Below are 72,089 nucleotides of genomic sequence, written 5' to 3' on the forward strand. Positions count from 1 at the left end.
CGTGCCTCTCCACTTCATCTGGAGACTCTGGCAAAACAATTCACACCTACACGTATTCCCGTGCCTCCGACTCTTCAGACATAGCTCAAAGTCATCTCACTTCAAGAACCTCCTCACCTATACATGTTCTCTTCTCTGACTCCCACAGTCTGTCCCCCTCTCCAGTCAGTTCCCTTCCTGCTTAGCCAGTCTTAGAGGGACACCAAAGACATCACCAAAGCTCACCCCTCCATTCCTCCTTCCTGCCCACAATCTCTTCATCTCTGCATGTGCCTCTGAGATCCCTTCCCCTTCTGCCACAACCTTTGAAGCTCAAAATGCACCATTAGCACTCAATGCCTTTGCCTCTGCTCCTGGGGAAGTTTCACTGCTCCCAACACCTTTTCCACCAGCAGATTCAGCTGGATTGATTTCCCCTGCCTTCAGTTCTCCCATTGTCCACAAGGGATCCCACTTGAATGCATGCCAGACCCCCTGCTTGGGGAGCTGCATTGGCCATATGCTGCTCAGCCTGTGCACCATGCTCAAAGTGTGATATTCAGCCACACACCCAGACTTCAGAGTCACAGTCAGAATTAATAAAGTACATAGGGACACCTTCTCTCTCCACACCTTTGATTATCCCACCTGCATAATGTGTGGTTATGCAACTATTTTCTTGATGCTGACTGAGATATAAGCAGCCTAATAATACTGCAGTATATTTTTTTCAACATTTGCTTCCATTCTGGAAAAAAGCCATAAAAACTGCGAGTAAAATTGAGAACAGATCCTTTCAGCTTGTGTAAATCTAGATACTTCCATTGACTTTTGGTGGTTTTATGCCAGTTTCAAAGTGAAGATTCAACCCTTAAAATAACAAGTCACGTGTTTTGCACATCTTCCATATTCTTAATGAATTATCTAACAGACTTTCATTTAATTAAAACTTGACGGAGATATTTTTGTATGGAAGGATATAATGGAGATCTTACTAATCCTGGATAAGTTGCTTTGCATTTGACATTGATGCAATACTTGGAAATTACAGTGGAAGAATAGTATGGTCCCACTCGAGTAAATGCCCCACTAACTTGAGCTTTACCCCAAAAATGAGCAAATGAGGTCACACACTAAGAATTTCACTCCATTAAATTACTATGTGCTGATTCTCTGCCTTGCTTTTTAAAAGTAAGGTGACAAAGATCACTGTAATCTACATTTAATGAAACATCATATCTCCTGTGTATTCTCATTGATCATATTTTTTTAAATCATTCTTAAGAGAATATTGAGCTTTTGAAATGACAGAGGCTCCTTTCCATAAAGAAACCCTTGCTGCTTGCCAGTGATCTTGTCATATGCTTTGAGAGTCTGCTCCATTTGTAATTAGAGTCAAGCTATCGGGGTGTTTTTGAACCACAGAATACCTGTCCAGCAGCAAAATCTAGTCAACATAATGCAACTTGCACTGCTTTATTTAAGTGTCAGACTGCTGGGATTGTTATTTCACCTGAGGAGAACTTTGAAAATAGTAACAAATTCTGCCCAAGACCTTTTCTGAACAGAGGCAGCTTCCAGGATATCCCAGAGCCATCTTCTTTAAAGATTCTCCTATATCAGGGGAATGCTGAATTTGTCATCTTCTGATCTAGAAATTTGTTCAGAATCTACTGATTTAGAATTGTAAACATTGTAGCTCTTCTGGTTGCCACCATTTCAGTTTTGCAAACACAATGATTGTATTTGGTTGCTTGTTTCAGAAATATTTTGGTATTTCTTCCAAGTTATGGAAATGGGAAGAGATACTGCAAACTCCCTAATGTACTTTGCATGTCAGAATTTAAGCAGCCCCCAGTGAAACTGCTGAATTGTGCTTTGACAAGTGTTATTTAATGCTGTGGTCAGAGGATGTTTGCAATGTTATCATGGAGGAAGTCAGGTTCTAAGAGGACTGACAGTTCTTTATTTGCTTTCCATTTTTTAATGCTCACTAGTAAACCATTATTTTTCCTCAATTTTTCTGCACCTCACCCCTGAATCAGTGGAAGCCAAAATCTTCACCCTTCTTTGGATAAATGGGGTATCCAAAACAAAACATCCCAGTACCTGACTCCAGGAGCTGGGGCTTTATGGAAAAGACCAAACATCAGATTTCTCAGCCCTTTTTATCATCAGCTAAATACAACCAACCCAAAAAGTGACCTTAGCAGTCATAACTAAACAAAAGGAGGTCTTCTTTTCTATACATATGCAAAGAGGGACTAAGGACCATTGAAATAAAATCACTCATGCCAGTAAAGAATCATTGACCTTGTTCACTGCTTTTGGGAGGAGGCAAATACAGCAAGAATGAAGTGTTCAGTTATGTCAGTTCTGGTATTTGCCAAGCACTTGGGATCAGGTGAATAGATGAGGCACAGATTAGAGTAGCTAAAAAATGAATTTCACTCATATAATCATATAATATCTCCAGTTAGCAAGGACCCATCAGGATCATCCCTCCAACTCCTGGCCCTACACAGGACAGTCCCAAGAGTCACACCCTGTGCTTGAGAGCATTGTCCAAACACTTCTTGAACTCAGGCTCAGTGCTGTGACCACTTCTTGGGGAGCCTGTTCAGTATCCAAACCCCTCTGGATGAAGAAATTTTTTGTAATATTCAACCTAACCCTCCTCCATGCTGTTCCCTGGAATCCTATTAATGGTCACCAGAGAAAAAGAGATCAGTGCCTGCCCCTCCTCTTCCCTTCACAAGGAAGTTGTAACTGCAATGAGGTCTCCCCTCAGTCTCCTCTTCTCCAGGCTGAACAGACCAAGTGACCTCAGCCACTCCTCACACAGCTTCCCCTCAAGGTCCTTCACCATCTCCAACTCCTTTGGGTTGTCACTAACACCTTTGTATCTTTCTTATATTTTGGTGCCCGAAACTGCCCCTAGGACCTGAGGTGAGGCTGCCCCAGTGCAGAGCAGAGCAGAGCAGGACAATCCCCTCCCCTGAGCAGCCACCAATGCTGTGCCTGATGCCCCCCAGGCACTCTATGCTGCTGTTTCAGGCTTTGAGGAACAAGAAACAAGATAGAAGGGTCTGAGTGTAAAAACAGAAATTCTAAGCCTCTGAAATTTCATCTAGTTGGAAATCAAATTTGATGCCTACGCAATTCTCTCCATAAAGTTCCCCAAGGCTCTAAACTGGCAAATGCCTGCACACCATCTCATACCAGACATTTGGGGCCAAGCTCTTCCCTTGAAAGTCATCTTGACCAGTGCTCTCACCTGTCTTTCCCAACCTGGGGAGAGAGCAGCAGTAACCATCAGTCTGTTTTCTACACTTTATTTCTGGTTTGTAGGCTGGTTTCCTCTGAAAGGTCTTTGTAGGCGTTGCCAGGAGTTTGAGCATTGAGCCTCCCTAGACCAACACCTACAGAGACAGAAGAGGATTAGCCCCAGGGCTGGCTGGACAGGAGAGATCTTTCATTCTCTGTAACAAGCCTCAGGCAAACAATCACTGCTTCTGGATCCAGCAATTGAGTCTTTCCCCAAAGTACATTATGGTCCTCCCATCTCATGACCCCATATGATGGGGCTAAACGCAACAGCAACCTTTAACTTCTCTTTTCCTAGGAGTACCAGACACTACAAAGGCCTTTTCCTCTGTGCTGTATTTACACCTACCTGATCTGTCAGAAAAGATCCAGTGCACACCTTTGACAAGCAAAGTTATTAATCTTAATGCAAAATCTGCACAGGGATTCTCAAATAATTTCAAAATAGTATATATACACAAAACCTGTAGCATCTAAACATTTGCACCTATGCCTTCACCGAAAAGGCTCCTGAAGTATTTTCCCAAGGTATTTATTTTTCTTTTCTTGGTAACTACATCTTGTCAGAAATATGAAACAGAATATTGGTAACTTCTATTTATGAGTTCATTATGGCATCAAAATCTTAGGATTTTTTCTTCTTTTTTACTTCATATTATCCAATCACAGACTGCAACAGTGCAAAATACAGCCTTTATTCTTTATTTCATTCAATATAGTAAGTATTCTGAGTAGTCCTTACTGACAATCTGATTTCTCACAAAGGAGTATTTGCAAAGTGAAAGATGGATATTCTGTGAAATATTTTACTTGTCATCAGTTTTGTGTTCTTATATCTCAGACAGAGACACCCTCTGACAGACAGGTTCAGTCGCCAGAGGAAAGACTAGCAGTTCCTTTCTCAAAGGCTGGACCACACTGCTCCCGTGTGGTTTCTGAGGAAAACAGAACAGGCTGAAATGACTGCTCGACAGAGAAAATCCCCATCCCCTACTTCTGCAAATCAGGCCCTTCATATGTTTCTTAGATGGCACTGTGCATTCTCCTGACACCTGACAAAGTAAAAATGACAGTGGCAAATTTAAAGCAGAGGGTTTCTGTGGTTTGTTTAAGTCCACTGTAATATTAATGCTAGTACACAGTTTCCTTTGACTAGCTCAACTCTTGGTTATTAGCACATGGCTAAACGTTTCACACCAAAATAAAGGAAGAACTCTGCACCTGCTGGGAAGATCTCGACAGATAGAAAAATCAGGTATTCTGGAAGTTTGAATCATTAACACCAACCACAACAAAAAAAATTACTTGAAAAATAATTGTACGCTGACTAGACTTGTTCTTGAAATATGCGTTAAGACCAGTAGCATTTCCTGTAAAGAGACGACATTTTCCTTTGATTATTACACAGCTAATTTTACATTAATTCAGTGGATTCTTTTCCCATTGATCTAAATTTTTCCTTCATACCCAAACAATATCTGCAAATAGACAGTGAAAACTGCTGTTACTTCTCAGAGTAAAAGTATTTTTGACCTGTTTCATCAGAAAGGCTCACCTTCCTCAAAGCCAAACTCAAAAGCTATTTACCTTTATCTGGGACACATGCAGACAGAAGAGGTGGGAGGTGGGGAGTGAAAGACACCTAAAAGAAATCATTCTATATAGAAAGCAGCCTTACAGAAGAAACCTCAAAGAAACCCCAAAAGCTAATTCTACCCAACTCCCCCTTTTCCCTGTCTATGGAAAACCAGCAGACTGACAGCTCATATAAATAGAGCAGACGAGTTCAGCAAGAAGGCAAGAAGGAACAGAAATTCCTATTGGATTGTGGAAGCAACAGCTATCCCGGAGACTGTTACTGCATCAACTCAGATTGCTTGCAGGCCCCATTTCAATTAAAAAAGATATTTGTGAATCAGACAGAAATGTGGTATCTTAAAACGGAATCAGAGGATCTGTCAGCATTCTGGAGAGTTTACTTTTAACATGTACCAGGCCTTAACCACAGGCACACAGAGAACAGAGCATAATGAACACAGACTTAAAAGTTCCAATGGTTCACAGGCCCTCAAAAGGGATGAACGGCTCTGAAGAAGATGTTATGGTGCATCAAGCAAATCCTCCTTAGTTCACACAGTTATTGACCCGAGACATCACAATTATTCCTTCAGAGCCATTAAGGGTCAAATGTGTTAATCCCACTGCCAGCACAGATTATTTGTTACACATTTTAGTGAGTAGGATAAGGAGGATGTTATAGGGGAGCTGCATGCACTCATCATTTGGAGACTACCTCTCGTCAGTCTTGATACCCAGGGCCTTACATTGCTGGCAAGACACATCAAGGAGTGGAACAGGAAATCAGGGCAGCAGGGAAGGTACAAAGCCACCAGAAGGCAACTTGTCCTGTTGGGACAATCCAGCTGCTCTCCTCCCCAGGCTGACTGGCACAGAGCTGGAGAAGAGACACTATCCTTTTAAGTGCAATATGCCCACACAGCACATAGAAACAGCTGCATCCCTTCATTCCCTCTGCTACAGGGAATCGCCGTCACCAAACTTTCCACTGGATTGCAAGGAAGTGTTTTTGTATCATTTTACCTTGGCAAAAGCCAGTGGCAAGTGGAGATTTAAGCAGAGACAAACCTAGAGCTGGACCAGCTGAGAGGAGTCGCCTGGAATACTCAGAAACCCTTGGTACAGCACTGCCAAATAGCCTAATCCACAAATGCTAGCATTTAACTGCAGGACATTTCCATGTGCCTTTCAGACATCTTGGATGAACACACAAATCTCTCAGCTGCCTGTTCCAAAAGGTTTGTGCACATTTTTCATGAAGAGACATACTCGCACCCGCTTCTGTGGGCAACACCTTAAGGAAGCTCCAACCCCAGAAGCAAAACCCACAGTAAAGAAATCAAGTCTTCATCAGCCTCTGACAGAAAAATGCTGATGTATAGTAGCTGTGATGCAGATCACATAAATCAGCATTTCTGAAGTGACTCCTTTCTTCCCAGTGCCAAAAATTGTCATAACTAGCTATTTCAGACTTATTAAATCTCCATATTGGAGCTCTTTGCCTTTTCTAAAAAAAAAAAAAAAAAAAAAACCAAGAGCAAGGATAGTCAAGGTAGGAATTGCTCGAAACGCCTAAAGTTATTTTAAAACTATTGTTAGATCTCTCAAATTTACCCATGATTAATAATCTCCTGAAAAGCTATGCTAAACAAATTTAGGCTTCCTTGGGATGATGGTTGTCTACTGAACTTGCCATGGTATTCTTCCTAAAAGCAAGGGCACAAAGTGGGCTATGCAGCAGTGGAGGTACCTCAGTGGAGGTACATGGGAACTGTGCCTAACCCCACAACCCACCAGCTGTGGAACTCTGCCCTTGGATGCAATGTGCAAAATATTGGAGGCAGTAAAGGAAAAAGGAAAGGGTCCCCTTAACGCCGTAACAATATGCTCGTAACACCACACAACCCAACCTCTCACGGCTGCAGTCTTCTGCATCATTCCCGTGGCATACAGAAACCCTTTAATGACGGAATAAGCAAAGAGGATATATATATAAAAATAGCACACAACATGAAGATGAGGATAAACCATTTACTGCATCATCTCTCAGAAGACACAGTAAAGGAGTACAGAAGACTACCCTGAGGTTCCTGCTTTGCTACTTGTAAGCTGCAATTCCTCATTCCCCAGCAATGCCATTTGTTACCTCCACTCTTGTACATTCCTCTGTCCTGTAGGATATACACATATATGCTAATATATCATTAATATGATAACACAGGGCCTCATTTCCTTGCAATTTCTTAATACTCAGTTGGTAACAGCTGCTTCTGTTAAATTGTTTTTCAGTAGCAGAATACTTTCACGGAACAGGATAAAGAAAAAAAATAGTGTCTTCATCTGGGGCTTAAATTGGCCTCAAAAATGTCATCAAAATATTGCTTAAAATATGCATTTTTGCAAAGTGTGGAAAAACTCTTCAGTCTTTGGGTAATTCATTTGGGGGAAGGAGAACAGATTTTGGCTACGTACAACCTCAACTTGCATGCAAGCCAAACATTTATAGTTTCCTTCAGAGATAACTGAAGATTACAGAGACTGTGAGGGAGATGAGAGGCAAAGGAGGAGAAAAATACAGGATGACAATATTTTTAGTGTACACCTTACAAAATTTTACATTAACTTAGTTTTGCATATCTTTAAGGAAAAGGCAAATGAGTAATGCAAACCTCTAAGTAGGCTATTGACCTGTAAAGTCAAATTTTATAGCTGCACCAAAACATTTCACAGCTCCTTAGTAGTGTAAGTGGAGAAACTGCATTCTCCATTTCCAGCTTCTTTTGTAAAGACAGTGAAGCTCAGATTCAGCAAACCACTTAAGCTACTTAAGCATTAAGCAAGAGCATTATCTCAACTAATATGTATGCAAGAAGTCAGAAGATTTGAGTTAGGCATGCCTTGAAAATATTTTTTTAATAAATATCACTCAATTGACTGGGAACAGATGTGAAGAATGAATAAATACTAATATGGGGGCTATCATCCATTTTCCCCTCAAACCCACAAATTCATAACTCTACTCAGCCACACTGGGCAAACAAAGATTTTCTACTCACTTGTTATGAACAAGAAATTCAAAGCCATCTTTTTGTGTAACTGCTCTCCTGTGATGGGAGGAAAATTCTTTCATGCTTTTATCTGGAATTCAGTAAGTCCTGTGAGAGAGGATTGTTTACATTTGGCCAAATGTTTTCATATTTGTGCCAATTTTAAAAACCACGGATTTGTTCTTTGCAGTGATTATCTATGCTGAGATGATGACCATGTTTTGTGTTATTCTCATCTACTTACAAGTATAACTACAGTTTCCACTAGAAAATTTCCTCTAAAACCCGTACGTAAGACATCTTTTACATACATTCCAAACTGAATATAAACAGAGGTACCTGGTAAAGGCCTTTCTCTCTGGCTACCATTATTCACAATAAATGTTTTTTATTTACCCTAGATGGCAAAACTAGAAACCAGATTGCAGCTTTGTATTCAAAAGCTAGTCAAGCTCATGTCACTATTCATAAAGTAAGATGAACATCAGTCCCAAGTACATGCTGTTGAGAATGCTCAATAAAGACTGACACTTCTTATGCATTTTTAATTGGTGAAATTACAAATGGGGAAGGACACACAAAAAGGGCTGCTCTATGCCTCCCATTCCCTATTTCTTCTTGGGAAACTGAGTCATCACACCATTTTTCCCTTCCCTTTTTAACTATTTCAGGTTCTGGGGCACAGACTGATTCACACTGATGCCCAGGTCTAAGCTTAGCACCACAGTACCAGCTACAGGAACTGAAGTATCTATCCCAGCACCTATAAACATGCCAGGGCAGCAGACACTCCAGCATGAGCAGAAACCAAAGCCTGTGAGCAGTCCCCTTGACTTCAAAGGGAAGTGGACTGAAGTAGCAGGGCTACAATGGCCATAGCTGTCTTCAGGAGACAGGTAAAACTATGACACAGATGTGTAAAAATTAGGTAGTGTAACTGCTCCCTCAGATGTCATTCAGTCACTTTTCATTACTGGCAGGAGTTTCTTGCTGCTCTTATCTACAGAACTGTTTCCTGGTCATGAACCTTTATCATGATATAGCTTCTTTAGTGCTATTGGTCACTGAAATCACCTGTTGGGTGTCTGTTCATGAAAAAATGCTGGTCAGTAAGTTCTATTTTAGACACTAACACCTAACCATGTAATTAGCATTATACACCCTCAGCTCCCTCTTGGTGAGCACAGGACATTAAACTCCTGCCACAATGACAGAGCAGTTGGAAGACTCTATTCTTCAGAGCTTCTATATAACAAGAAGTCTCTCCCTTGTTTTTGTCAGATGTTATGGGCAGGCTGGTAAAACTGCTTCCCCAGGACACTCACTTCTCTGGGATGAGCACAAAAAATGGCTTGATTTGAGATCTTTTCCTGCTTTCTTACTTGATCAGAAATGCATGACAACACAAAACAATGCATGTTGTTCCAATAACCTACTTCATCTTCCTTTTTAGTCTTCAAGAAATTCCAGAAAAAAAAAAAAAAAAAGGGACTGGAAAGCAGAAATTGAACCCTCCCTCTCTCCAGAAAGTCATTTCAATAGAAAGACTTCTGGCACACAAAGTCTGCACAGCAAACCCCACTGGGTATAAAGCATTGTGTGCATAAGGCCTCAGAATAAATGTTTCTTCATAAACTGTCCCCAAAGAAAGTAGACTACTCAAGTAATCTCTGCATCAAGAGATTTTCTGCAGGATTTTCTGCCTATCACTCCTTTTGCCAACCAGCCCAAATGGTTTTAATCTCCCTTTTCTCCCTGTCACAGGACATAAATGTTTCCACTGCAAGTTCTGAGACTTAAGTGTCACTCTGAGCTGCACAAAGCAGATGCTGAACTGACAAGTTCACAGAAATTTCTACCAAATTTCTGTGAAATGCACCCATAAATAAAGTCTGTCAACACTTGCTGTTCTACACTGATTGCCAACATCTCACTATTCTCTAAATAAATACCTCCTACAGATACATTTAGTTGCCTGGAGTACTTAGATGTTTAAATAGAAGTTAAAAAAATACAATTTCAAATGTGGATTGATGATCTTTACTCACTCTTAAAGAACCAAAATCCATCAAACAGGTATGAAAGATCAAATCAAAGTCAGTTTCTATCTGTTTCCACTGCTGGACCTCAATGGCCTTCAAACAGCCACCCATTCTGCCTCAAGTTATTTATGACGGCTGATTTATCATGCAGTTATGCACTCAGTAGTGCATTTCCAGGTTTTCTTAAATCCTAGGCAGAGAATAACACTTCCATTATTTCTTGTTTCTAAATGTCTGAAAATCAGAAGTATTCAAAAACTAACTCAGGTTACATAAAAGCACTGCTTGAGCAAAATTCATGCAGAATAGAATATAAGTATAAATATTCCATTTCAAAGCATGTATTTTTACAGTTTTTAATTATTTTTTCTTAAAGGAATAAGGAAGAGTTTTAAGGAGCAGCAGCATTCACTGTTATCTATAAACCAGTTGGCAGGTTATAAAATAAGCAGGGAAAGCACACGTACACACCCAACACCGGTTCATGTCTCAAACCAGGTATCAAGTGTCCTGACACTGTTCCAGACAGGCACACTGACACTGAGCTATCACTCTGAGGAGCAGTATTTCACTAAAGGTGAGTAACTCTGCAATGCAAGACTGCCTTTACCCAAGTATCACTCATTCAATGGTACCTGTGCTACTAATCACCTGAAGAACCCACCCAAGGTTTGTAATGGAGGAGACAAGCATCAAAACAGTCAAGAGTTTGCATTTTCTCTGTCTAGGGGATCATCATACACAGTATAGTCTACCCCTTCTTATTATCAAAGCTGAAAAGTTAAGTGCTTGCAAAATCACCTATGACAGCAGGTCTATATAGAAAGAGGTGATTTCTGTCTGCCAGATTTTTAATTTAAAGTATTGCAGACTTTAAACTGGGCTCAGGCTATGCCTCTGTTGGCTGGACACTGACTATCAAACAGTCTGAGCAGTCACATAACCATTTCAGAGAGACTCCCAAGCACAAGGGGAAAGACTTGGACAGTACAATCCCACACTCCAAACTCAACCATAAGAAGGCTTAAGTTAAAAAAACACAGTTCCAGTTCAGCTACTGATAGACAAATAGGTCCTCTTACATTAATTGGTCTCACTTGATTGCCCCAATGTTACTTCTCAAGCCAAACTGAGCACTAGCACAAGCAAATGAAACTGTGCTACAGATTGTACCATTCCCAGTCCTTAACCAGAAGCTCAGAGGCCAAAATCCCACCTGCAGCAAGAGAGGCACAAATCTTCAGATTCAAATTCTTATCCTTCCACTCTTATCCTCCCATTTGATAAAGCACAGAACATCATTACAGTCATCTTTTCAATGAAAGGGAACATTCATTTCAAACATGCAAAACCAGGCAACTTAATTATGACCCTTCTGATGAGACAGTTCCTAGATTTTCTATCAACATGTTCCCAAGCCCATTCCCAGGGGAGCTCAGTGGTAACATGAAGAGCGTGACCGTTTATTTGGCTTAAGGAACACATTAATTTATCTGGCTTATAGAATTTAAACATCTGACGAATGACAGTGTGGTTGATTTTATTCATCAGCTAATTGCTTTGCCACCTGGAGCTGCAGCTTTATATATTCAGCTTATAAAAGATCTGAAAAGGATCTCAATTATTCTTTAATTTGTTCCTTGAATTTAAAGTAGGAAAATCTGGCTTAATCAAACATTGTCTCAATTCTATTGGGATATGTCTAGTTACCTTATAACAAGGTAAGCTTTCATTTAATCATATGATATGATAATTCCCCACTTTCAAGCCAAGTATCCTCTTAGTTACAATCAATTTTCCACTGAAAAAATAAACACTGTCTCTTTACTGAAATCCCTGCAGAGGAAAATAGTCCTTTTAAAGCAACTTGCTGTTAGTGCAACCACCCTAGGAATTTTTGTGTTGGAATTCATTAAACCCCCTCATTTAGCACTGATGGGTAAATTGTGATATCCTGATTTTTCAGAAATGACTCTTCACACACAGGGTGGTTTGTGGCATAGTTGAAAAAATCTGCTAATGAGCATTTGGGCAGAATGGTGGGATAAGCAAAATCGGGGGGTTAGCTTCTATTTTGCTGTATAAAACAATTTTATATAGCATCCTCTGAAAATTGACTGCCCAATAGTCCTTGCACTTATTTTGACAGCAAGTAACTAAGGGGTAAGAGGACATATCAAACACAAAGTAGCTTTTCTCCAAAGTACAGTTAAAATTCCCTGTTTCCATAAGAAGATAGCACTAAAAATTATATAATTGGGTCAGAGCCCTGCACAGTCACATAACATTTTCCCACAACACCCCAACAAGACACTTGCCACCACCAGTCCCTTTCCACGCTTTCCCAGAGAAGCCGAGATTTACAATAAGTTTTAGAAAGAGTGGATCACTGGCAGCCTGAGTGTCTGGGTGAGGGCAGTACTATGGAGTTTGCTACTTGGAAATAGCAGCTTAATTTAGGAAGCTTAAGATGCCATCAGGTGGGAAGTGTAATAAACCTAAGTGTGTGTTTGCATAGGCATAACAGAGAAAAAAGAAAATGAGGAAAAGGAAAAAAAGAAAACTTGCAGAGGAATCACAATGAATTTGAGCTGATGGAGTACTGGTAGATACCAGACTTAAAAACTGAGGAGTCCAAAGGCTAGTCTTGGTGGAAGAATCATCCTTCTGATGAAAACAGCATGACAGGCACTGGAGAAATAATTAGACAAGGAGATTATAAGAGGACAAACACTGAAACTACTTAAAAGCAAAATTATTTGTACCAAGTCCCAAAACACTCTGGAGCCAGAGGCAAGAAGGGATAAACTGGCCCTGCTAGTGCTTCTACAGACACTGAGAGCAACTCCTGCTGTAGCCAGAGCACTGAGGCTCTGAAACAGTGGGCCACAGAAAGGTCAACAACAGCAGCAGCAGGAGTTTGAATGAGGGAGCAAAGCAGCTGACACAGCTCCAGAGTGGTGGAATGGTTTGGCCAGATAAACATGCTTAGAAAAGTTCACTGATGAGGAAGACAACAAAAAAGTGAGCCAATAGAGGAAGAAACTGCAGCTCTACCTAATATGATACCTATTTTGCATCTCTGGCTTTGATAACATATGGCCCAGCTCCAGTTGCCTTTCATTTGTATAGGAAGCTCCTGATTTTGCATACCTGGAATTTCATAGTTCTCTAATGCACACTACTGGCATCACCAATATTGATTTATAGTATTAACATTAGACTATATATTAATAGTTTTCACCAACTCTTTCTATTTTTAAATTAGTTCTTAGATTTGAGCAGTTGGAGCAACTGAGATGCACTAAGCAGGAGCAGACACTGGTGAAGTATTTGGAGAAGAGGATTTACTTTCACTGAAAGTAATTTCTCCAGAAATTCAGATTCTCACTCTCTCTGGAAGACTTGGCAAGCAGATGGAGATCTGCAGGACACGGCATGAATATAAACACACAATGGCACTTGGAATTCCAAGGCCATCGACTTGAGTAAATACTCTAGAAGAAACTTGGGATTTTTGTCATGAGACAAGTGTTTCTGTATCCAAATGTTTTGCTCTGGATTCATGAGGAGGCAGGGAGGAAGCATTCAGTGAAGGAGCCTGGTATTTGGCAACATTTCCTTGAGATCTCCCTGGAGCTCTATTCTGTGGGAATGTCAACTTTGTTCTCCTCTAGCATCTGACACACATATGAGGTTGAAGCAACCGCTGACTTCTCAATCGGCTTTGTTCAGTGAATTCAAGCAACATTTTTAGCACTGAAAAAGTCTTTTAATCAGGCTTATTATGGCTTCAAACAAAGCTGAGTCTTGGATGCACTCAAGCTACTGTGAATTCCCAGTCTGTTTACTCAGAATTCTGAAAGAGGGGCATATTTCTACAAAGAGAAAAAAATATTACCAAGGCTAACACCCAGACATATTTTTTGCCTTACAAATATCAAAGACTGAACTGTTTCCTCAATGCAACCCATGATTTATGCGTCGTGTGACCCATAAACCAAACTATAAAATGGCAAAGTCTGAATTCTAACAGGTGGAAAAGCCACAAGAAGAATTTAGACTTAGGCAGTCTGCAAAAACTACATTTCAAGGCAATATCTGAACAATAAAAAAAGTTGTTGCAGCATGAATATACTACCAGCTAAATATTCATTCTTGCTTCCCACTGAACTTGCCTTTTCTGCCAAGCAGAGTAATGCAATGTGACCTACAAAGCATCACAGAGAACAGAAAGTGATAAGGTCTGCCCTGGCTTTTACACAGTGCCAGCATAAGAACAGAGAGGGTTTTTTAAGAGTTTTGTAAGAGTATAAAAGCACTAAATCCAACAGAATGACTCCTGGCACATATCAGAAATACCTACCAGATACTTACAACTGCAAAACACTGTAAAGAACAGAAATGAAGTATCCTTTGCTACAGCTTTATCATCTACCAGTGCTCCCCCCACATTCTGAAAAGCTGCCAGGAGCCAATCCTGAGAGTCATATCTGTGTCATGAGGATTCATATGTTTGCATATGCTCAGCAAATACAGATATCCTATTTGGAACTCAAGTGTGCTCCTTTGGCCTATTCCTGTTCTCTGATTATGAAAATAGCAAGGGACAACAGTAGCCCCGTTAGGTTTTGGCTAACATCAGAGAGGCTGTCCTGGCCAGCAAGGAGCATGCACCTCATTCTCCCAAACATATGTCAGCAATCAAGTGGAGCACTCAATTAGAGCTATTCAGTGCTCTCCCAACTTTTCAACAAATAATTTTTTCTTTTCTTAAAAAAATATCTACCCATGGAAAACGTATTTAATGGGGATTTGGGAGAGCACTTCCCTTATTAAAAAAAAAAATATTTTCATCTTCTAGCTTGTATTCCTGGTTTTTCTCTCCTCCTTTATCTCTTGCTTCCAACAACTAATAAAAGTAAATAAGTCCCACCCTCCCCAATGTTTAGAAAGTGAAAAGCCTTGAAAGAGTTTCATTAAAGAAAAGAAAACAACAATCAGGGGAGGGGGGAAGGGGTAGAGAATTAAAATCAAAATAACTTGCGGAACAGATCTTTTTCCAAAGTTTCCAAGCTCCAAGCACTGCCAGAGCGAGCAATACTTCCCAGGCTCAATTTAAACACCACTGCCAGTGGTGACCTCCTCTCCCACTGCTCTGCCTGCCAGGGTGCAGCCAGCTCAGCCATAGAGATCCTGACAGCGCTGGCAGGAGATGCTAGGAACTCAAAGCCCATGGAGTTTGAACATTTTTTTTTTTTACAAACAATCACTCCACATAAAAGTAGAGACTTAGTAGAGGGATGCAACTGAATCCCTCTGTTCTTTGAACTGGCTGTTCTCTGATTGAACAGACTGTAGTCTTCAGCACATCTTTTAATTTTAGTATAGCCCAATAATATCAATAGTGTAACTGTGAGGGGTAATAACAAACTAATGGTATGAGAATAACCTCATCAGTTTGTTTAAGCTCAGAGTTCCTGTCTGTTCAACTACTTCTCAGACAGAAGACATGAGAAAAGATAAGGAGAGAGAAAATAAAAAAAAACACTGGGAAAAAACATCCACATTTTCTCTGCCAGCCTCCTATCACAGCACATACAGGCAGCTTTCCTACCAGCAGAGACACATAACTTTAATTCCTTGCACAGAAATCTCATTAAAATGGATATGTCCTAAATGAACACCACAGCTAGAATTTTACTCATGAATTCGAGTATACAGAGCTCAGCACCAGATTCAGCTGGGCTGATCAGAGGAATTGATAATTCTTCCTGCATCCCTCTTTTGAGAGATACTATTATTTCAAGCTTAACAATCCCATCTTTCACAAGAATTTAGTACCTTCCCACTCTTACAGAGGAATGGATTTATCCCTAAAATAAAGCAGCACAGGAAAAAAAAAAGACATTATCAAATGAGTTATTTCCAGTAGAGAAACACAGATCTATGAATTCAAAAATCTCTTGAATAAGCAAATGTTTATTTTATGTCTACCTTACTGTGGATCTTTGTCAGAAACCTTGTTACCCCTTGACAAGGTAAGGTTGAAGACTTTGGAGGGAACATAATCTAAAAAATTACCTGTATCCTGGAGAGAAGAACCCAAGAAAGACTAATAAGATCATCTCAGCTAAAGCAATAGAAAGCAGAGAGTTGGAAAGGCAATGTTAGTGCATGCACACAAGTCAAGCCAGTATTTTGTAGCAGAGAGAACAAAACTCAAAATCCTCATGCTATACAGCTCAGATCCATTACATTCATTTGTGGTTGTGATAATATTAATTAAGAGGAACAGAGAAGTGATCAGGGAACAAAGGAGTTAAAATAATGAGACTAGAACCTACACAACCTACCAATGGATAAAATGGATAAAAATTAATCTATGCCTGATTTATTCTCAACAACAAACTACATTTTAATGATAACTGAAATGAGGCAAATCCTACCCTAAGATAAAATGTAAAAAGAGCTTTTGTTTTTGCTGTTGGGTGCTTGCAATATAAGCCAAGGAAAGTAAAAGTTGTGACCAACTCTAGACAATAACTTCAAAGACAGGATTCTGCCACGTGCTGGAAGCATTCAAATAGCTGCTTTTACATGAGGTGATCTGAAGTTCAGCCTCCCACCTCCCAAACCAAAGGCATCTGTCCTCTGGGGTAATTCCATCTCTTTCTCTCTCAACTATGTTCCATTTTGCATGCCCTGCTTGAATACTCAGAGATTGAAAAAAAAAAATCAGCATTTAGAGAAGGCAACAGAATGGTTGGGTACTTGGTTTCATCTTTTTTTCAGTCCTCTCAGAGAAGACATCTCAATAAAGGAATTCCAACTGCTTTCCACCGTGATCTAAACTCACTTGGATTTCATCCCACAAATATGGGAAACTAAGCTATCATTTCAGCAGTCCACACAAACCTAATCTTGAAAGATAGAGCTCCCTGATCTGTCTTGCCTTAACTCTGCTCAGACTAGTACCCACACTGTCTTTACCCTTGCTATATTTTCTATCACTGCAATCCCCTTCCCAAAGAGATTAAAATACTTCCAGGTATGGGAAGAGCTCTCTCATGGTAAGCAACCATGAATTGCTTCAAGGCTTTAATCTAAAACTGGAAAGATACTGTAGAGAAAAATCTCACCTCTAGGAAAGGTAAGTATGTCAGACAGCCCTCAAATACACTGCTGAAAATGATTTTTGCATTCTATAATATTAAGATTTAATTTCACACAGGCCTGCTGGTTTCCTCTGTTGTGGATCTACTCTTCAAACTATCTGTTGATTAAGCTAGGAGGAAAACCATTATTTCTTCTTAATCTCTGTACACATGGAGAACATTAAGTCAAATGTCATGTTTCAGCTCTTTCCTTAATCTCCACAGATTGTAACCATAGCCAGAGAGCCTAATTTTCCACCAGCACATGAGGGTAAAAAAAAAAAAAATTAAAAAATCTAAGGTGGTCACACTTAAGTTAATGGAATTGTACCCATATAAAACTGGTTAAAATAAACTGTGCCCTGAATCAGATTTTCAAGCTTAAACAGACTAGCAAAAAGCTCATGCAAATCACAGTCCATGGAATGTATGCAAGAGCTGCCTCATCAAACCAGGATGCTGTGTAGAGATAACATGACACTACAACCATGTACTCGGTTACAACAATATAGGCAGCCCTGTAATTACAATAATGACCTCCCAGAGCTATTGTGTCTTTTAATTAAGCCTTTAAGAGTAGGCATTTGCCACTTAATCCTAACTCACTGTAACTACTGCAGCATATCATCTACATTTTCACAAAGAATTACTGTGTCATATTTCTGTCAGAAAGATGAAAGGGAATATTTTAGTTCAAGTGGCATTTACAGAATGAAACTGTATGAAATAAGTGGCCCATAGATGTCCTTTTAACAGCACTTCAGACCAAGTAAATGCTTCTGTTCCCTTTCTTTCTCCTACTACTCTGCTTCTTCCCAGGGTAAACTGGGAGAAAGCAGGCAGGAGGGGCTACACAGAGCCAATATCACACCTGATTACATGGATGATAAAGCTGTGACAACAGACTTTAACCAGAATACAGCACACAGCAGCAATGCCACAAACTTAATGTTTTCCAGTTTCATTTAACTCTTTACCACTCATCAAAAACAAACCAGTAAATAGTTCTTACTGGTGCCCACCAACTCTGTCTCTGCTTTCTTTGACTGGGAAAGCTTTCCTGAGATCCCTTTCTATTCAAAAGTATTCTCAGCTAAATATACAATGCAAAGGAGTGTCGTAATGCTATTTTCAACACCATTAACAAATTACTAGGGGTATTTGCTAATATTGGCTCCAATAATGAGGAATTCTTTCCAAAAACATGCATGTGAGTATGCAGAAGAGTTTGAAGAGTTTCTGTCTGTTGTCTGAATGGCACCACTGTTAACTCAGACTAGGGACACTGAGCAGCTCTGTTGGTTCTACTTGGCTTTAACAGACTCAAAGGCACCGGTGATGAGAACAATTTTCTGCTTGTTTATTTGAGGGATTCTTATTCTAACTATGGAAACCTGACTCGGCCCAATTTCCACATCTTTTCAGTGTCTTCTTTGATATGAGTGTTTTCATTCCACTATACTATTTGCTTCCATCAACTCAAATACCACATCCAAACAGTTTGATGAATGGAAAAAATTAAATCAAAAACTGTGGAAGTAGTAGGGGAAGTTAAAAGTGATCATTAGCCCCTTGTGTATTTCTGTATCATCACAAAATACTTTCAACACTGCCTTGCCATTGCACACAAGAAACAAAACCAAGATTATTTTAAGTTTTGTCCACAAACAAGGCAGGGTCTTTTAATCAACAGTCAGCACCAGTTTAAACCATGCACTCTGATAACTGTAGCCTTTCCAAAAGCACCCAGCTCCCAGTATCTTACCTTACTTGGACATCTTCTCTGAGCCTCCTATTCTTTCTCCAAGCAAGTATATTCAGTTACTTCCCTGGCTGGCCTGTAAAATACTGAAAAAGCATTGTTTATATTAATATGCTACCTGAATGACACATAAACAGAACAAAAAAAAAAAAATCTTTTTTATCTCCTATTGCAAAATGCAGAAAAACCCAATGGGAAGAAATGATGATGTCCAACATCAGTTCAGAAGGCTGAATGATTTATTATATCTATAGTATGAAATATTAATATACTATATAAAGGAAGATACTAAAACTACATACCTACTTGTTCTAACTACCATATCTACCTCACAACTTGTGACCCTGTTCTTGAGAGTCCAGACACAGGTGGGTTGCATTGGCCATCAGGCTTCAACAATCCTCACCAGAATCCAATCAAGCAATCACCCCAGGTAAACAATTCTCCAAACACATTCCACATGGGAAAACAAGGAGTAGAAATAGAAATTGTTTGCTCTTTCTCTCTGTGTACCTCTATGAAAAATCCTGAGAGAGAGAGAAATGTGCTGCCACACTCTACAGAAACATGAATTTCTCTTCTGCAAAATCCTATATTGTTATTGTCTTTCAGACCTTTGTCATGTTTGTTCTACCCTTTTACAAGATCTTTCATGAGCCTGAAAAATACTCACTGTTCACATCACAGGATAGATGTCAACTGCTGCCTTAAGTGTCTTTCTTTCTCCTTTCCTACCCTTTGCTGGAGTGTTAAAATCGTATTACCTTCCCAAGCTGATCTCAATATTAATCCACAATGGATTACTAGAGCATGAGAGAAACTGATGCTGAGTGGCTCTTTTCTGCCACTTCAGGTGTAAGTAATACTACTATATCAGGAACACAGAGGCAACCTCTTAGCAAATTCTAATCTCCTGCCCACACACCATGCAAGTCTAGTGAAGTAATCAAGGCTGACACTGACTGGTAAAAACTTGAACAAAATTACTTCGCATTATAGCACCCAATGCTTTATTCATATTACAAACCAAATTTTGCACACACAAGTGGAAAGACTTACTGATAAATACCTGTTGGCATACCTGTAGAAAAATAGGTGTTTGAATGTTTAAAGGTGTTTGAAATGGCTAACAAACATGCGTGGTTCATTTCTGCCACTTCAAGGAGAATTAACTGTATCAGGTACACAAATGCAATCTTTTCTCTTTGTAAGGAAGTAATTCAAGCTCTTCTAAGGCATTCAGAAGGGTCTACAAGAATGGCCTATAGACAGCATTGGCTGATGGGGCATCATTCAAAAATGTTCACAGAAAACTGATTTCCTAGTAGCAGTAACATAAACAAGATCTTTTTTTTTTTTTTTTTTACTGGATTGAGGATAGGAAGGAAAATGACAATACCTTTCAAATTATTTGGCACCTAACCAAAGGAAAAACAAAGATGAAAATAAAACTTCCAGTATTTCTGCTCAGTACAAGATTTTGTAGTACTCTAAAACTGTTCAGTTTCATTTTTTATTAACTCCTTCTTATGGGCAGATAATTTTAAAATTAAAATTAAAACACTTCAAAATATCTGAAAGCTCAAAAGAAAAACACTCTGCATTTCTCTAAATGAAAGGTATTACTTCAGCATTTCAGAGTGCTTCTCTTTGTGTTTCTGCTTTTTAAGAATGATCCACCACCTCATGGGGATACAGCAACGTGATAGACACATCTCAAATTACTTCCCTAAGGTGAGAGAAAGGAGGTTCAGCCCTAATGAACCAGCCCTCTTGCCAACACTTTTGCATACCACCCTTAACCAGACCCTTCTCTGCAGGCTTGATGTGAAAAGGTCACTGGCCTTTTATCTAGAGAAGATAGACCCTGCAAAGTCCAACCAGCTCTTCATTTCATCTGACACCAAAGCAGCAACCTCTGCCTCACTGCTACAAGGCAGGCACCTCCAAATGCCTGATCACACATCTTTCTAGTGCAGCTTGACAGGCTTACAGTGTGAAGGATGTGTTAGAGCTCATTCCATTTGGAAAAAGAACATCTTTGACCGATGAAATTGTATCTCTCTCGCTCTTTAGAAAATGTACTAAGTAATTGGAAGTTCTTTATGACAATCGGAATCATATCCCAAAACTTGTCATGGATTTCAGCAAGCTTTGGATCAAGCACATATATACCAAATGAGATTGTTTGGGTTTGATTTCTTGGAGGAATCTAGGTTGAGTCTGCAAACGTTAAAATAGGTTCAGGCAGCATGACTGACATGCTCTCATACTTCCACACCTCCAGCAGCATGCAGTTCCTTCCTCACACAGACAATTACACCCCTTTTAAGAACTTGTTTACAAAATATAATAGTATTTTGTTAATAGAATTCTCATTTCTATGCAGGATATATTTTTTTAATACCACTGGGCTGAATTGGTCTTTCAGATACTATTTCTGATCAAGGTCTGAGACAGTCTATTTAGGAAAGACAGCTAATCAGGAAAGTCATCCCTGAAGTGTGAAATGGGTATCTTTGCAAAGATGTCTGAAATTATATTCTCTCATTGCAAATAACCTTATCATAACAAATAACCTCATATTCCCTAGAAACAGAAGGATTCAATGATTTTTTTGGGGTTTTTTTTGGTTTTAAAGATATTTTTCTTACTATTTGGGGAAAAATATCACCAGGAATTCAGTTGGTCAAACCTTTCTGACCACAGAAGCACCTAAAGACAAAAGGAAAGCAAAAGTCCAAACTAAGCATATGACTAGTAGCAAGAAATTGACAGATATATTCAAGCCGAAACTCAGCATCAAGTTCAAGCCATCATGGATGGGTAGAGAAGAAGGTGCATTTCTGCTGAGGAGAACACAAACCCTGTGCTTTGTGAAAGCTGTGCAGCTCACCAGTGAGAGCAGAAAAGGTGGGGAATGGTTCCCCATCCCCAGCCTTCAATGGCACACGTTGTTATACACAGAACTGCTCTTGTTGGGTCTGCAGTGAGCCAACTGGAAAGCAGACAGCAGCAGGTACTGATATTACACCAGAACATATTGTCACTGCTGGAGCCAACGCACCGGCGCCGAAGCTGCCAATTATCCCCAAGTCACTGATACATTATTTTTTTAATCCCAGAGAACGATCTATTGCTGGAGGCTTTTTCACACCCATGACTGAAGTATCCCTGGTGGCATGTTGACTAATTAAGAGCAAAATCCATCTCTTGATGAAATAACACTGCCATTGAAAGAGATTTCTACAGTTAGAAAAAAAAATGTTTAATCAGGCTAGGAGAAGCAGCATCCTAACACTTGCACTAAGCACAGGAAAGAGGTCTACAGCTAGCAATTAACAATGATGAAAAGGACAGTGATTTAAAGCATATTGCCATGACATTTTTATCAAAGTAAATGAGTTTGCTAGGCCCAGCGGCTGCATATGCTTATTGTCATTTAATGTTTGGATAGCAACACATCAGGCACCGGGTATCAGGAGGTGCCGAATTTAATAAGTCATTTTGACACTGGCGTGAAACGAACAAATCAGCATTCTGAGGAATGTGTTCACACTCTGAGCAGACAGGCAGACATCCTAAGCATGTGAGGTGACACCAATCAACAAAAAAAATGGGAGGTGGGAAAGAAAGGGAGTGAGAGATGAAAGCCAGGAGAAGAAACAGGCAGCGATACTCCGATGAAAAACTAGTTCTGTCCTGTCTGCTGGTTTGCCTGGTTGGTGTCAACAAGGCAAATTTCTTTTCACTGAGGCTGAGATACACTGCATGTCTTCGATGGCATAAATCTCATGTATTATTTAAGCCCTACATGGATTATCTCAAATGAACTAAAATTAATGTCATGGAAATCTTTCAGGACTTTTCACTGCTTTAGTGGCAATGCAAAATTCCTGCCACGTCCACAGTTAATCAGAGCTTGTTTTTTAGCACAACAAGGCTGGCTCTGCACATGTACTTTGAGAGCCTCTCAGACACTTCCTCCCCGAAGCCCAGAGGAGTTGTGCCTGTGTGAGCAAGCTAAGGCTCTGGCTTTTCATGACTTTCAAAGCACTGGCAGCAGTTTTGATCCCAGCTCCTCCGCCCTCTGCAGATTGGCTGCTCTCTCTGTCCCTCGCCTTCCAACCCTATTTATATTCTCTTTACCTCAGGGTATGTCTGCAGTGCAGAGTTACCTGAGTGAGCTACAGAACTCCCCAGCTCAGGTGCTGCTGTAGATGTGGTTGTGTGGAGCTCCACGCAGACTAATTTACCCCCACCGTCCCTAATTCATTTAAAGTTACTTTAACTAGGCCTGACAGACTCACTCCCCACCACCATGTCTCTGTCCTCACCTCTTCACTTCCAAATACTCAATATTTCATCACCAGCCTTTTCATTAGTTTTGTCTACTTCTAAATTAAGATTCAAAACCCAAAAGAATTGTTGGTACAAATTCAACAATCCATCTGCAATTTGAGATTTATCTCAAACCGTCTCTTAACAGGGCTGACAAATTTCCTTCTCAGCCAGTCCTGAATGCCTAAAAATGCACATAAAAAAGTTTTGGAAGACAAATGTCATCTCCTTGTCTTGCAGAGCATCAGGAAATACATTAGGATATGATAAAACAACTGTTATGATAAAGAAAAATGAGACATTAAGGAATATAACCTAGAATAGGAGCAGCATTAAGGAGATGTGGTGGAAAGAGAAGAAAGGTGAGAGATGAAAGCATCCTATTCATGTTCTGTCAATTTCCAATCCACATAAGTGAGCATAAATCTACTTTCCTCACATATACCATTTAGACTTACTCCCCTTCCCAATTTGGACTTGTGCTCTTCCCCACAAAAGATTAAAAGTTTGAGTTGACTGTCAGGTAAATACTTCAACAGAGCAAGAAAGAAAAAATAATTACTGGAACCCGGTAATTCTATCAACCTGCGTAACCCACATTTGATGAGGACAGGACAAAAATAAGGACAGTTGCTATTTTCCTGGGCTCAAGAGAATAGTGTCAGGATTGCAACATCAAGTAGAAAACAGGCTGAGGTGATCTCCTTACTTGTTAGAGGAACTCCCCATCCCCAGACACTGCTGCACCTAATCCAGTCATGGATTACATCAAAAAGCTGGTGGTTATCCAGCTTTTATCCTTTCCCTCCCTCCCCCAAAAACAGTGAACAAAACAAACTATCTTCCACACTGAAGCGGAAGACAAACATTTCAGCCATGAGCCTCCTGCAGGAGATGGTGCTGCGTGCCCTCGGGAGATGGAGGGCACAGCGCTTCCCACTTCAGCAGGGTCACGCTCACCAAATTACACACAAGAGGGGCACAGGCTGGGAGGCATTTCACAGGCCTGAGGGTTTGGAATTCACTAGGCTCTCTCTGGCAGCACATGACGACTCTGGGTTAATAAAGTTAAAAGTGTGTTATATTGCCTGTTAAACTTTCCAATAAGCACTGAAACAAGAGCAAGAGGGGCTCTGGGACCACAGAAATCCCAGTAACAGGAAGAACTGTATACAATGCTGGACAGGGAGCAAGGAACATGCAGCTGTGAAAGACCAGGGGAGCAGGATTATTGAACATGCAGTCTTGCAAGTGCATCTGAGCCATCCAGCCACAATGTGCTACAGAAGACAGAGGGGAGCACTGGTGCTCAGCCGGGTGTGAGAATCTTCTCATGGCCCAGAATACATCCCCCTCCCAGGATTTAGCTGGCTAGGCAAACCTTTAGCTGGCCGAGTTCAAGATCAGCTCCGTCACTGATAAGAGCTGCTGTGAAGAAAGCCAGAAGCAAGGACCTGCCCCTTATTTCCCTTGGGAACCATTTTTAAGCTGAAGCTTTACCACAGGTCCCCACCTTTGCTAACTATCAGGGAGCAGCGAGGAGGGGGCTCTGCAAGGCACAGGAAGCTGGGAACAAAGAGGGCTAAATAAAGAAGGTTCCAGCTAATTAAAGAAAGTTCCAGCTCTGACCTCACCAACACAGGGTTGGGGCAGAAATTGGCAGGTCCGGGTCAAGATGAGGGCAAGAAGCAGTGATCAGTCAGACACAGTCCAGCGATCACACAGCAAATGTGCAGTGCTGGGACACAGCTGATGTCAAGGCAGGAATGCCATCCGCAGGCGCAGGTCTGGGTCGGAGCTGTGTCAGTACGAGGCCATGGCAGACACAGCTCTGCACGGCTGTCCTGGAGCACGGGCAGGGCCAGCAGTAAAGCCCCAGCTGTACAGCAGCTCCCGAAGGAAAGGAGGGCCAGGCCTTCTCTTCCAGCTTTCTTCACAAGAGCTCTTACCAGTGAAGGAGCTGACCTTGGACTGTGCCAGCTGAACTCTAAGCCAGCCAGATGAGCTCCTAGCAGAGGCTCGTGCCCAGGTCTGACAGCTTCGATGCATCAGCTGTCTCTCACTGCTACTCACGAGATAGAAAGGAGGGTGTTAAGGACCAGCCTGTCTGCTCCACTACTATTCAGTGCAAACTCCAGCAAGACTGAGGCAAAAGAGAAGAAAAATTGCGGAAGGCAAAACCAATGTCTGTTACAGCTAAGTTTAAAGGTCACGTATCAGCTGAGGAAAATAAGTTCTCAAATGTCTGAAATGCAGTCTCTTCGCTGCTACCACAGGTTGCAAATGTTTTCTAACTTCCTTTAGTGTTCAGAAGCCAGCTCATCTACATCCTAAGTCACTGCAGGAAGAGGAGCTAGAGCAAAATGCAGAGGGAAGGCTTCCAAGACCTACATATCCTCCATTTTTGTTTAACTTTAGGGAGCAGGGAGAGAACTAACTATGGATCCAAACTGATCATCAGTTTGTTCTTTCATCCTACATGGAGAAGGTATATCCAAACATCACACCAACACCACACCTGTCTTCAGGAGGCAGCAGTTTACACAGTCCAATTTAAAATTACTTGCATCCCCTGGAATGTGTAAAAGGTGCAATAAAAATTTTACTGTCTGAAACTATAATAGACTTTTCCCTCTTGGTTTTTTCTTCCCACACTCTCTCCTTAGACCTCACAGTTCAATGTGTGGGCAGCAGAGCATTTTGCCACCCAGTCACATTGCCACATTGCAAATTAATATCAGGCAGCAAAAGCATATCAGCCCAAGATGAAAAGATGCCTTGGAATCCTTCATATTCAGTTAATATATTTTCCTTCCATTTAGTTATGCTGGCACTAACTCCATGCCCAAGAGGGCAGTGCAGCTCTGGCACTGTGATGGGAAGCTTCTTGGTTATCTGCCAGACACAGCATGAAACTGCACAGAGCCCTCATGGCCCTGCAGAAGAGTTTTTCCTCCCTGTCCTGCGAGCTGATGCTGCTGAGCTTTAAATTCAACACTGTCCCTAAGCCTCCATCATCAGAGCTACAATTAGGTCATGCTGGGAGTAAATGCTTCAAAAGAGACCTATGACAGTTTAAGTAGGCACCTTCCAGCTGGGAAGGAGCACAAATGAGCAGATACATCCCTTTGCTTCCAGATTAAAATTAAATAGAAGGGATACCAGAAACACTTTCCAAAAGACTTGTGGCGTCTACTTTGTTCTGCGTGCACTAACCCATTTCGTGCCTCCTTTTTAAAACACTGACTCTTCTCTACTCCTACATAGTTTGTTGTTATGTTGCCTCATTCCAGTCGTGTTGCACCTGCTAAGTATGCTCTAAATCAGGGACACCACCCAAAGAGCTCAAGCTAAATAAGAACAAGAGAACTAGGCCCCAAGGGAGATTTACCCTCTGCATCTTCAAGCCCAAACAGGTCTATCTTGTTGTTCTCTCAATTTGAGGGGGAGAAACCAGAATATTAAATCACATCAGGAGATGCCCAAGCGTGTCTGATATTTTTGCCTTCTTTTTCCCCTTGGCCTACCATAAAAAGAAAAAAAATCAATTACAGTTTTTTCTGTGATTGATAAAAAAAAGTCTTATATGATCCAAATGTTGAAACCAGTGACAAGTGAGCCATGTCAGGGAGTTTGTTTTACTTAAACAGGTACCACAGATGGAACAGAAAGTAGCTTCCACTTTTTAAAAGAATGATTCAATATCAGTAACAAAGCCACTGAATTATGAAGCCCAAATATATCATTCTTTGCATGTATCAGGTATTATAGGTAAAGAGTGAGTAAAAACGTGGCAGAGAGACAACTTTATGGTCTCCTGTTCATTTTCCAGTCAAATTAGAATGAAAGCTGCTTGGTTTCTGTCCAAGGCTTGCAGTTTTTGGCGTCCCAAGCTTCAGTCTGGCCATATATGACACAACAAGGTTTGGCCCATTTCTAAGGAACAATAGATTCAAAAGTTGTGAGCTGGTAAAACACTTTCATGTTACTGCCACACGCAACCTGCAGATATTAGTTAAAACTTCTTTCTATAAGGACACTGCCAAGATAAGAAAGGTCAGTTTAGAAGCATCTACCTGTTGAGTCTAAAAACAGAAGACAGACCCTCTTTAGTGCTCCCACCTCACAAAGCAAACATCTGCTGAGGGGACTGGGACTGTTATCAGCTGCTACTCTGACCTCCACAGACAATTTCACTGCTCTGACATTAGCTGAGGAGCTACACCATCCAGCAGTGAGAAGATGATGATAAGAGAACAGAGCTCACCAAGAAATGGAAATTACTGATGGATCTGTTATCATCACAAAAGTCATGAAAAATGAAATGCAAAAGGAAAATGCAGCCCAAGTTATAATACAAAAAGACCTTTGTATTCTGTTCCTCTAGGTCTTCTCTAACAAAAATAATTTAGTTTTCTACAGATCATGCCCAGGCATTGCTAATGCACAGCCTTTTGCACTATCCATTGGAGGTAAGAATGCATCACTTCTCCTTTCTACTGAAATAGGCTGGGAACTGCCCTGTGTTCTTGAATTTTTCTGCTGGTTTAACTTTGCTCTTTCATTTAAAATATCTTTGTTTTCATGGATATTTCATGCTGGCTGAGGAAGCTATATGATGGGAAATAACATTTTAATGATGAGTGCACAAAACAAAAACAAAACAAAACAAAGGCCAGAACTCTGAGTGGAGAAAGCCAGCATCCCACACAGCTGCTTTCTGGGTTCTAAAAAAGGATCCAAGTTAATGTTATACTAATTGTACCCAGGTGTGGAATGAGAGCTGGTTTTCATTTCTTTTCAATTCAAACCACGGGACTGGTTTCCAGCCTAGATTAATTTGTCCAGGGGTCCTTTAAGGGGTGTGGTTTAATTTGCATCTGGCTTCAGTTTCAGGGTTCCCAGCAGTGGCACTTCTCTGAACTCTTATCAAATTAATTGGGCACTCATGCATAACTTGACCGGGCACTCATGCAAAAATTAATTGGGCATGCAAGCGTGAAGAAATTGGGTTCTCATGCATGAATCGATTGGGCAGCGATGCATGAATTAACTGGGCGTGCAAGCAGGAGCTAATTGTGTGCTCAAGCAAGAGCTGATGGGGCACTCAGGCGTGATCTCATCGGGCACTCATGCGTGAACAAGCTGGGTGTGCACGTGTGAATGCAGAAAAGCCTGAGATTTCTGCCCTATACGTTCTACCCTTCGCCCCTCTGAGAAGAGCATAGGAACTGTTTCAACATCTGTCCATTATAAACTCCACTTTCAACATCATCACAATCTTAATACACTAACTGCAAACTCTGCTCTTAGCCCCTGGACCAGGCAGTAGGAATAAGCCCTGTGTGGTGCACACTTAGCCCAGCACAGCACTACCAGCACTGCTCATAATGAACAAGGGCCTCCCTTCTGTGCTGAGTGCTTGTTAACACTTCTTTTAGCAGGCTTCTTTTATTTTTAAATCTGAGACCTTCAGCTCAACTCCCCACATCTGCCATGTGCTTCTGGGCTCCTCTGGAGATCTGTTTAGAAGACACAGCGAGTCCCTCCACACCCCACAGCACAGCAGCTTTCCTGGAGTTTCCCAGGTGCACAGACACTCCACGGATGGCACTCCTGAATCCCTGGCTGTAAGCCATTGGGGCAGGGGCTCAAAGCTGACCCCATCCTATCCCGCCCCAGCCAACTTCCCATCCCTCAGGACCTTGTTCCATTAGCCTTGAACTCTCCATTTCCTACCTGCTTACATACTGTTTGCACCTACCCCTCTAGATGTGAAGAATATACACCACAGTACCCCAAGTTTCCAATATCACAATCAATACTCCTTCCTAGGTCTCAAAGTCACTTAAATTATTGCAGTCCCAGGCTATGTCAGACTTGGGTGCTGCCTGCATTCTCCACTAATCACTGTAGTGCACAAAACAGCCTCTACTGGGGGAATTTTTTTTTAGGAAGTTAACACAAATTACTTTCTAATCAGGCTAAAGCATTGAGAGAGAATAAAATGCAAGATATTAAGCACTTAAGAAAGAACCTTTTCTCCCCCCACTTCCTAGATTGCACTTAAGCTAAACATACCTTCCTAAACTCAGCTCCTCTTATTTGTACCCCAAGTTACACTTGGTTTGCACCAATCATCTCATTGATCCAGTGGGCAGTGCAGGAAGTTGGGGTTGTGTACACAAAAGTTTCTTCTTCTGCCACTCCTTCATGTGTCTTGCTAGGTGTCTTCCTCCCCTCTGGCTTCCCAATGTCACTCTGCTGGCTTAGGTCACCCATGGCCACATTCAAAGTCTCCTTGCCCTGCTGTACGTCGTCTTTGGGCTGCAGTGATCCAGGCACGCATCCCTCGGGTATGGAGCATCCTCCTTCGTACACGTCTTCTCTGCCATCTTCCTGATTGTATGTCTCCTCCAGCATATCCACATGCTGTCTGCACCGTGGGGTCCTCTGAGGGCCTGGTATTTTGGGACAGCATTTCAGCTTCAGAGCCAGCTGCCACCTGTACAGGGCAGTTCATGGCCACCTCCCATGCTGACTGTGCTGGAACCCCTGGATGCCAAACCCCACCAGGTGTGGCCAGTGCGGCCCTGGGGAGAACTCATGGTGCACTTGGGGGATGAACTCATGCATGTACTAATTGAGCATTCGTGCATGAGTAAATTGGGTGCTCATCCAGATCTAATTGGACTCTCAAGCGTGACTTGATTGGGTTCTCAAGCATGAACTAATTGGGCACTCATGCGTGAAATATTTGAGCAATAAATTTTGCACTAATTGGGCACCCATGCATGAAGTAATTGTGTGATCAGGCGTGAACTAATAGAGTGATCATGCATGAGGTAATTAGGCACCCATACCATGCATGGACTAAACTGGCACTCATGCAGGAGCTCGTTAGGAGTCCATGCACAAACAAAGTAAACCCTACAGTTAAACCTCAATACCTTCCACCCCTTGCCTCTGCAACACACTTATTTAAGAGATGTTTCAACACACAAACATTGCTATCTCTACTTTCAACATTTTCACAATCTTAATATACAGCAATTATAAACTTCATCCTTCCTCCCTGCAGAACAGACAGTAGGGATTAGCATTGCAGCAATGCTCTTTAAAAATCTTGTTCTTTGCCCCACAAATCATATCATAGAAACATTTAGGTTGAAAAAGACACTTAAAATCATTGAGTCCAAATATTTACCTAACACTACCAAGTCCACCACTAAGCCACATCCTTAAGTGCCATTCCTACACAGTCAGAACATCGTATCCATCACAAACTCAACCCTTTATGCTGGTGGACCAGACTGTAAGGGATTAATATCATAACCAAGTGCATATGCACTTAGTAAAATTCCAACCCTGTCCCAGGGAGCCAAACTACAAGGGCGGTCATCATCGTCACAGTCTGAGTTTTCATTCAGAAGCTATTTCCAAGCTCTACCCCTTGAGCTGGTAGACTAGATTACTGGGGACAACCTTATCACAGTCTGACTGCATCTCCTCTTCCCAAACTTCAAACCTCATCCCTATGGGATGTAGGGATTATACTCAGCCTGAGCGTGTATTATTGTGCCCCTCAGGGCAGGGGGCACTGCATTCATATCCCATGAAGTCACAATGGGATGTCCAGCTAGCTCCTGCTTGAGTGTTCAATAAGCTCATGCATGAGCACTCAATCAATAGGTGCATGTGTGCTCATCCAGTTTATGCATGAGCACTCAAATAATTCACACCTGAGCGATCTGTTGGTTCACGCATGAGGGCCCAATCAGTTCATCCTCAAGTGCCCAGTGACTCAAATGTGGGTGCACAATTAATTCACATCCAAGTGCAAAACTAATTTATGCCAGACCACCCACCAGTTCATGCATGAGCACCCAGTTAGTTCATGCATGAGTGTCCTGCGAATTGATGCTTGATTATCCAATTAATCCCTGCATGGAGGCACAATTAATTCATACTTGAGCACCCAATTAGCTCACACATGGGCATCCAATTGGTTCAAGGTGCCCCATTTGCTCACACAAGACTGCACATTCAGGTCACACATGATCACTGAATTCATGCATGAGAACCTGACCATTTCATGCATGATGGCACAGCTCACAAGCACACGATTTACTCCTGCATGAGCATTCAGCCAGCACTTGCAGGAATGCCTGATGATCTCATGAGTGACACACTGGACACACGTAGCAGACTTCAGCAGGGCCATGAACTGCTCTATGCAGGTGGCAGCTGCCTCTAAAGCTGATGTAATTGTCCATGGCACGCCAAAAGGAGCTCACAGTGCCCTAGCACACAGTTATTTACAACCAAGCAGCAGACACAAGAGAAAGAGACGCAGAGGGAGAGGTGCCAGAGGAGTCACACAGCAACAAGGATGAAGTGGGGCAGAAAGCCCATCAAAACCAAGAGTTAAGGAATTGCACACAAAGGGAAAACAGAAGGCTCAGTTAATGTTGTTCAGGATGTGGAGCAATGTCCAGAACAGTTGAGCCATTTGGTACACCTTTTTATTGCCCAGGTTGAGAAATACCTGTGTTGCATCAAGAGAATACTCTTGATCACACATTTTAAGTCTGGAAAAAGCCCTGCAGCTATTTGAGTCATGAACCTATTGGTACCTCCAACAGTGTTGGTGATCTTCACTTCTGCTGTTATCATCATCTGCTTTGTATGCTAGAGTATAGTAAATAAATGAAAAAAATCTATTGTATCCTTAACTTTGTTTTTTTAGCAAAATTAAATTTGTAGCAAGTGCTCAGCATATGTTAACCCAAATAACCCCGCAGTCCACAGGGGCAAGGGGTGGCATATGTAATATATACAGATTCAAAATGTTGAAGCTTGGTTACATTTGTTGCAGGAGCAGGGAATAAAGTTTTTAAAAGCATGAATTCAGATTGTTATAAAATTAATCCATACAGTCTAGCCCACTGGGATGAGGGGTAAAATTTGTGAAGAGTACATATATTCAGACCATTATAAAGTTGACACACATCCTTTCGTATTCATCTTCCCAACCCTAAGGATCTTGTTCAGGTACCTTCAAACTCTATTTCCAACATACTCACTGTTCATACCTACTACCCCTCCAAGATATAACAGCTGAAACACTTATAGCCCAAATGTCCAATAACACATTTCCTGCTGCTAGCTAGCCTTCACTAGGGGGATTTTTACTTAAGTTACTGCAAATTAATTCACATTTCTAATCACTGACTTAAGTAATGAGAAAGAAGAGAGCAAGCTATTAAACTTTTAACAACCTTAGCCTTTCCTCCTCACTTCCCAGTTTAAGCTTCCTTGGCTTTCACCACAGTTTACACACAGTCCATCCCAACCTCTCTGGTTATGGGCAGTGCAGTGTTTTGTGGCAAAATAATATTTTGCCATTGCTCTCTGCCTTTCACTGTGTTTTTTCACACCTTGTGAAACCCATCCTTTCATGGACTGGATGAAGAGCAACATACCATTCCTGTTCTAAGGACACAACTAAGTGATTTTTTTTTTAATCCAGTGAAATCTGCACTTAATATCATTAACTGTCTTTTTGTAGCAATTTTACAGAAAGCCTTGCAAATCTTCACAGTATTCACAGCAATATAAAAGGTCAAGGCCTCAAGAATATGTATAAAGGTAAAGAGAATAATGTTCTTTTCTTAAGAAACAATACAAAACCAAAACTGGTTTGGTGCAATATTCACCACACTGCAAGAAACAAACAAACAAAAATTAAAATGAAATACTGAGATTGTCAAGCACATCTCAGTACCTCCAAAACTACTCTTTTATACCACTCTTGCTGCACAAAGCATTCAGCAATGCAGCCTGACTGCCCATACTAGACTGATAAATCCTTTGCAACAGGCAGCCTGGATTGTATTTGAAAGATTGGCCCATTTACTGCATGCTTCTGCCAAGATACATCTTAACTTGCAGCTGACTTTGAAACACAAACCACTTAGCAACTCATAATATGATTTCTAATCTCTAAAAATCCCACACTACCGACTAAAGGCAGGAGGTTTAGGCCTTGAAGTGTTAAAGAGCTGCATTGACAGAAACAGCATTTGTTTTGAAAAGTCTTCAAGAGCATTGAGACCAGATCAGGGCCCATCAGAGTCTGTCAGCTGGAAGTCACTTCTCATGTTCCTCTCTGTGTTGACTGGTATATTTGCTAAAGATGTCTCTCAAGCTATGCAAAGTCAGGAGGGAAAAAGCTGTAAAATGATCAGAGCGAGAACTAAACCTGCTTTGTGGCTGTGTCTTACCAGCACAGAACAGCTGGAATTTGTGGCCATGGTGGTTGTAAAATTACTACTGTGTGAGCTTAGGACTGTCACACTCCCAGAGCACTCTCCATCAGGAAAGGGAGGAGCACTTCTTGATAGACAGGAGAATATCTACCAGTCAAAGGTTTGCCAAAAAGCATCTTCTGAGTCAGAAAGGAATCACACTTCACATTGTTGAGATTTAAACCCTGTAAGCACCATTTCCTTTCCAAATATGTCCAAATCAGTTTAACGTGGCTGTCTACAATGGCAAATAATGATAATTTCTCTCAGCTGGCATCCCTGTGTTTAAGGGAGCCTCCAGAAGATATCTACAGGCAAGAACCAAAAATGACAGGCGGAAAAATGGGAACTATTATTCATGTACTATTGTATCCTCTTCACCTTGCAACATAACAAGGACTGACAGAGAAGAGGGATGAACAGTCTGAGCACTTACAGGCATGCTGCCTCAGTGGCCCCATGGAGAAGAGACTGCCCCTTCTTCCACCAGGCAAAAACACGATGCCACCCCCCCCTCCCACGGCTGTCAAACTACCTGGAAATGCTGGTAGGGGCCACTCCATTCCATGCAGTGCGGGAAGTCTGCCCCCACACTGCAGCAATGCGTAGGTACATGGAATCCAGTGAGTCTCCTGTGCTCTGGGCAACCACCCTGGGCCACTTGGCTTAACCACACACATCTACCTCATTACCCAGTCCCAAAATCAGTGTGGAAAGTAAATGAACCCCATATCACAAGAGCCCGGTGTTCAGATGCACTCTCATCCCCTACCTCAATCCAAATTTCGCATTCTGCTACAAGCTGACAAGATAATTGTTAGGTAATTACACGGTCTTCATTTTCAAGTGCAGCAAAGATACAGCAGCAAGAGAATGTACTAGCATGATAAAAATTGCATGTTTGTCTGCTTTTCCAAAATTATCCAGCTGGCCTGTATATTACCAAATAAGTAGCAGGCTTAAAAGAAGCACTGGCTGGAGAACGCTTCAAAGCTCTGAAGAACATCCGAATCAGCCATGAGGACCTAACAATGTATATGCAATGCTACAACTTACAGGCCTAAATAGATGAGAAATAACAGGGTCATGCATATATGTTTATATTCTTTGGGGCAAGTTTTGGATAATCTCAGTTTATGAACCTTACCAGCAATACGTCCAGAATATCTGGAGAACACTCCAGCTCCATCCATTGAGATGGTCCAAGGCTTCTTTTATTTTGCACCAGGGGGTCTGCAGCTTTTCACCAATCTTCAGATACTTCCCCCATCAGATATAAAGTTCCAGAAGAGAGGTATCTGGAGAATCTTCTCAACTGTAGGGCTGAAAATAACATTGTGAGTACACCAGACAATTTCAGAATGCCTCTATTTCAAACAAAGGACTGTTGATACAGGACTCTAACCAAAACCCAGTCCAGGAAGAAAGTTAAACTAAAAAGCCTGGCTGTATATTGCAGCACCATAATTTGCAGTTCAATAGCTTTGAAAAATAAACTAAGATTCTTGGAGGAAATAGATGAAAAGTTGCAGCAGTGGATGATTTGAACAGTAACAGGATCTGTTTATGGACAGAGGAAGGATTCCTGGGACTTCTCCCCAGAACCAGGAAGACTACAGCAAGGCACCACAGCATGCTTAAGCCGAAGAACCTCACTTCATCTGTACAATGGTGGTGCCATTTCCTCAGCCTGCTTGGTACCACAGCCCAAGATCACCTCCGAATATTGGTGACTCAGGTAAATTCCTGCTGTGTTCAGATAACCCAGGGAAAGGCAAGGCAAAAGGAGGTCTAAACCCATGGCTGATACCATTGAGCTAGCTCCCTCAGATGTAGAAGGGTTCATCCAGCTCAAGACTGAGCCCTGTTTATATATTGTTTTCCTCTTCAGAGGAGTAAGTGAAGTTGCCATCACAGAAATGCTCCTGAGGTTGCCTTGCTAAAGCAACCTTGATGAACCTTGCTATTCATCACAGCAAGAACATTTGAGCACTGCAGTCCCCAGTAAATCAAAACATGCCAGGATGTCTGTAATTCTTAATCAGCACTCTTGAATTTACACTCTTCTCAAACAGCCTTAGGAAAAAAAAAAAAAAAACACAGAGTGGACGCCAATTTCCCTACTGGTGCAAATGAGTGAATTTCCACTGAAATTGAGAAGCTTGAGCCAATTTAAACAAGCTAAAAATTCAGATCTTGTGCTGCTTCTGCTCCTGCTTAGAGTGGTTTTGAGATCAAGCAGAGCTCTTGCAGGATGAGTAACAATGAAGCAGTGATCTCCTAAAGCAGCTTTCATGCAGAAGTTTGCAGTCCTTGGCAAAGGAGATCTCAATACCCACAAGTTTTAATTCTGGCAAAGGAAGAAGTGACTTGTTCAAGTCTCTTAGCAAAATAACAGCCAAACAAGGATATGCCCAAGCCCTGGAGACCAGGCTTCAAGGTGCCTGTTTCTCAATTATGTTTAACCAAATAGCTTTTCAATAAGGGACTTGAAAATTAGGAACCTTTTCATTTTTTTATGTATTGCTGAAAACCACAGCTACCACACTGAGTCACATTTCTGAGCTTTAAAAAAAGGCTGCTTTCAACATTCCTAATTTTCACTGCTTATAAGCCATGACTTTACAGAATGATTTTTTTTTCCTGTGTAGTTGAATATGCCCTGGATCTAGAGGGTAATTTTGGCTTTAATCTGCTCTAAATGCTAGAATGTCGGACAAGTGAAGCATTTGATGGTGATGATAATGAGTAGCCCATTAAAGGTAATTTTTAAAAAGTTAATGAGCTCTCACCAGGGGACCGACACGTACTGTAATGAAAAATGTTTGCATAGAGAATATAGCTTTCTTGCTATTTATTTTACTTTATAGAGAGCCTATAAAACTTTTTAATATGCCCTCAATTAATTCAGCAGTTTAGATGATGCTTGAGTTTTATTTTCGTTCTTGCTTTGCTATAGTAGGTTACAGAAATTTCGTTTCCTAAGGAAAGCAACTGATATCTCAATTAATCACTCTCTTTTACCACCATATTCACTATTGAATGTCCAGGGATTCAATTTTTTTCCCCACTGCTTAATTAAGGGAACTCAGCAACAAAGTGATTTAGTGATAATGACTCTTGCCATTTCTTTAGCTGTGTGGTCACTGTTAGCCACTATTTGAATTTACCAGCATAAATAAAGCCCTTCAGTGACTAAACAACGTTAAAGTAGCAATAAATTAAACTTGCCATGTACACTTGGTTAAACCTTCAGCCAACATAAATACAAGCAGCCTTTTGCTGTGATTTGCTTGGTACAATGACATCATACATTTCCAAACAGAACATGAAGACCACAGCCAAAAAGCTAACACAATTCCCTTACGTGAATCAAATTACAACAATCTAGAGTTTGTTGCACTGACTGTTCAGTTTCTGGCTTCTATGCTATGTGCTCTCATGTGACCACATTATAAAATAATCTATATGGTGATCTCAATTTTGCATTTTCTGCATGATTACATTTTGGCAAGGGGACTCCCCATGTCATCGCTCTCTGCAGGAATGCTTTGAAAGTTACTGAAAAGTCAGAATTTGCCAGCTCAGAGTCAAATCAAACCTTCCTGAATCAGATCCTAAGAATAAAGACTACAAAGGGCTGTGTCCAGAGACAGACAGAAAGGCAAAAATCAGGGGTGGAGCTAACCAGAGCTAAACCTAGCTAGAGCTGGTAAAAAGGGGCTCTGCATCTAGATGGCAAAGTTTTTAGCAGTGAAGAAATCAACTAGGGGATGCAAGAGGATAAAATTGCCACGTTATCTTAGATTGTGTCAAAGCAGGCCATTGGCCATGATTCTGCTCACCTTCTGATCCATTAGAGCCTCTCCCAGGGAACGTGTCTGCGCTGCAGGACAGAGCTCAGAGGCAGCTGAGCTACCTTTTCAGAAAACAGTCCCACAACAGCACCGCAATCCCAGGAAGCGCTCGCCCAGTCCACCAGCACCACAGCAAGCACAGAGGCACAAACCTCCACAGCAAGGGCAGGACCTGAAACCTTCTTCCAGAATCAAGGCTGCTCCTCTGAGGGTTTTTATGCCCTGCAGGGTGGACTTTGGCCAGCTGGGACTGGCCAGGTGCAGCCGATGAAGAGCAAAGCATTGGGCTCCTATTTGCATGAGAGAGGGAGATGCTCAGCTGGCTCCCACGGGCAGTGCTGGTCATCCTGCTCACAGCAGAGGAATCTCACTTTTGGTACACCTGCAAACAGCCCTTCCAAAAGCATAGCAGGCAGCTTTGCTGGACTACAGCACAGATAATTTTATTTTACTCCTGTTTAAAAAAAATATATAAAAGCCAGAAGTGTTGGTGGATGCTGGCTATGTTTAACCCAGAACTACAAATTAGTCGTGAAGGGTCATGCTCTTGTATTTGTTCTTTATTACAATTTCTTCACTAAACGGAGCATAACTATTAAACTTCTTAATGCAAGAAACAATCAAGTAAAATATAGCATCACAGACATATTAGTGTGCCATAAATTAAAAAAAGTAAGAGAGGAAATACCTCTCTGAGCCTGTGGGCATGACAAGGGATTAAAATTGGAAAAAACTTAATAACTAATTGTTCTAACTTTATGGTGTAGCCATGAAAATGGCAATAAGAACATTTTGCCTCAACCAGTCTTGTGCTGAGCTGTATAATTTTATGTCACTTTTTATTTATATTTTCATCATGAAAGACTCTTTGAAAGAGAAGCACTAGAAAAACTGGGTGAGCCTAGTCTTCACAGCAGCTAATACTTCTACAGTACTTTAAAAATTAAGAGATAGAGCAAAGTCACTCATAGATCAGCTTTTCTCTACTCCTTCTTTATTCTCCTAAGCCTACATAGAGTAATAATTCTTGCCTACTAAATCGTGACATATTAAGGATGAAAAAGATTTCACATTGGTTTTCTCCCCTCCCTTTCTTTTTATTATTCCTTTTGAAAGACATGTAAAGGGCTGAAATACCATCCAGGCCTCTATGAAGCCAATCAGCACAATGCTTATTAGGCACAAAAGAGAAGATGTGATCTATTTTTAATTAAGCCATCTTTGAACAATGCAACATAAAGAACCTGGCTTTTGAATTGCAAGGCAATCAGTGAATGGATGGTGAGTGAATTAAAAGTAAACAGGAGGAAGAATTCCTAATACAGGGAAGGCTCAGAGACGATGTTAAAAAAAAAAACCCACACAACTTTTATCAATTAAAGAAAAAAATGAAGATTTTTCTTATTATAATCTTGAGGGTATATTTCATTCCCTATTTTGACTCACTTTTCAAAGCCACATCAGGTTGTTTGTACAAACAATTTGTTAGCAAATACATGGTTTGCCTCTGCCTTGAACATTAGAAACTGCAACATATATACAACACTTACTGATGTTTAAGTATCAATCAGATTGTGTATTATTTGAGCAGAGTACACATTCAAGTCCACTTTACACCATTATGGAACAGACTAAACAAACCTGACCTCAGGGGTGACCTTCATAGGATCCCTAAAGATTGCAAATGTATAGTAGGCAGTCACCATGAGACTTTTACAGCCTGGTAATGGCATGCAAATGACACTCTGTCTCTGTAAGGCAGCCAAATTCTGGGGTTGTATATGAGACTAATTTCCTGAAGAATTTGGGGAAAATGTGATACTTTTCCTTTTATGTATGAAATTCACATCTCTTCCTTTTACTAGAGGACTACGGGGGAAGCACTCACAAAGGTCTCACCGAGCCGTACTGCTCCCTGTAGCAGCACCTCTCCAAAACCTGCCCTCTGTAAGCAGGGTGGCCGTGTGTCCCTGGGACACAGAGAGCCCAGTGTTCCAAGCCCCATTTCCATACCCAAGGACACCTGCTGAGCACCTCACTGAGCTCTCTGTGTGAAGCACTCTCCTCCAGAGCCCAGCTTGAGGCAGGAGGCAAGGAGGGATGCTCTGAATTGCCCTGTGGAGGATCCATTCTCCCTCTCCTTTATACGGGATACAAGGAAACCAGATATGGTTGGCATCTTAAAATCAGTAAATAGGGATCCTCCTCATAGCCTTCAGGGCTGATTTTTCTTTTTTTTTTTTTTTTTTTTTTTTTTTTTTTTTTTTTTCCCTCTAATTGAATGCACAGAATGGACTGTCTTGAGCTGGAGGGGACCTTTAGAGTTCGCCTAGTCCAAACTCCCTGCCATCTTTGAGTGAATCAGGTTGCAGATGGCTCAGCTCAAATGAAGTTGTCTAGTGGGTCTCATGCCAGTGCAATAGGTGAAGGCTTAGCTGTAGTTGCAGCACCACTGGGGATTAAGACAATTTTCACAACAGCAGCCACACCTACATGTCACAGATGTAAGTTCCTTGTCCACACAGTTCATAACTTTCTTGGCACTTTCAGCTCTGTAGATGTGTTATTCCAGTTTTGCTTCAAGGCTTCCACTGCAGCTGTGCATACACTTGCCATAAATCAGCTTATCTGTTCCCACCGAAGCTCTTAGCAGAGGAAGAGAGACAAGAAGGGAAAGGTAAATGTGTCTTCCATAAGCCTTTGTACTTCCATGTACTCTGGCTAGCAAAGGACCAGAATCATCCTGGTATAACACAGAGGAACCCACTTGTGGTCCCACCCTGGGCTCTGAAGAAACAATCCACTCCTGTCATATAGCAGCTCCCAAAGGACAGCCTGCCATGGCCACAATCCCTCATTCTGTTTTTAGGAGAGCTCACAGATGGACATCTCTTTTAAGATCTTCTTGTGACCACAGGGACTCAGAAGAGCTTTTTTCCTCCCTGCCTGGCCATAAGACTTCTGCTGTCCTTAAGGGTCCTCCCTAACATTACCTGTGCTTTAACCAGTTTGCTGGTGTGTTGCCACAGCTTAGTCCATGCACAGACACATCATGGATTGCTAAAAGCAAAATGTGAATCACTGAATCACAATAAGATGAGTTGGAAGGGACCCAAACAGGAGTGCAGCAGCCCCAAGTTTTTTGCACCAATTTTCAAAGAGTGTATTTGTACTCACACAATTGCTTTCACCTGACCTCCCCTGTCATGAGACCCAGGTTACTACCTGGAGACAGGACTGCACAAAGACTCACACCAATTCATTATCTGGCCCCATAGGTGAGGATTCCTCTGTTTGCAGTGATGGCATTAAATTCAGATACTCAGAAACATTGCCAAATGTAAGCAAGCAGTGTTAATTTAACATATCTGCTCTGTGGGGCACTTAGGCGGACACAGAGCTTCATTTGGAGTGTTCAATTCTCTTCTTCAATGTGCTGCTGCTTAAGGTTACCTTACATGAGGACTACACAAGGAGTAGGGAGTTGTGTAGGGACTACACAAGGCTGCAGGGAGGAAATGTGTTGGGCACCTATGCTTTTTAACAAAATAGGTTGAGGGAGATTTCATCACTTTGAAGACCCACTCTAGTAATTTTTTCCTTTTCCCAGTGCCCCTCTTTCTTTTCTCTTCCCAGAATCACACTGTTAGTAAATGGTTTTCTTCCAATATATAACATTACAAATCTATGTGTATTTTCCTTTCCTCCGCAGTTCCGGCCTCTTCTGGGGAATTAAGTTATGCATACTGCATGAAAATAGGACCACAGGCTGGGGCCCTACAAGCTGCTAATTGAAAACCTTGTCAGAAGTAGGAGGAAGTGGCAAGAAACTTGGCAAGTCCTCCTGCTTTTCATGCTGTACTTAGCTCTGGGTACTTATGAATGGCAGCTCTGCAGCACTTTGCAGAGGTTTACAAGTTGTGCCAGTGCTGTCTCTGCAATTATAGAACAACACGTTCTTCTCTATGAGCTGAGAAAGAGAAAAGAGCATTTATATTCAGAAAGCCACATCCTGGGTTTTTCATCCAGGTAATACTGCTGTTGAAGTGGAAGTGAAGAAGACAGCAGACAAGACTTCACATCAAACTTATTAAACATGTGTGCCTACCAGCTACAGAAAAAGCTGATGGGGCAATATTATGCTTTGAATAAAAAAATACATGTGCTAGATTTCTGGCAAAGATGATCTTACTATGGAGTAGGTAAGAAAGTGCAAGAAGGCACAGGAAAGATGTCTGGACCTGATCTTCCAATTCTCAGTTGAATCTTGCTTCAAAACACCAACTCACATGGGAGCTGAAGGATTCAGCCCCATAAAAAATTACTACAAATTACCTGATATGAAATGCTTGCATTATGAAAACAGGGATGATTTTGCATCTGTTAATGAGGATAATGACTAATATATTCAGGCACTAGATGTGACAGCTGTCTGTATGTTTTTAGGGGCATGTATTTTTAGATGCCATTTATCTCCAAACATATTAACTACTACATTCTTCCCAAGTGCTCCAAATCTCCAAAGCTTAAGAATGCAGGTTAAATTTCTTTCTGCTTCTGTATCACTTGGTTACATCACTGTCTCATTATTTAAAAGCTCTCACAAATCTGCTACTCAGATTCTCAGCTAAGTGCCGTGGTAAAGGGAAATGGCTAATGCCAACATGAAACAAAACAAATTTTAAATCACACTCCACTGAAACACTGCTTAAATGTAACTGCACTGCATGCTGCTCCATTTTAACTAGTTTAATCACTTGCTGACCAAGCAGGGCTTATAACTGTTAAGGAATATATGCTTGTACTTTTCTCCTGTTTTTCAAAACCAAAGATTTGCAACACAAACTCCAATTCTAAGACAAAAGTCACCCCATTAAATCTTAACAGATGTTTCTCAAGTTTAGAAGATTAAGAAAGATTTCAGCATCAAAAATCAAAGAAAATATTCTATGACCTTAAAAAAGGATAAATCTCAAAGCTCTAAACAAACCAAAAGTCCACTTTGACAGCTGCATCTGACTGAATTGATGAGATGCTATTGATGTTTGGATTAAACTATGCCTCTGTGATCAAGTACTCAAACATGGGATAAAAGAGGAATATATTCTTTAATCCCACCAACTAATTTTGTGTAGGCAGCAGTTGCAGGAAGCAATGGTTACAGAACAAACGTTGGAAGTGGCTTCACTTTTGCTTATTGACAAAGCTATTTTTATTTCATTAATTCACCAAGTATACTACCAGCGTTTAAACTAACACGGGGAAATCTATATCAAGCACAGTATTCTCCACAAACAAATCACTGAAAATTTCAAAGTCATTAAAGGTAGAATCAATAGGATATGATTCTGAAGGGCTAGGAAGATGCAGTGCTAAAGTATAATAGAAAAATTAGATATCGATTTGTTAATATAATCTTGATAAACAAAGTAAACAACACAGGAGATTCCAGTTCTGGTTTTATAGCGTGTCTTCTCCAAAAAGAGGAAGGGTTAGTATACACTAAAATAATTTGTTAATTACTGTCTTTATCTATCACTCTGTAACCCTAATCTCTAGAGGAAGACTACCTGGCATGTACTTTCCAAAACTCCTAGCAAGAGGAAGTGAAGCAAAGCTATGCTCCAGATGCTACATTACCAGGAATCCAGACGGGAGAAACTCTAACACAAATCCAGCCACCTGGACACCTGGATCCTCATCTGGCTACCACTGGGAAAGAGCTCTGGGGTAAACAAGAATCTGACCTGTATTGCATAAACAGTGGCATTACATCCACTGCTGTGCTCTAGGTTGCTTCCTGGGGTTCAGCCCCATTGTGAGAAGGATAATAGGTGAAGAAATGGAAATTATTTTGGCTCCTTGCAGAAAGTCCAGTCCCACTGTGACACCAGATTGCACCATGAACTATCAACATATGAAGCCCTGCAACCTGAGCAAACAGCTGGGTACATCATTTTCTGGAGTGGAGAGGCCAGTGTTGAACAAAACAGACTCTCATGACATAGGGGACCCCAGATCTGCAGAAGGCAGTCACAGAAGGAGGAAAAATTCATGTGTAGTAAATTTGTGTTCCAAATAAATCTTCCCTGCTTGTGCCCACAAAACAATATCTGAACTTTTTTTTTCACTTGAGGCGCTCAAGAATGTGAGTCTGAAGTAATTTACCAGAGCATTATGTCATTTTAGGGGAATTCTCATCAGTACACATTTGCTGTGAGAATACTTTCACTAAAGTAAAAGGCACACCCTGATCAAAAGAATAGAGTTAAGGTAGGCAGCTATTCCCAGAGCAGATTCTGTGGTGGGTGTGAATCCACTGAAGTTAGTGACAAACTTCCCATTGGTTTGAAAAAGGATCAGACATCACCTCTAATTCTTTACTCTTCTGCCTCTTTTTTGTTACTCCTGTTTCTCATAGCAGCTTCTCCTTCCATACATGTAAGGAACACCTACTTTCAGATCCAGATTTGCATGCCCTGTTATTTTCTTGGGCATGCATGAGAAAAGCAATGTTGTAGTTCTGAGAAGTGTTTCTGAGAAGAGCCAAGCACCCCCAAGCTGAACCAAGCTAACCCATACATTTGGCAGGAATAGGCCCAAATTAACCAATAGCAGCTGCCTTGCACTCAAGAGATGTGGCAAAAGTGACAAATGATAACATGAACCATAAAAGTGAAGAATGAAAATAACAGATGGTCTCTTTGCCTGACTTAGAAACCTAAAAAACGTGTATTCTCAGCTTTGGGGTAGTCTAGACTCTCTACCATTTCTTCAAGCACAGTCAGATGCACATTTGCAGGAAGAGGTTGGATGTAAACAAAGCTTATTTATTGTTATCATTTTCGTCTGTCTTTCCAGTCATGTGATCCTTAAGGGATGCAAAACTACACAATAAAACTACTGGAAAACACCAGATGAAAAAAAAAAATGTATGTGGTAATATGCTATTTATATAAAGGTATTATGTTTCTATGTTGCAGAAAAATACATAGAGTATTGGCAAAAAAGTTTGAGCCCATTTCTGGTTTTGGATTTTTTTATTATTTTCAGTTGGGTAAAATAAATATTTGCAATTTTTCTTCAAAGTCTTTATAACTCACAAAATAGATCTGCTTATGCTTCCAGAATCATAAATATGAAACCAAGCAACACCACTGGTTATGATTTAAATAGCTGGTCTGTGACTATTATGCAAAGACAGGTTTTACCATGACAATTATACTTAGGTAATTCTGACAGTTTTCTTTGTGTTGCTAAGGAATTCTGTAAACAAACCCAATAAAACCACAGAGTACTTCAATAGCAGTGACAAAATTTTGTAGCCACAATACTGGGAATATAGTCTAATTATTCTATAAACACACTTTGATTTGTTTACTTCAGTGTCAAATTAACTTCAAATATGTACCAACAGTCACTGATTTGATACGGTATACAATGCTGCCAGTGACTGCTTTCATTGTGGTGTGTGTAAATCTATCTCTTTTTAAAATGAGTTCATTTCTGAAAGCGTCTCTGCTGTACATTTTGAATACTAAACAGGGAAACACATATGCAACTTATTTAAAAGAAAATTATTTCCAATTAATTTTGCTCTGATCCAGCATATTTTGACTTCATTTTATTTTTCCTTTTGAACAGTAGAAGGAATATTTTTAAGAAAGATTAATAAATCATGGCGTGGAGAAACAAATTATAATTTTACTGGGGGAAAATGAGCTGAACTAACCTCATCTCTATCCATGCAGTTGCCCTGAACAAGTAGATTGTGCTGCTTTAAAAGAAAGACAGAACTTTGACTGTTATAACCAATCTATAAAACTGGGACAAGATCAAGTTTTTTGAGCAGTTGCAAAGAACACAGATCCTGAAGAGATGCACTAAAAAGCAAATTATTGCACTGTGGTTTCCATCTTTTTACAGTATCTACCTAAACTATAGTCCAAAGAAAACATCAATGGCTTACAAAAATACTCGGATGTGGGATTTTTTGTCCTTTTTAGGGAGCTCTTTTCAGGGGTTGCTGCATACCATGACCATCAGAGGTGGCAAGTAACAAATTCAGTAATGGCAGCTGCTACTCTGCACAAATGACTTTGTACACAACACATCTTAGAAAACCCTGGTTTGTATCATAAAGTGCCTTTCACAGAGAAGGATCTCCAAATGGTTTGTAAGCTCTGCACCATACAGAGAGGTCAGAAGCCCTCCCACTGAAACAAGGCCAGCTCAGGAGAGAATGAAGTTGCCAAATGGCATCTGTAAAAGTAAATAAGATAATTAAGCAGAAAAAAGGAAAGCTTGTTAGTCCCACATTCTGTCCATGTCAGAAAGTAAATGGGCAGCTGTTTCTGTCCATTTACCCAAGTAGTATGGGAGGTGTGACATTATCCAGTGGACCAACACTGCCGAGGTTGCTTCAGCCCTCTGGTCCCCACATAAACATTTGCTGAGGTGTTCTGCCATGAAACACTTAAGGACCTCACAGAGATCCCAGTGACTGGGTGTTGTGGGAAGGATTTGGTCCCAGGGTGCTAACATGTGTGCAGTATAATCATCAAGACTCCACAGCGGGCTCCAGTGTTCCCAGCAGCGCATCTCAAATGGCACTGAGCAGGGAAACAAGGACTTACGCCTTTTAAAGGACTAAATTCACCAGGAAGAAAATACTGGATTTACTGTCATTAAGCTGCAACAATCTATGGACTTGTGGAGAACTTGGAGTTTTAATACTCGTGAAGTAGAAATCGTGAAATTAACAATGAAGTTGTGGAAATTAGAGGTTATTATTACAAAGCCTCAATTTAAGGGATAATGTTCTTGGCAGAGAAATATACAAGGCAATAAATTGCATTAGTAGGTGATTATATTCCCAAAGCAAAAACAGCAGCAGTGGCTGAATAAGTAACCACAAACACCATTATACAACAAGGGAAAGGATAAAAGCCACAACACTGTGCCTTCTAAAAATATTTTATACACATGCATTATTTCCATCCATTACTAGTGCGTTTAGGAGTATTGTGTTTCACTGTTCTTAGTCCTTCCATATTTACCTGAGTAGAACAGATGAAGTCTAAAAGAGTCTAAGGTGGGCCTTAGACACCTGACCCAACTGATGTGCACAGGTAAGGATATACAGTTTGTAGATCAAGTTCATGGGCAGGGAAACATTTTCAGCTTCTCCACAAGCACAAGCATACTATAAGAAATCAAGGGGAAAGGACCATCTTCCCAGAAATCTGGTCCAACTCTCTGCAGGTGCTTCCACTTGTGCAGATAATTCCTACTCTAGGACCGAGCCCTGTCAGCCCCTCAGGCTGACTGCGGTGTGGAGAGCAAGTCCTTCCTCCTCATCCTTAGCTCTCATTTCTCAAAAAAAAACCTCTCCTTCCTCTCACTTATTCAGGGTGAATTTTATCCAAGAGAAATAACTCTCCCAGCACACAGCCTACATGGTTAGCTGAAGCAAAACAAACAAAAAAAATACAGAAAGAGCTGGATCTTCATCTTTCCTTCAGCGTACTTCCTACCCTGCAGCTCGGGGCTCTGATGGCTCCTCAGCTATTCCAAGACTGCTAAGAAGGATTCTCTTTTCTCCCTCATTATGTATGGCTGAAAATTTGTAACAGTTTCATCAACCATGAACCCTGCTGCCATTGCTCCTGCCACTTTCACAGCACTATAAACCTGCTTTATGTGTATGGAGCACGCAGTAACTCCAGTTGGAAACACTTCAATTCACTTGGAAATTGGGAGAGGGATGCAACACGCCATCGCTATGTGCAAATTCACAGGAAAATTCTTCCTCTCCTACAATTTGCACTGACTGACAGTAGGTTTCCACGAGGGGGAGGTGTAATGGAGCTGGTTTTGCCCTATAAATCTCTGCTTAGCTTGCGGTCTGTCTATCTGGCAGTCTATCTACCTACACTCTTTCCAAAAAAAGGGGAGGGAGGGGATGTTCTGGAGCCTCTGCAAAGACCAGCTTCACGTTCAGGAAGATGAAGCTCTCCGGCCAACTTCTACAGCCAGTACAGGGGATACTGATTCCTCCAAGGAACAGGTGAAAACTGTTACATTCTGGAGTCGGGTGCCTGGAATGAGGATTTATCCCTGTTTCCAGAGTTTGGGTTCCCTACAGTAGGGTTATCCTCTGTCAACATGCAACTGAAAACAGTGGCAAAGCTGTGTGCATGAAAATTCCCAGGCTCCACCTCCACCATTGACTTCTCTCTAGTTGATTTCACAATTTTAGGACAATACTCCAAAGTGTCTTCTGGTATGGTTTTATGGATGCAAAAAAAAAAAATGAAGGGCAGATGTGCTGGGGGTCTGGAACATTTTACCTCAGCTGGCTTGACTTAGGGGAGACCTGAAAGATTTATTAGAAAGAAACCTTCAGATGCAGCTTATCAAGAAGATGCAAAGCTGCAGGAGCAGCAGAAATACTCTGCACCAGGTGATGTGGTCACCTGTACCAAGTAACAACAGGATCTGAGAGCTCAGACTTTCCTCTTCATACTCTTGAGGGGGGATTTTCAAATTTGTCAGGTTTGCAGGTGATCTGAAATGTGTGGTAGAGTGCAGTTTAGCTAGAGTGAAATGAGTTTTAAAACGCCTAGCTCTTCAGATTTCTATTGGCTCTGCTATAAACGTTCTGGTACTTGACTGAATGTTTCCAGGGCTGCGGCATCTATGACCTCCCTTGACAATCTTCTTCAGTGTCTCACTACCCTCATCATAAAAAATGTCTTCCTTGTATCTAGTCTAAATCTACCCTCTTTAAAACCTTTACCACTTGTCCCATCATAACAGGCCCTACTGAGAAGTTTGTCTCCATCTTTCTCATAAGCCCCCCTTTAAGTATTGAAAGGACACAATAAGGTGTCCACAGAGCCTTCTCTTCCCAGGGTGAACAGCCCCAGATCTCTCATCCTGTCCTCAATGGAGAGGTGTCCAGCCCTTTATTAATGGATGCAGTGATCTGCACTCCTAACTTCTGCAAACGAGCCCATCAAAAGCCCAATTTTTCATCTTTTATTTATGTGGCTGATTTCTTATTTCTCAAGGTAAAACAGAAAAAACTCTGTCCTTCCCTTAGCAGAGACCAGAAGACTTCTTTGTACCCAGGCTCCCCACAGTAACTGTTGTATAAGAGCAACAGGCTTTGCTAGTTTGGGCTTTATAACTTCTAGTAGTACCTTCAAGACCTCTACCCCAAAACAACAAAGCTATTGCTGCCAAAGTAAATTGAGACTTTATTATTTGTTCCTCTAGGAGCCTTTCTGAGAAGTCTGGTTGATTTTCAAGTATAATTTGCTAACCCAATAAACTGGTCATTGGCTGACAAACTCATCTGGCTTTAGCTTCAGTGGTTTAGGGACAATGTATGTGATTCCTTTTGCAGGCAGAGTTCTAACACTAGGACAAAACATCTGGGTTGTTTTCAGCTCTCACAGCTGCTTGCAAAGCTTTGGACACAACAGCAGCAGTATTAAGTGAGCAACAGTCACTACAAGGGCTGGAGTTGGTCCCTTGTCAATAAGGATGCATTTTTACCTGTGAATGGGTTTCCAGGCCTTAAAATCTGAATCAGATGTGCCTCTGTTACCTGAGAACTGGAGAGAAGCAAAGCCAAATCCAGAGTAAAGCTGTTTGGAGGAAGATCAACAGAGGTACCTGCAAGCAACGTGTATAGAATGGTTTTTAAATAATTTTCTTTATATTTTTTATTTATCATAAAAAATTACAAAAACAAATATGCACTTTTTAGTGAGTCTAACTTAAGACATTTTTGCCTTTTTAAATATCTACATCAAAGATAATTGTAACTTTTTTTTCCAAAGCTCTGAACCTACAAGTGTAAGACAAATACCAGCAGTATTGACAGCTACCCTGCCATGATTTTGTGCAAGAACAAAAGGATTTCTAGCACATGCATTTGGTATGTCAGACACTGCATGGAGTGCTGTAAACCCCCAGTGAAGGCTTTGAATTTGTGTGTATTGGCCATAAGTAAACACATTTCTGGTGGACTCCTCTGCTCACAGGGGCCTCGTGTCACTCGTGTCCCCATGCAGGCTGACCAAACTGGCTTTATGCATATGCTGCATCAGGTTATATCTCTGCTGAAAGTAGATATCACAGTTCTTTCTGTTCTTTTATCCTTAGACCAGGTACACTCGGGACACAGAATATGCACAAAAAAAAAAAAAAAAAAAAAAAAGAGTGAAAACCTGTTTAAAATATTAACCCCCTTACAATGACAATGAAGCTTCTGTGTCTTTCTCCTCACTTCACTCTGACGTCTTCCACTTTAAAGAGCACATTCCATTGCTATCAATGCACTAGACAGCAACACACCTTCCAAATCAGCTGATGCCAGCTGATGGTGCAGATAAAAGACCTAAATAACACCTAGTATGTTAAATTGCACTGGGAGTTGTTGGGAGAATTGCTGCAGATTATTGTCCTGAGATTCAGAAAGGGAAAAAAACCACCACCACAAGTAACAGGTAAGGATTTCTATTTCTGCACCTTCAGTAGAGCAATTTGTAGCTGACAGGATCTGACAAGCATCCCCCAAGAAAAAATTACTTCCACAGATGAGCTTCAAACCCATGGGATCATCAAGGCAGGGGATGAGGAGAAGTGTGTGGGGGTAGGGGGACAGCAGGAAGTTCTCTGCTCATTGAAGTGCAGTCAGATGCAATAAATATCAGCAACTGTGCATTGACAAACCGTCCTACCAAGGTCTGCAGCTAAGATGAAACCAGGAATAATGTTCATAATTCAGCATATTCTTAATTCCTGAAAGAGCACTGTGGGCTGTCCTGTTCCTGTCCTGCTGATGTACTCCGGGCATACATCAGTGCTACCAGATCCTTCCGTCTGTGCAAACTGAGATCTGGTGTAAAACTGATTCCTGATCTCCCCCTAACAGGAGGGGAAAAGCCTTTCTGAAATCAAGAATATCCTGACTCAGTTCTGGACAGATGACTTCCTAGAATTTCCCCAAGACCTTTTTCTTTTTCGCCTGCTTCTGTGTGTGAACCAAGGGAAGGTGAGGGTCCTCATAGGCAAGGGCTAGGAAAACAGCCATTCATTAGGGAGGAAGGCAAAACATAAAGGATAGTTGAGAAAATATTGTGGGTATATGGCAATGAAAGATCCCCAAGATGATTTATTGATGTCTGATACATGGCTCACAAAACTACCATAAGATTACAGAACTATCCCAAATGCTTAAGGAGCCACTTGCACCATCTTGGATCACAGTAGGAAACATGGCAGGAGACAGCCTTCCAAGTTGGTTCAGGAGCGATTCTTTAGGTGTAGAGCATTTGTGGGATGAGGCCTCCCCAAGAAGACACTGGGATACGAACCCAAGCCCAAAGAACAGATGAAACAGAACCTAATCTTCCCAGAAAATCCTGTGATGCAATGTTCCTAGCAGAGGCTGAGGAAAACAAGCTGACCTTCTGTGTAACCCACATCAGTGCTCAGGCTCAATGGATCCACTCAATCACTACTACTCACTCACTCACTCACCACTAAATCTTACTACACCCAGTTCAACAGCTCAGCACCAAAACAATGCACAGCACATCCCAAGTCAAATACCCTCGAACTACTGCAGAGAGGGACAAGAGCCAAGAAAAAAGATGTTCATTAATTCCAGTGTCCTAAGCTATGGGGAACCCATCTTTCTCCTATTCCTTCCATTTCTGGCTGCATACGATGCATGAACTCAGCATTTCAGAACAGAGACTGAAGAAAAGGTCTTGTGGTACTGTCTCAGTGAGAGGCTTGGTGAGAAATAAAACACCAAGTATAACAGCAGAGAAAAGGGGAGACAAGTGGGCATAAGCAAAACAGGGGGTAAAGACTGGGGAGAAAATGCACAGAAGAATCTTTCTGTCCTTCAGATACAAGGAAGAAGCAGCTCAATTTCAATGTTCTTCTACAGTAATGTTTACATAGATACCTTCAAGGCAGATATGGAAATATCAGAAAGGTAGCTCAGGGGCGTTGGTGCTTGTTTCAATCAGTGCCTTAACAGACAGTGAATGTGTAAGGTAGGAGTTGCCTCTGCTGCCTACACGAGAGACATCACTGGCTTTGCAACACAGCGAAACACAAATGGAGGTGGATTGGAAGACAGAAATGAAAATTGGGGTCAGAAAATCAAATGGCCTCCGTACCTGGAAGGACGAAGGGCGCATTGAGCTCGGCCAAGATCCTGGAGTCACTACGAGAGCCCATGCTCGAAAGAGGCTGCTTTGCTGGTGAAATTCTCTCAGTTGTGGGTCTACCTGCTGACTCCACAAATGCATTAATAAAAGCAGACCGAGACAATTTAATAAGCTCATTCCTGCTGCCAATTCCTTTTCGTCCATTAAAAGAAATAACCCATCCCTCTGGTTCCAGTCTGCTAACCAGCTGGCATAAAGCCCATGTGGGGCTCAGCTCTCCGGCCCTGAAAGGCAAGAGGTGAAATCCAGTCCTTGCTTAATACCAACAGTGTAAAGCCAATTTAAAAGTCTTTAAAAATCTATCTTTGATCGAAAAGAAGATGTTGTTTAATTGAAAAGTCTCCTTTTCTGGAACAGATGGATTTTCTTCAAGCTGCAGGCACTTCAAAAGGATTCCCAGTAATGTCAGAGCTTCTTAGGTTTAAACTGTCAGCATTGGAAGGGCTGCTATGGGCTTTCGTCTCCTGCCGGTTCCTAAAGACCTCTACTGTATAAAGATCCATTTTAAGTAATAGAAATGCTTTAAAAATACAGTAGGGAGGGAAAACACTAAGAAAAAAAATTCCATCCAAATAAAAAGTTACCATGATTTCTACTGGGGACTAATTTCCACAGTAGTTAGGTATTTTTGTCATATTAATACTTTTGCTTCTTGTTCCTTTATTTACATAACATAAACAGTAATGAGGTACCCATTTCTGTAGACACACAAACCCATGTTTTGGAATTGCTGCTTTACTTCAAATGCATTGCATTTAAATGAAGATGGAAAATGCACTTAGGCAGGCATTATTATTCAATAAAGTGTGCCCTGTCATGTCTCATCATGCTTGACTAAAACTTTGTAACACTGGCATAGCTGGCATAAAAATAGGGATATGCCAGTATCTGGATGGAGACATAACATTCTCCTCCAGGGAGTGCAGACAAGCAGTTAACTGAATGGATGCCATACCCAAACTCCACTGAGCCCTCAAACTAAGATAGAATGGGGTTTTTTTAAATTGCAGAACTGCCCTCTGTACCTTAACTTTCATGACCCATATGAGGATTTACGTTTTCTGCATATATAGCTTTAAATTCCTGGCACACACTTTCTTTAGAGATCAGCAAAAAACATAGGCAATTTGCTTTAAAAACAATTCCTCCGCACAGACAATGGCGAGGTCTATTCAAAATTAAAGTAGATGAACAGACACACCTAATTCTCAAATCCATAGGCTGCTCAGGTTTAAGGACAACAGATCTGAGAACATTTCACTGTTTGACTGGAGAGAGATGTGTTCTAGAGTCTGACGAGCACCAGGCAAGCTCAGTCCCTCTGTTCCCTCTCTGCCAGGACTCATACAAACCCCATCCAGCTGACATGGATTCTATTACATCTCCATGCCCTGCTTTCCCTGGCCATGGGCTCTAAGAGACTTTCTGTTCAGCAGTTCATGTAAGCTTGGGGACTTTCCCTCCCTGGACTTAGTGTCTTTAAGGTGAGGCCCTCTGTGAACCTCATCCTCATATTTCGTTGTGCTTAAATTTCCCACTTGCATGATAAGAGCCACAGGGCTTTAATGGGCTGCACAGAGTCTGTAGGAATGGAAGTGGGACACCACAAAACATATGACAGGAAAAATCTTCTAAAACATATGCCCATATACAACTAATTTTTGGGTTCCCTGTGCATCAAGATCCAGAAGGAATCTTCTGTCATGTCACATCATATTAGACACAGCAGCATATTCCCTTCACAGCAACAGGATTGGCTGGTTTGCTGAACACTCCTGTTTGCTATCAGTAAATTTGGGAGTGAGGGTCAAGGGGTTAGCTTAGGGTAATTAAAAGGTTATTTTGTTACCAATTGCTTCTATTGCTATTGTTCTCCTGCTCTATCCCTGGTGTAATTCTATTAAGTTTTTGGAGTGGCAACAGGGACAAATTTGGCTCACTGTACTTAAATATTTTTTTTGTATTTGATACTTGTGGCTGTATTTACATCCAAAGCAATATGTCTCCTATTACAAACATAAGTCTTTGTAATGGCATAAGCGCTGAATGCATAGGACATTTAGCCCATAAAAATAACAAAGGTCTGATTCAATCTTCATTGAAATCATCTGCAAAACCCTCATAATTTCTAATGGAAACAGAATCAGGCCCCAGCTTTTCTGCCCTTTAGAGGGGAGAGTTGCATTAAGAGTTAATGGTAATATCCCCATATTGATGAGTCATTCGCTTTGCAGTACATAACATTTTATGAAGTAGAGAATCACTTTCCCTAAGCAATTACAATTTTGAGACAGGATCTCGGGCACTGGTAAGTTCCTTTGTTTCACAGCCCACTCCTGTGTGATGCTACAGTCACTCTTAGCATGCCTACCTGGCTATTTCCTAGAGTAAATAATTTATAAAATGTGGTTTCTGTGATAAGAAGAGATCCCAGCTGGGTATTAAAGCATGGGTTAAGATCTTAATGAGTGATAGTTTCCCTTAAACTTCTCACCCCGTTTCTTCAGCTTCTCAGTTAGGGGCCTGTCAGTAAGAACAAGAACATCCACCTCTGAACCATATCAGCCTTCCTGAAAGGGGTCCCCTTTAACCCTTGTCCAGTGTTGGTGTGAACAAAAATAGCTTATCACATATGTAATAACACGAGCAAATGCAACTGCTACAGAAATCTTAAAAAACTTATGCATGTTACCTCAGCACTGGCAGAAATATAGGCATGCCTTCCACCACATTTTTGGGAAAAATTGCAAAAATAGCAAAATCCTCACACCTCTCCAGCAAGACTGCTTAGAGCTACTGTGAGCTCTGCCCACAGGAACAATGGGCTGTACTAAGAGCATTGTAACAACTGAAATGTATGGCTCCAACAGCGGGAAGAGTATGTATTGATACCAATAGCTTAACCTCCACCATCGAAACAGGAAGATTTAGTTATTTAGGATGAAGGCTCCAAGCCACACCTCTGTATTAAGAAAGAGAAAAGATGTAAAAATGGACAGACCATCTAACGGCGCTGGATAGGCTGCTCCGGGAGGTGGCTGTGTTCCTTTCAACTCAGAAACATTTTGCAGTACTTAAGCAAAGCATTACCTTGGCCACTCGCTCTCTCTAGTGGCCACTGTGGAGAATAACCTGAGCCGCCAGCTGCATGTACAAACGCTTCAAATGCTTCTGAAGGAGAAGCACTTCCAGGAAAGAAAGGCAAACTACGGGCTTTAAACAGAGAGCGTCAAACACTTGATCTGCCACTCAAACCTCTGTCATCTCACCATCACGCTGGGGAGGATGTAGGAAACAGGGCTGATTTTCTCCTAACAAACCTCCTTGAACTGCTCACTGAGCTACCTGCTTCAGTTTCTGACATGGTCACGGCGTCCTTGAGATGCACTGCTAGTGCCCATGCAGAGAAGGGCTTTCGATGGGAGAGAGGTGTGACTCACACAGGGGAGATCCCAGCTCTGGTGAGCTTTTACAGGGCTTCTTGGAATATGGAATGGAATCTGCTCGCAGTCCAAGAGCAGCAGAAATGTTGCTCCTACAAATTAAATTGCTATAGGCTCTGCAAAAATGTAAAAATGTCTTTTTTTTTTTCTTCTTTCTTGAAAGGTTGTTGGGGAAGATGAAATAGGAAAACCTTATAAGTATGATTGCCTGGCAAAAGATTTGGAAAATACAGATATTGAGATGAGAACAAGATTTGAGATACCAAATCTTCATTACTGAACAACTAGAAAACAATAGTATAGCCAGATTGAAAGCAATCCCCCCTTCTGATTAAACAATGCCCTTTACCTACAGATAGGTCCAAAGGTCAAATGGAATGTTCTGTCTCTCCCCCCAATGCGTGGTTCATCCCTCGAAGTCCAAGAGCTGCAGAAATGTTGCTCCTATAAATTAAATTGCTATAGGCTCTGCAAAAATGTAAAAATGTCTTTTTTCTTCTTCTTTTTTGAAAGGTGAAGGCAATTATTATAACCCAACACAGTCTTTTCACCCAGGCTTTCTGATACAAAATATCTTACTCTTCCACTACAGCTTCTGCTCTTACAAATTTCAGATTGCCCAGCAGCCATCGGTAAATCCACTTGTAACATTTCCCAAGGAAAGGCTGTGCTGGCCTTTGGATTATATTCCTCAAAAACTGGAGAAGAAGAATTTTTAAATATAAAGAGAAAATAGAATTTATAGATTAGAATTTAAAACAAGTGGAAAATAGATGCAAATTAAATTACTTACTGCATAACAGTTATGGAAAAGACAGTGCCAAGGTTTTGGTTTTAAATAGAATATTTTCATTCCATGTAATTTTCTTAATCCAGAGATTGAAGTTACAAGGCACTACCTCAGTCTATTGTTTAATGACATTTATAACTCTATAATAGTATTTTGCGAAAATAACTGCTCAGGCTTAACATTTGTGACTATGGAATAGACAATAGAGTGATGTCATGAATACAAAGTTAGTAAATTATAATCTGTCACTTGGCTTTAAGTAAGTGTATTTCTTCAGACAATAGATATGATGAATATAAGTGCAAATGAACCATGAATCTCTTCAATTATTCTTATTTAGATTCATTTTCCTATGAGTTTTAATTTAATTCCTATCACAATCTCTTTACCATAAATCAAAGGCAGCCCAGTCTTGTGGCAACATGTTAACTTAATATAATGAAGAAACACCTACAGTCATTAAAAATAGCATTTCCATGATCCAAGGTTCTTTTATAGCATTAAAGTCTTGTGTTTGAGGCCATATTCTGGAGTTTGCAATATTGTCTCCTCTTCTCTACCATCAGATTGTTACTATCAACCACAGAAACTACATTTAAAGCCTTTTACCTTTAACACTAAACCCAGGTGACCTGGAGCAGTAAGGATATGATTCTCCTAGTGCCAGAACCTCAGCTGATCTACCTATCAACAGTGTGGAAATGACTTGCCCTGACAGTATGGAAATGACTTGGTATTAGCAAAATAGCCTGTTCTGCCTCTTGGGATCAAGCCTAAGGCCTGTGAGATTGCAGATCCAGGTTTTCAGCTCAGGCAGATCCTCAGGGGACAACTTGGGCCCTTTATTGCATCAGTACTAATAAAGATAATTAGTTTTTAGCTGTTCCACTCAAGTCCACAGTCCCCTTGATCATGGCAAGCAGCTGGTCCAAAGTTTCCCAGCCAGAGTCCTTGTGCTCCATCTGGCTCATGCTGTCCTTTGAGCGGCAAACTGCACATCTGCAGCAGGATTCCCATGCTGCTCATGACACCCTAAAACCCTGCTTCTGGATGTCATGGTCTCAGCTGAGTTCATGACTCCTTGTGAGAGTAAGTTAATGCATCCAAAAGACTCCTGTCATGCCCTCTGTTGGGAACCACCGATTTAAAGCCCCACATAAAGCCCCAGGGTCACAGGGTGCAAAAACTGTGCCACAGCTTCTTTATGTTCCTTCTCCCTCACCTGTTTGCCTCCCAGTACCATATCAGGTTTTAATCTTCGGTTTTCCTAACCTTTCTGACACACAGTTGATGAACTTCAACCCACTTCCCAAGGTGATCCTGGTTCACCCATGGAGCCTCCCGTGCCTCTCTGCTGACACCCTCCTATTGGAAACCAGCAGAATAGGCAGAAGGCAAGGAGATAATCAGGCAGCCGATGTGGTCTGAATATGAGTTTCTTTATCTCTTTATGCATTCTCTCTTCAAATTGTATGACCTGCATTTCAGGCACCCTTGGGCTTGGGATTTACATTTTTAATATCAGGGGCTTGTGACGCTGTCCTCTTGTTGGTTAATTGGTATCAGAGAGCAAGTGTTTTCCCTTCCACTGAAATAAATCTCCCCTAAAGCTGCAATTGCTCATTCTTTTGTTCCATCCTCATTTGAAATGGGTTCTGCAAAGCCTCCACACCATGCTAAATAATCTTCAACTCTCACTTTTTAAAATCTGTTGGTTTATGCCTTAATGGCTTTGATGGGCTTTGCTATTCAGTCTTGTTACTTAAACCACTTTCCTCATATTCCTAAACTCTGTGTTTTCATTCATCCTTACCACAGTGGACTCTTTGAAGCTGAAAGGATTTATTTATCATCCAGAATACTTTTCCCTCCTGATTTTGGAAACATACCTTTTTAAAAGACAATGTGACACAGTTCAGAGTATTTTCTTGGTCTAGAATATTGAGTCTAAAACAAATGCACTTTTTCTTCTGATTTGCTGAAAAAGCCATCTGTACCTCTCAAGGAATAATTTTTCCACTGGATCTGTGTCAGCTTCAAACAATAGAAACGTTGCACTCATCATCAGTTTAATGTGATCTGAAATAATTTTCAGTCTGAATTCAGTAGTTAGTGGTGTTAATAAAAGCTAATCAGTAGCAATGGTGAATTTCTGGAAGATTGCTGCACATGAGCTGTAATTCTCTGTCTTCAATATGCATTGCAATTTTAAATTAAACTAATTTGGACACACACAGGAAATGTCAGTCTGGGTAACACTGTGTAAACAGACTGAAGTATCGCAGAGGAGGATCAGGAACAAATAAAATCATCTGTGTGACTTTGTTCTTAAATCAATGTTGACACTTTTCCTGCTCCTACAATGATAATGTAACTTTCAGCTCTTTCTTCATGTGCTGTCCTTATTGTGCAACCATGGAAATACTGAAAAGAGTAATCATCATTTTGTCAGCCATTTATTTTAATATTGTTCTCCAAATATTTGAAAATATCCAAAAACAAGAGGAGAATTTCCGAAGCTCATCTATCAGTCGGAGGCAGTCTGCTCTCCTTCCAACCCACACACAGCTTCTTTGAAAACTGGAAAGACATCCGTGTATTTGAAAACCCGCCAGCTGCTTCCAGGCCAGACAGCTGATGTGCCCAGATTCCTCCATTCTCTGGGGGGAAAAAAAATAATCAGGAGCCAAAGTTGTTTTGTTTTCTCTTATATTATAGACTTATTACAGAAAGAAAGAGTGTCACTGAAAAAATTCAGTCAAAAAGGGTTTTTCTAATGACTGAAATTGTGATTCAGCCCCAAAAGACATAGACATTGAGCCAACCTGAAACCAGAGATGTCACTTCATCTGGCTTCTATGGGAAAAGAACTGAATCCACACTGAGCCCAAATTTCTGGGCTGATATGTAATAGCATTTGCCTAATTAGAGTCCAGCTGGAGGCTTATTATATAGCAGGATACAGTAGGGTTTTGCTTCTTCAAATCAGACATGGACACAGGCTTGGCTGAAGAACTTGACTTCCTGTGATCTAAGCAGGACAAACTGGCCCCTGCAGAACTTTGACTTTCCCTGCAGCCATGATCCCTCACCTGCAGTCCTGACATGCTTCAAGCTGCAGGCTGAAATACCAGTTTAAGGGTGTGGTTAAACACAGAAGCAAGAACCAAGGTTCGTATCTGCATTGTGTGTCCTGGAGTTAAGCCACTTAACTACATGAAGGTCATCTTCCTAGTCTTACATGTGGAATTATAGCACCTACTTCAATATCTCACAGCAGGAGGGAACACTTCCAGGTTTAGTTGATGCTTGCAAAGTGCTCTTGAGGTTGTAAAGAATTTTAAGTGCTACTTTGTAAAGTTGTGTGCAGAACATCACTGCACAGTCCACTCCTTACCTGGTCAAGATGGATTTATCCAGCATAATATTTCCAAGTGATAAAGTTCCCTACTCATACTGTGGCTGAGGTTTCACCACTGAAGAATTTGAAGGGATTCTGCTCTTGGGCAAATAAGAAATTTGAAATCCCATGAGAGGAACTCTTCCAGCAGTCCTTCCAGATTAGAAACAGGTTTCTGCATTATTGGATTGGCTGAGGGAGAGTTGTCACCAGGACTTGTCTCTTTGCACGGTGAAACATTCCACAAGGATCAGAAGTATATCCTTCTGCAAAATGCACCAGGGACTAGATGGTTTTGATGGCCACGGTTCTCTATGCTTCCAGGAGAACAGTAACCAGAATTCCAAAGTGCTGTCTTCAAGCTCCAATGATACCAATCAGTACCCATTAGGACCGAGGACTTAATACTTGCTATTAAAGATAGCAAAAAAGATAGCTTGCCTGCCACAGATTTTTCCCAATGTTTGTGTGATGAGTGAGTCTCAGACATCAGACACACCTTCCAGACCTTGAACATCAGCTTGGCTGTGGTGATTACCCATGCACAGATACAGAGTCTGAGGCAAGACTTCAACTCATCTGAATAAGTCTCACTATCAACAATAGAAATTAGCTATGTTCCAATTACAGCTCAGGGACTAAGTGCTTGTACATGCATATTTACCACAGGACTCACACATGATTTTAGGCATTATTCCCAAACCCAGTTGATAGCCTTTATGTTAATTTCTTTAGATGTGGGCTTTATTTCATAAACTAACAAAAGGAAAATCTACACACACCCTTAATGCTGACACTTTTACAGAGGAGCAATGGATATAACTGCTACTGCTTTAATATACCCTCCTCTGATCACAGAAGGCTGACCTCAGTTACTGCCCACCCTTCTGCCTCTGATAGAAGACAGTAAAAGTAAGCAGGTCATGCCACAGTCAAGTTCTATTCTAAACAAGTCAGGCTAAATAATCCAACAGCAAACCCTAGTAAAAAATGACCCAAGTTAGAGGGATGAGCCTTGTTAACAATCACTTAACAGTGAAGTCTAAATCTAAGCGGGCTTGCTTGGACTTACACCAGTTCAGGCAGTGCTTCAGGCAGCAGATGGGATGGGAAGAAAAGGAAAGGAGTTAGACCCTTATCATTGTGCCTACAAGTATCAAACTGGTGGGAAGCTGAGAGGGGAGACTCCTTCAGGCAGCACAGCTCCATACCTTGCAAAGGGACACCTCGGAGAGCACATTTCTCAACTGGGAACGTCAGTGGCTCTACCTGGAATCGGCACAGGTCACACACCTCACCCCATGGACTCCTGCAGCCACGTCCTCCCAGTGTTTAGAGGCCAGCTACAGGGAGCTGATTCCTGGCCAAGCCACTCCAGCTTCTGACTCTGTTTCCTTGCACATCTCTTCTGTCCCAGCACTATAATCCCAGAATTCAATTCAGGAAGTCTGAATTCAGAAAGAAAACAAGCCTATACCTCCTAAGAGAAACAACATCTCTCTCCCTTTGCTCACTGATTAGCACTTTTTAGCTGCTTCAATTCCCCCTAAAACTTGCAATTCAAAAAGAGGCGAAAATAACTCTTCTCATTAGTAATAACAGTCATGTGAAAAGAAGAAACAACTTGTCTCACTAATTATGGGCATTGTGTTCGCAGTCCATTTGCTCCTGATCACTTCTTTTCAGTTATTCCTTGTGCTCTGCCTCATATTGCTTGGAAAGACAGCAACACAAGGGTAATATAGTATCTCTTACTGCTCAACTTCTTCATTTTTGCAAACCTTAGGGAGGCCTTTTCATCTCTCTCTCAGAGGATAATGAGGAACAGTGAGGGTTAATACCAGAAGTCCAGGAACAGCAAGTCCTGTATAATATTATTCTTTACAGACATAGCTTCATGAACAGGTGAGCCAGCAGTACTTTTTCTAGTACTACAGTCCATTCCACTTCCCATGGAATTTTCCCTGTCCCAAAATAAAAAGAAACAAATAAGCTAAATCTAACAAGCACCTTAAACAGATATTACTTCTCTGGTCATCCACAGGAGTGAGTGAAAACAAGATACCTCTGTGGTTAAGAAATTAAGTTAGAATAAGATATGACCTCAGCATCCCAAACTGGAAAGACAAAAAAAAATTAAAAAAAAAAATTAAAAAAAGACAATTCCAAACTGCTTTCTGTTGTTCATGTTGTTTGCAGCCATACAAACCTCATTAGAGCTGAATTTCTGCAGAGCATCATAGTGACATTCAATGGACCACTTGCAAAGTATGCATTTCCTTTAAGTGTCCAGAACAAACTATCTGAGTCTGGAGCTGGGGCCAGATGTTTGTTACAAAGCCAAGCTCTGGGCAAAACAACCATCCAAGCTTCCACACTTGCTCCAATTTGCCAATTAAACATACAAAACAAATAATGCTAAAGGGGAGGAAGGAGGAGCTTTGCCCTATTGCTTTGCCAGAAAATGTCAAAATAAGCCAGAGATAGGAGCCAGTAGAGCTACTTACACCACATGATAACATGCAGAGCATTGCCTGCCTCCTGATCCTGATAGCAATTTGTCATTGTACTGAAGCCTCATTGTGTTTGTTCCCTTTAAGAGAGACGGAAGTCTCATATGCAATCTTTGAGGGAGTGTGGTCAGGCTGCCCAGCAAGACATTTCAAGGGAAGACCATTATCCCCACCTTGGAAAACCCACCGTTTCTCTGTGTGTGCAAAAACCTAACCAACACACCATAATGTGGAACAGTCTGCCCCAGCAAAGGGCTCAACCACTAATCCTCTCTGGTACTTACTCAAAGCAGCAAATGCTCCTGCTTTGGAAGCACAGTGAGGAGTAGCTCTCAGCCAGCTCTCACAAGCAGTAAACACTGCAAAGGATGCCTTGGGATGCCTTTCTGAGTTTCAGCATATGCCTTCTTCCTGCACCCAGAGGCAGGTAACTACACACCAGGCAGACTAAGGACAGGCTTGCATAAGACCTTCTATATCACACTCCTCTTGAGCTCCAGTTTCATTTGTGCACCAAGAACACAGCAATTGGACACCACCTACAAAAGAGCAACGCTGAAATCCTCTCATTGTGTCCATCTTTCTGACACTCTCTAGGATGTTTTTGGCTAGGAACTATCTCCTGCACAGTCACTGCACATAAAAAGAAAAGGAAGGAAACATCATGAGGTCGGTGGAACCTGATGAGATGTGTTCCAGAGTCCTGAAAGAATTGATTGGTGTAGTTGCCAAGCCACCCTCCACAATATTTGAAAAGCCATGGCAGACAGATGAAATCCCTGGTGATTGGAAAAGGGGAAAATTATACCAGTCTTTAAAAAGGAGGACACTGGAGGACCCTGGGAAATACCACTCTGTCAGCCTCACCTCTGTGCCTGGGAAGATCATGGAACAGATCCTCTGAGAAACCCTGCTAAGGCACATGGAGAACAGGGAGGTGATTCAGAACAGCTAGAACAGCTTCACCAAGGGCAAGTCTTGCCTGACCAACCCAGTGGCCTTCTATGATGAAGTGACTACATTGATGGACAAGGGAACCATTACAAGTGTCATTTATCTGGACTTCGGTAAAGCCCTTGACACAGCGTCCCACAGCACCCTTCTCTCTAAATCAGAGAGGTGGATTTGATGAGTGGACTGTTGGATGGATAAGAAAGTGGTTGGATGTTTGCATACAGAGGGTCAATCTCTCGGAGTCCTGATGGAGATCAGTGACATGTGGTGCCTCTCAGGGATCCATATTGGGACCAACATCTCCATTAATGACATGGACAAAGGGATCAAGTGCACCCTCAGCAGATGACACCAAGCTGAGTGGTGATGCCCAGAGGGACCTGGACAAGCTTGAAAATTGGGCCCACTGGAATCTCATGAGATTCAGTAAGACCAAGTGCAAGGTGTTGTACCTGGGTCACAGCAACCCCTGGTATCAGTCCAGGCTGGGGACTGGACAGATGGAAAGCAGCCTTGGGAAGGACTTGGGGGTGGGTGCTGGTGGATGAGAGGCTGGAAACACACCAGCCATGTGCACTGCCAACCCAGAAAGCCAAATGTGCTCTGGGCTGCATCCAAGGCAGTGTGGGCAGCAGGTGAGGGGGAATTCTGCTGCTCCTCCTCCACTCTGGTGAGACCTCACCTGCAGTGCTGCACTCAGATCTGGGGTCCCTCGCACTGGAAGGACATGGAGCTGTTGGAACCAGTCCAGAGCAGGACACCAAGATGATTATAGGGATGGAGTAACTCTGCTGCAAAGAAAGGCTGAGAGAATTGGGATTGAGATTGGGATTGGGATTGGGGTTGGGACTGGGATTGGGATTATACAGCCTGGAAAAGTGGCTGTTCTGGCTTTGGAGTGACCTAAATGTGTCCTTCCAATACCTGAAGGGAGTCCACAAGAAAGATGGAGAGAGACTATTTAAAAGAGCATGTAGTGACAGGACAAGGCAAAATGGCATAAAACTGAGAGTAGGTTTAGATATTAGGAAGAAATTATTTACTATGAGAGTGCTGAGGCACTGGAACAAGTTGCCCAGAGAAGTTATGGATGACCCCTCCCTGGACATGTTCAAGGCCAGGCTGGATGGAGCTCTGAGCAACCTGGTTGCTGGTGGAAAGTATCCCTGTCCATGGCAGTAGGGTTGGAATGAGATAAACCTAACCATTCCATGATTATGATTCTATAATTCTATGATTTTTTTTTTCCATGGGAAAGATGCAAAAAACCAGTCTGGTGCTAGTACAGCAGAACAGACCCCAGAGGCTGTGGCCAGGTGAGAAGTGAACCTGATACTTGCTAATCATGGGAAGTGTAACTGTGTCAGGTGATGGGTCACAGCTTAACAAGACAGGAGATGGAGGAGAGTCCCAGGGTGACTCCAGCAAGACACGTGTACCTCTGAGCTCTACAGTACACTCTAGCTCTGCAGTGCAGACATACACATTCACTGACCTCAGAGATGACAAGAAAAACTATCAGCAACTGTGATTCATCTGTAATTTCCCCTTCTAGCTCCAAATGTGCCCTGAGAAACTGCTTGCGAGTCTTTCTTTGTGTGAATTAAGAATTGCACATACTTTGCTTCATTAATGTATTTCTTTAATTATCAGGTGCCCATCTTGTTCTTAGAAAGCTTCTGACTGTCCATAAAATATAGCTCACATCCATCCTTTATTATAAGAAACGCTGCAATCCTTATAAAAGACAAATTATTCCAACCCACCATCCTGTCATTGAAAAAATGTCATTGGTAATTTCGACTGCTGCTGGATTTGCCAATAGGTTCATTTTGTACTCTAAAAGGGAAATCAGATAATTTCTTTGGCAAGACTGCACATTGCTTATTGCACAGAGTTATTGCACAACCTTCAGCAAAAATGAATTAAAAAAAAAAGTTTTCAGAGACTCCTAAGCCTATCTTCTTGCCACCAGCACCCTCTTTTTCCCACTTCAAAATCTCACAGCTTTATTTTATCTTTGACTGCAAAATCAGCATAAAAAGTGAAACTTGACATGAATTGGGGGAGCAGTTTTTAAGTAAAGATGAAACAAATCTTAAAAGTATTTTAGTAGTTTTTAAATATTTAAAGATTGTAACCACAAAATCAAAGTTTTGTGTTTCAGATACTTTTATGTACTGGTCTAACCAAAACCAGCTTGGTATAAAAATAGAGTTTTGCAAGTCAGCTCACTTCCATAATGAGAATTATCCCCTTAAACTACTGCTGTAAGGTCATTTGGCCTGCAAAGTCTTGCCCCCTTCCCTAACACACTCCTGTTAGCAGAATGGGAATGACCCAGCATCCCATAAACCTCTAAGCCCCTGAAATACCAGAGGCACCCAAGTCAAAGAGTAAGAAAAGCCATTAATTTGGCATTCCTTTCCCTGCTTAGGTGCTTGGTCTAAGTCATTTCTGGACCTGGATCCTGAAGAGGCTGGAACACAGGTTTAACCTTACACACTGCATGGAGTTGCATTTACTTCAGCAACTCCAAACACTGGGAGTCTTAGGGACTTACAAACTGAAAACTGGGCTCCACAATCTCTTCAAAAAGGATCCCACTTATCTGGAAAGCCCATTTGTGGGGGGACAGGGGCATGGGGAGAGGGGTGGGTGTTGGGGTTGTTAACTATTACAGTTACATTACACCACGATTAGTCCACTGAAATAAAACAGCAGGAATAAAAAAAAAAATAGCTCCTACTTCCTCTCCACTCCCAAGTTAGTTTGTTATGTGTATTTGATGGCCCCTTCATGAAGACGCAGTAAGACCTTGAACCTGCAATGACCCCTGTTTCCACACAGAACATATGGACTGCAGTGCAGGGGTTTGCCTGGACAGGGCTCATCATCAGCTGAGACTCAAACATCCCTGAGCAAGCAGAAAAGCTAAAGCATATTTTAATATTAACCTAAAAAAAAATTAAAAATTAAAAAAAAAAAAAAAAGGCCAGCAGGTTTTTACTCTTCTGCTTCTATGAGACACTTCCCACATTTCCTATCGTGTTGTTTTACAAGTGAACACATCCCCGTAGGTGTCAGATGCTCAGCAGGGACTGCAATACTTCTATGTAAGGCACCATTCTGCAGCACCTTGAGCTGTGTTATTCAGCACCTTAAACTCTTTCTGAACTCTGCTTGAGCTGGGGGCACCCAGCCCGTCTCTGGATGGCACACAAAACTAGTTTATTTTGATCTTAAGTGCTGGAATTGTTTGTGATTAAGTCTAATTTCATTAAATCCTCGAATTTGCCCATTCTCCTAATATTTGCAACTTCACTGAAAACAATACATGTATAAATCACTAGCATCACACATCCTAGTGAAGATGAAGTTAATTTACAGGATCTAGCCTTAAAAATACAAGGATTTCACAACAAATCTGTCGCTATAGTAACAGAGTAAGCTTATGTGAACTTCAGGCATTCATATTCATAGAAACTCCTGAAGCAAGACTGACTGTTGGCCATAACATCCCTACTCTTGCCAAGTTTCAAATAGTGCATGAATTATGCCAAAAATAAATGGGTGTGACTAATACAAGCACACAGAACACCAAGGGGAAAAGAAACACCCAAGCTTTTGCCTCTAAGGCAACATTTGTTGATTGAAAAGATGGGCATTTGGAGAGTATGCCTTTTCCTTCCCTCTATCTTCTTGCTTTACTTGCACATCATAAAAGCCCCACATGCACCTTTGCCTGCCATAAATTGTACGACTGCTAGTAATCACACATCTTTGCAGTCTATAGAACAAATCTTTTTTTAAAGGCTTGCTCCCTTTGTACTCCCCTGGTATTTAAGGAGCACGTGCGTGCTGGAGGAGGAAAGTCAATCTGTTTTAACTCATACCTTTCTCTGTCACATAGCTGCAAGCAATTCTTTTTGCAGCCTCTGAAAAAAGCATGTCCAGCCTTAGCCCGTGACAAGCTCTGTGACATTAAATTCATCTCTCTCACATCCACTCTTGCCCATCTCATCTCTGCACCCCAACCCAGCCTGCCCGCTCTCACTTAGCAAGGTCAGATTTTTCCAAGGGCCAGACTGCATTTAATGTGCTGCATCCAGATCCAGAGACTTCCTGCTAATTACTGTGGTCACACTTCCTAATCCAACAAGAATCAAACTGCACAGCAGCCTCTGAAGTGGAATAGGTCACCTGGCAATGTGCTGCAGGTCGTTCACTTGGCAGATTTTTCTTGATGAAAGACAGTTGTGTAAGGTAGCTGCCCCAACATGAACAGCAATGTAGACTAATTACATGTGATACACCCACTCTGACTCATGAGACAGCACAGAAGTAAGGGACAGAGGAAGGGGAAGATGAAGAGAAAAAGGAAGAGTAAGCACAGCAAGCCCTTAACTCACCTAAGGAACAAATGGAAGTTTCACACTTTCCACTTTTCCTTATGGAATAGAAAAGTTCAGCAAATTTTGGATTCCAAGAATTTGTTCAAATCAAGAACCAACCTCTCTTTTTCTGTCCCTGCTCCTCTGCTGTACAGCAGCTCCATTCCCCAATGCAATTCAGCCCAAATCAATACTTATTTCTCAGAACTCAGTAGCTTCTTTTGGGTCTGACGGGCTCTATAAAGGCTGAGCCCATTAAAAACAAGCAAGAAAGAAGCAGAAACATCTCTCTAGCTGTCATTTCAGCCCATGTTCCTAGAGATGACTTTACAGTTTCTCACTTTGCACAGATCCTGATTTTTGCTTAATGATGGAATTAGCCCAAACACGTGTTGAGAGAAGAATGTGAAGACACGGGAAGGCTCAGGAGACCAAGGCAGACCATCACAGACCAGGGGTTTTGCAGTAGGAAAACATAAATTCCTCTAAAAACTGATCTTGAAATTCAATGCCGGGGATACAGAATAAGGGCGTTCTTCCTTGCATGCATCACCTCAACAGTCAGTCTACCTTTTCAGATCAAGTGTTAAGCCCTGACCCTGTGATCTTTCCCAGTGTGTTTCTGACAGAATGGTAGCCTCCAATCCATTTTGGCAGTCCACTTGTGCATGATCAAGGAGGCTGTTTTCAGTTTCCAGGACTTAGGCTTGGAAGCTGGGACATCTTCTATGAACACAAGAGAAAAACAGACGGAGGGGAAGAAGGTGAGAAATTACAAAAGTTACTCATGGTCCATGGATTATTTAAGAACACCTGTGTTGCCTGAACACTTGACCTTGCTTTGCCCTGGATTATTCATAATGCTGGCATCGAGTCGCCACTTGCCAGAAAATCATATTGGGTTACTCACCATCACATGCCAAACTGAGCACATTCAACCAATGCTAAAAATTGCACGTATTCACAGGCCTTTGCCAGTTCACTGCCTATTTCCCAGCCATAAGGGTTTTGGTAGTTTGGCCTCCAGCCCTGTTGCTAACAGCACTCAACTGAACAAAACAACATCTCTTGTGAGCATGCTGGGGCACCAGGAGACACCACAAAGCCAAGTATGTCCCTGAGGACTTGCTCAGAGCTCTCAGAAAAGCTTACCTTGACTAAAATATGCCTTGGGTGAAACTCAGCTGCCTCATATCAGGATACAACAGCCAGCTGAGGAAGCAAGAAGTTAAATCACCCACTAGATTTTACACCACCAGTCACCACTGACTTACCCTCAATTTGTGTTGGAGGTCACTGAAATCTAACTCAGACCTCCCTGTCATCTCATTCTGAAATGATGCCTATGGACTTGGTCTTCTTGTTTCATAACTACATTTTGGGCTCACTTGATGGCTTCTTGAACTCTCATGCAGAACTTTGACTCTGACTTGGTCACAGCATAGTACTGTATCACATGAATACATTTTCCTCTTGGGGTTTTTAGTAAAAGACTTCTGGAGGATGCAAGCCTGCTGTCCCTCAGGCTTTAAACCATCCATTCTTATAATTATAATTATAAGAATGTCAGCACCCTGGGGCAGTACAGACAGTCCCTGGAAAGGACTAGCAAGAAGATCTGAAACATGCTTTCAGTTCTACCCATTATAAATGTTTCGTCCCCCATACCTTTTGGGAGTGAAAAGCAGAAGCAAACTCCTACAGCTTCATTCTGACAGTAGCCTAGGCTGTGTTGGCAAACCAAGTAGTGGCCACTGTCTTTAAATCTATTAACTCTGCTTTTTAGAGAAACATGTGAGTCCTGACAGAATAGATGGTAAGATTTCAGAGCGGTTGTGTTATAATTCTATAAGCTTAGCTTATAGCATTACAGCTGTTCCAGATGTGAGTCACCATGTTCAAACTGGTATTCTTAATACCAGTTCCCCAAACCACTCAGGACTTGGAGCTTAATTTTCTTCAAGAGTTGCAGTTGGTTGACTCAAGTGGAAACCTTAGTTTTTGTCCCAGTCAAGCTCTCATTTCCATTTCGGTCCTCTAGAACAGCTAAATTTATCTCACCCTGTTTGAACATATTTCACTTCTTACTCTTTCCTTCCTGAAAAATGTTAGTTGTTTATAGCCTGCAGTTTTTTGGAGGATGAGGTTTCAGGCAAAAAAAAAAAAAAAGTATATAAGTGAGATGGTGGCAGTTATAGCCAGGAAGGCATTGTTCTGTGAACAATGAAAGGGCAGTCTCTACAAAAGAGCAGGATGTTCTGGGCACCCCTACCAAACTGCCCACCATCTACACAGCCATGTCAGAGACTGCCAGGAGCACCAGCAGGCGTAACTACCCCTAGAAGAGACAGGTTTGCTCTTAAGTGCCTCAAGGCTGTCCTTTCCTTACCATACGGGCAATATTCAAAGGTCCTTTAATACTTTGCTCCCAGGTAAATGCCCAAATTCTTCTGGGAACTGAGAAGTCCTCTGCAAATTTGCAGTGTCAGTTTGAGTGACACAGCCATGCTCTATCTTAGGGCTTCTTATTTTCCAGCTCAGGGGAATGAAAAGGCCATGTACTAAAATTTAGTAAAGACCACACTGACTTCAAAATGAACTATTAAGGTGCCAATGGAAAAGACTGCCACAAATAGTCCTGGATGTGAAACGGAGACACTGATAAGGTTTTGTTGATGAGCTCTATTACTTGCCATAAAGGACCTTAACTACACGTAGAAGACAGGAAAGCAACTGCCTTCCTAAGCACTCTTTTTAAAAACTCCAATGCTTTAAGTAAGAACCCTAAATATCTATTGAAGTTTCAAATTCGGAATGATTCTGCTCTTGGTAAATGAAGGCTTCTGTTTTTGTGGTAGCAAGATGGAGATCTGGTGGATAGAGACGAGAAACATTTCCCTCATTAATCTCTACAGGTCTGCCCAGAGACCCAAATCTTAAGAACATGCTTATGTACTTGATTGAACACAGAAAAAACTTAAGCACACGTTTAAGTGTTTTGATGAGTGTTGCCATATGAATTTCAACATGGATTTACAGATCTATGGCTTGACTGACAGACTCAACCCTTTCAAACATATATTATCTAATTAGTGCCTGAAGGGAAAGGCCTAGATATAGAACATTTGTCTTTTAGCACACAACTCACACAGCATTTCATGATGTCTTGACACTTATTAATTGCATTCAGTTTGAATATAAACACTGTCACATGATCCTTAATCGAGAATTGGCTGAAATACCATAAACAAAGGATTACAAGCACAGAGCAGGGAGGATGTGTCTCCAGGGATGCCACGGGGAATTTTGGTTGTGTCCAGTCATGTTCTCAAACAATAAGGAAAACAGAATTATAAACAAGCAAGACTGTACAGATGGTAGAAAACAGACATGAGAACAGGCAGAAAAACAGACCCAGAAATAAAGAAAGAAGAAGAAGAAAGAGAAAGAAGAAGAAGAAAGAAGAAAGAAAGAAGAAAAGAAGAAAAGAAGAAAAGAAGAAAGAAAGAAGAAAAGAAGAAAAGAAGAAAAGAAGAAAAGAAAAAGGGAGGGAGGAGGGAGGGAGGGAGGGAGGGAGGGAGGGAGGGAGGGAGGGAGGGAGGGAGGGAGGGAGGGAGGGAGGGAGGAAGGAAGGAAGGAAGGAAGGAAGGAAGGAAGGAAGGAAGGAAGGAAGGAAGGAAGGAAGGAAGGAAGGAAGGAAGGAAGGAAGGAAGGAAGGAAGGAAGGAAGGAAGGAAGGAAGGAAGGAAGGAAGGAAGGAAGGAAGGAAGGAAGGAAGGAAGGAAGGAAGGAAGGAAGGAAGGAAGGAAGGAAGGAAGGAAGGAAGGAAGGAAGGAAGGAAGGAAGGAAGGAAGGAAGGAAGGAAGGAAGGAAGGAAGGAAGAAGGAAGGAAGGAAGGAAGGAAGGAAGGAAGGAAGGAAGGAAGGAAGGAAGGAAGGAAGGAAGGAAGGAAGGAAGGAAGGAAGGAAGGAAGGAAGGAAGGAAGGAAGGAAGGAAGGAAGGAAGGAAGGAAGGAAGGAAGGAAGGAAGGAAGGAAGGAAGGAAGGAAGGAAGGAAGGAAGGAAGGAAGGAAGGAAGGAAGGAAGGAAGGAAGGAAGGAAGGAAGGAAGGAAGGAAGGAAGGAAGGAAGGAAGGAAGGAAGGAAGGAAGGAAGGAAGGAAGGAAGGAAGGAAGGAAGGAAGGAAGGAAGGAAGGAAGGAAGGAAGGAAGGAAGGAAGGAAGGAAGGAAGGAAGGAAGGAAGGAAGGAAGGAAGGAAGGAAGGAAGGAAGGAAGGAAGGAAGGAAGGAAGGAAGGAAGAGAAGGAAGGAGTTGTAAAGGAAGGAAGAAATTTCTATCATCTTCTCAGCTCGAAAGAGACAATATTCTCAACACCTTGTGTCCAAAGAGTTAAAGTAAACTCCAAGGATTATCCAAAGGATGCACAGAACTGTAGTAGAGACAGTATCCCAATATCATACAGATCAGTAAAAACTGGGTTACTCTCTCCAGGGATAAAGGCAGAAGTAGAAAGGTTCTGTAAAATTACCATGTCTTCTAAAACAACTCCAGCAGCAGCAATCACACCAGTATAAACTCCCTTCCTGCCTCCCCTCCATCTGCCAACATTCTTCCCTGAGGCTGTTCCAGATTTGCCATCTCCAACTCTATGGACTACAGACTTCAGTCATCCCACCTCCTGTTACACGTTGGGACTTGTTACAGAGGCAAGATCAACTTACTTTCTTGGCTTGGTCATGACATCTGGGAAATTCCTTCCTTGCTCAAGAAATCAGAGCCTGGGACCCCAGGATGTGACTGCCACCAACAGGCAGTGGAAGAAGTGGATGACACAAAAGCATTCCAGGGTTTTAAAGTCTCCTACAAGTATGTATGACTTTGAAGATGTTCACAAGAACATGGAAGATCCTATGGAATTGAAGGACAAGAGCCTAAAT

General features: G+C 41.5%; 1 long non-coding RNA gene across 2 annotated transcripts; it reads right to left on the reverse strand.

The window, feature by feature from the left end:
* Positions 1-3,992: 3,992 nt before the first annotated feature.
* Positions 3,993-55,256, reverse strand: LOC137471813 (uncharacterized). 2 transcript variants are annotated; one of them, XR_010997866.1, is made up of 5 exons: positions 54,752-55,256; positions 34,691-34,866; positions 18,896-18,978; positions 5,600-5,761; positions 3,993-4,358 (listed from the first exon to the last, which is right to left on the reverse strand). It is a non-coding gene; the product is annotated as an uncharacterized lncRNA (long non-coding RNA). The 2 variants fall into 2 exon arrangements; XR_010997865.1 differs by lacking the exons at positions 34,691-34,866; positions 54,752-55,256 and adding an exon at positions 19,566-19,693.
* Between the last annotated feature and the right edge of the window lie 16,833 nt (positions 55,257-72,089).

This window comes from Anomalospiza imberbis, chromosome 3 (genome assembly GCF_031753505.1).
Source record: "Anomalospiza imberbis isolate Cuckoo-Finch-1a 21T00152 chromosome 3, ASM3175350v1, whole genome shotgun sequence".
Lineage (NCBI taxonomy): Eukaryota > Metazoa > Chordata > Aves > Passeriformes > Viduidae > Anomalospiza > Anomalospiza imberbis.